General features: G+C 36.9%; 2 protein-coding genes and 1 pseudogene across 2 annotated transcripts; 2 read left to right on the forward strand and 1 right to left on the reverse strand.

Annotated features, from left to right (window-relative positions):
* Positions 1 to 21,472: 21,472 nt before the first annotated feature.
* Positions 21,473 to 21,907, reverse strand: LOC129905050 (uncharacterized). The gene has a single exon (XM_055980436.1). The coding sequence runs from the start codon at positions 21,905 to 21,907 to the stop codon at positions 21,473 to 21,475; it is 435 nt and encodes a 144-aa protein (XP_055836411.1).
* A 15,610-nt stretch (positions 21,908 to 37,517) lies between these two features.
* Positions 37,518 to 38,168, forward strand: LOC129905052 (agamous-like MADS-box protein AGL92). The gene has a single exon (XM_055980437.1). It carries the CDS (start codon positions 37,518 to 37,520, stop codon positions 38,166 to 38,168), a length of 651 nt encoding a protein of 216 aa, XP_055836412.1.
* A 20,538-nt stretch (positions 38,169 to 58,706) lies between these two features.
* Positions 58,707 to 59,180, forward strand: LOC129905053 (agamous-like MADS-box protein AGL92; annotated as a pseudogene).
* Positions 59,181 to 66,949: the final 7,769 nt, after the last annotated feature.

A 66,949-nucleotide genomic window follows, 5' to 3' on the forward strand; every position in this document is an offset into this window, starting at 1 on the left:
AAGGTATGGGACCTATAGAGTGGGATGATTTCAAGGGTACCTTTTTAGATTACTTCTTTCCTTTAGAGCTAAGGGAGGCAAGGATTCGAGAGTTCATCAATCTTCACCAAGGGAGCATGAGTGTGAGGGAGTACGCCCTAAAATTCACCAAATTGTCTAAGTATGTTCCTTTTATGGTTTTCGACCTTAGGGATAGAATGATCAAATTCATCTGGTGTTTCTAGTTTGGTGTCTAAGGAATGCAAAATGGATATGTTGGACAAGGAGATGGACATCTCCCGACTCATGACATATGCAGAATAAATTAAGGATGGGAAATTGAGGGTGAGGTCAAGAGGGTTCAAAAAGGCTAGAGTTGATGGTGGAGGGTTTACTCACCAAAATATCGATTATAGTAGTGGTGGAAAGGGCGAAAGTAGGAAAAGATTCATGCGGCAAGGTCCTATTAGTACTCCTCCGATATTCAACAAAGACAAAGGTGCAAATTTTATGGTTCCAAGGAAGAATATGGGTGCTCAAGCTTTCCCTACTTGCAAGAAGTTTGGGAGGACTCATAAAGGGGAATGCTTAGCCGGCTCCTATGCATGCTTCAAGTATGGTATGGGTTATCAAGCTAGAGATTGTAGGAGTGGTGGTGGTAGGCCTCAAGGACAAATGGACCATGATGGAAAAGCTTAAGGGAGTGACCAATGCACCAACCGATTTTATGCTTTGTATGGGAGACAACAAGTTGAGGAAATGCCCAATGTGCTCATCGATATGTTACAAGTCTTTGATTTTGATGTTTATGCATTATTAGATCCGGGTGCCAATTTGTCGTTTGTTACTCTATTTATTGCTAATAGGTTTGATGTATTACTTCAAATGTTATTGGAATCCTATTTGGTGTCTACCCCTGTTAGTGAGTCGGTTATTGTTAGAAAGGTCTACAAGGATTGTCCTATGTTCATCTTGCACAAATTGTTCCTTGTGATCTTATTGAGCTTGACATGGTAGATTTTGATGTTATTCTTGGTATGGATTGGTTGCATGCGTCATATGCTTCTATAGATTGTAAAATTGGTAGAGTTAACTTTCAATTCCCAAATAAGCCAATTCTCAAGTGGAAGGGTCAGATTTATCGAGTTGGGTTCTGCTTCCTTCTCTTAGTTTTTATGTCTTTTTCAGTGAGAATATTTATTGAGATGAAGTATGATATTAAGTGAAGTCAGATGTTCGAATCCCTCCTCACCCACAACCGGCCCAAAAGGGAACCATCTACTTGTTGGAAAGTTAGACATCAAGTAAGTGGTTTGATGAGGATAACTAAGTTGACAGTATTCGGTAGTTAACGGTAGGTTCATTTCTTTTCTTAAGGAGTAGAAATTGATTTCTAAAGGTTGCATTTATCATATTATGAGAGTTAGGGATGTCAACTTAATCCTTCTATTGATTCGGTCCTCATGGTTAATGAGTTTTTTGAATGGCCCTAACAAAATTAAAAAATTTAAACAAACAATTAAAGGACTTGTTGGAAAAGGGATTTATAAGGCCAAGTATTTGACCATGGGGTGCTCCCGTGTTGTTTGTGAGAAAGAAGGACGGGTCACTTCGGATGTGCATAGACTACTGTCAATTAAACAAGGTGACCGTTAAGAACAAGTATCCAATTCCTAGGATAGATGATTTATTTGACCAATTGCAAGGGGCAATTCATTTCTCAAAGTTTGATCTCTGGTCCAGCTATCATCAATTTAAAGTAAGGGAGTGTGCTATTCCCAAGAAGATATTTTGAACAAGGTATGGTCTCTTTGAGTTTTTAGTGATGTCGTTTTAATTGTCGAATACACCAATAATATTTATGGATCTTATGACTAGGGTGTTCAAACCCTACCTTTATAGGTTTGTGGTAGTTTTCATTGATGATATCTTAATTTACTCTTGGAGTGATGAAGAACATATGGGCTATTTAAGAATTGTGCTTCAAACCTCGAGGGATAGGCAATTGTTTGAGAAGTTTAGCAAGTGTGAATTTTGGTTGAAAGAGGTGGTATTCCTTGGTCAGTAGTGTCCGGCGATGGAATCAAGGTTGATCCTAAGAAGATAGAGGTGGTAAGGAATTGTCCTAGACCATTGTCTCCTTCGGATATTAGGAGATTTTTGGGTCTAGCCGGGTATTATAGAAGGTTCATTGAAGGGTTCTCTTCCATTTCATCTCCTTTGATGAAATTGACCCAAAAGAAGGCAAAGTTCCTATGACGGATGAGCGTGAGAGGAGCTTCCAAACCTTGAAAGATCAACTTAACTCTTCTCCTATTTTGACTCTACCGAAAGTGTTGGAAGGGTTTGTTGTTATTGTGATACTTCTAGGGTCAGTTTGGGTTGTGTCTTAATGCAAAATGACAAGGTTATAGCCTATGCTTCTAGGAATTTGAAGATCCACAAGCATAACTACCCTACCTATGATCTTAAGTTAGTGGCCATTGTGTTTTCCCTAAAGAATTTGGTGGAATTACCCCTACGGAGTACATATAGACATATTTACCAATCACAAAAATCTCCAATATGTGTTCACCCAAAAGGATGTCAATTTAAGGCAAAGTGGGTGGTTTGAACTCCTTAAGGATTATGACATGAGTGTGAAATATCATCCAGGCAAGGCTAATGTTGTTGACGATGCTCTTTGTACGGTATCTTTAGAGAGTGTGGTTCATGTTGATGAAGGAAATAGGGAGTTGATAAGGGATTTCATTAGTTGGATAGATTGGGGGTGAAGTTGAGTGGTTTCGATGATGGTGGCATGCTGGTGCAAAATTGGTCCAAATCATCTTTTGTGGTGGATGTTAAGTCAAAACTGGACCTTAATCCGTCATTAGTGGAGTTGAAGAAATTGGTGGAAGAGAAGAAAGTAGAAGTCTTCTCCCAAGGAGGAGATGTGGTGCTTCGTTACCAAGGCCAATTATGTGTTCATGATGTGGATGGTCTAATAAGTTTGATCTTGAAAGAGGCTTATAATTCTTCATATTCTATTCATTCCAGTTCGACCAAAATGTGTAGGGATTTGAAGGAGGTGTATTAGTAGGGTAGCATGTAAAATGACATAGCAAGGTTCATGGACGAATGCTCAAATTGTCAACAATCTAAGGCCAAACACCAAAGGTCGAATGACCTATTACAAGACATAAAAATCTCCACTTTGAAATGGGAGGATGTGAACATTCACTTTGTAGTAGGTTTACCTCGTACTCGAAAACATTATGACTTGATTTGGGTGGTTTTTGATAGGATGATGAACTTGGCTCACTTTCTACCAGTCAAGACTTCTTATAGTACCGAGGATTATGCTAAGTTATATATTCGGGAGTTGGTAAGGTTGCATGGTATGTCTTTATCAATTATTTTGGATCCTGGTACCCAATTCACTTCTCATTTTTGTAAGTCATTTATAAGAGAAGTTGGTACTAATGTAAAGTTAAGTACTGCATTCCATCCTCAAACCGATGGGCAAGCCAAGTGGAAAAATCAAACACTAGAGGACATGTTAAGGTCTTGTGTGATGGAATTCAAGGGAAGTTAGGATGATCATCTACCACTTATTGAATTCGCTTCCAAAAATAGCCATCACTCAAGTATCTATATGGCACCATTTGAGGCCTTGTATGAGATATAATGTAGGTCTCCGGTAGATTGGTTTAAAATGGGTAAGATGGCCTTGTTGGGTACCAACTTAGTACTTCATGCTTTGAGAAGGTGAGGATCATTAGAGAAAGATTGAAGATGGCTCAAAGTCGTCAAAATTCCTATTCTTATACTAGGATAAGGGATCTTAAGTTTAATGTGGATGATTGGGTATACTTGAAGGTTTCACCCATGAAAAGTGTAGTTCGTTTTAGCAAAAAGGAAAAGTTGAGCCCTAGGTATGTGGGGGCTTATAAGTTCTTAATATTGGTTGGCAAGGTTGCTTATGAGTTAGAATTCCCATTGGAAGTGGCTATAGTTCATCCGGTATTCCAGGTGTCTATGTTGAGGAAGTGTGTGGGTGATGCAAGTTCTATTGTTCCTTTAGAAGTAGTAAATGTTGAAGAAAGCTTGACCTATGAAGAGGTCCCAGTTGAAATTTTAGACCAGCAAGTCAAGAGGTTAAGGAGCAAGGAAGTTGCATCCATTAAAGTCATTTGGAGAAATCAACAAGTTGAAAGTGCTACATCAGAAGTAGAAGTGGATATGATGAAGTGACACCCTCATCTCTTTCACTCTACTCAACCTTACGGTAGTAAGTGTCTTTGCTCAATTGCTTGAAATCCTTGCATTTCAATTTTTTGTCAATACATGAATAATTACGAAATATGTTTTGAAAGATGTTTAAATTACACTATTGCGTGCATATTGGGTTGCTAGTCCTCTTTCTCTGTCCTTCCTATGCTAACTGAATCTCAGTCAAGGATGAATGTTTCTAAGAGGGAGATATTATAAGACCCCAAAAGTTGAAAAGAAGGAAAATTTAAAGAAAAATGGACTGACTTAGAGTCTACGAGTTAACCTATGAATTATAGGTATTCTACGAGTCGTAGGAGTGACTCGTAAGACTTATGCTGAGGTTGGAAATTTACGTAACTAAAGGAGTGAGTCTACGATCCAAGTTATGACTCGTAGAAGGATTGATAATTCGTAGAAGTGACTTATAGAGAAACTTTAGAGAATCAAGTTTTGTAGGTTTATAGAAGTTGCAGGATGAGTGGGGTCTACGACCCATATATTTTCAACGAGTTATAAAGTTGAGTCGTAGGTAAACTTCTGAGACTCAACTTTCAAGGATTTCTTAGATCCTGCAGAACAAGTCATTTCTTTGAGTTGTAGAAAGGTCTACGATTTGTAAGGACCCATTCTTAGGGTCTATTCATCCAATTATAAGAAAGGGTATTTTGGTCCTTCCCTTTGTTTTATTAGAGAATAGGGATGTTTTGGGACTAAACTCTAACTATTTTCTGACCCTAAATATTCCCAAACCTTTATTCTCTCATTGACTCTTTATTCTCTTATTGACTCTCAAATTCATAAAATCCTTCTCTCCCAAGGTTCCTCTCAAAGGTCTACTTCATCACCAAGCAAATTCTAGGGTTTCTTCAAGATCAAGTCTCCCTTCTTAATCTCAAGGTCAAAATTTATCAAGGTATGTGCGTCTTTATCCATGGTTTGTTCCATCTATGGAGTCTAAAATCTGTTTCAACTAAATCTCTTATTGGTCTATTTTCATGCAAAATGATTTCAAATGCATGGATTGATGGTTTGCAAGTATTTTCTTTGTTTAGCTCCTTAAAGGTACTTGAAATTCATGATGGGTTATTTAAGCATGATTTTATATTGATGAATTTCATAGTGTGATGCATAATTTCATTATATATACATGTTGAAAGTTGAATTAAGTTGAACTCACCTAATTTTACTCTATTTTTATTAAAGCATGATTAAAAGATGATAGACTCCAATTAAAGGTTTATGAAAGCTAATGACTATGATTATGGGTGTCTATCCAATGAAAGAACGAATGTTGGTGAGAGTTTTCCTCACCAAAGTTATGGATTCTTCATGCGATAAGGACGATTCTTGCATATTTGAATCACTAAAGATTTTAAGTAGTTATTCTTATGAATGATAATTTGATGCCTCAAAATATATGTATGTTTATGTTACTATTATATATTATTCTGTGGGATTTGACTTAGTACCGAATGGGCTTGAGGTAGGGTTCAATAAGGGAATTATAGTAGCAACCTCTTGTGTCAGTAACTATATGCCACCATAGGAGCCCTTGTAAGCTGGGCTAGTAAATCCACAAATAGCCATCTAATGTTAAAGAAATAAATATTGACGAAGTTCTACCTTGGCAAGTAGATTCCCCTTCCAATGTAGGGGGCTACGTTGGATTTCATGTTATAGCTCACATGGTCTTATTGTAGGTTATAATCACTTTCCCATGTATGTATGATTTAAATACTATCTACTTGATTACTCATGCATGCACTCATTTATGTACCTTACCTTATAAATGTCCTAAATGTTTTACATTGTATTGCATGCCTACATATTTAGTACATTCAAAGTACTAATGTATACTCTTTTCCCTACATAATATTACCATGTAGGGATCAGTGCTCCTCCTCATTCCCCTCCAAATGGCTAGTTGGGATTAATTGAAGGCTACTTTTGGTGAATTCCCATATTTGGGAACAATAATCCTCCTCCTTTCTAGATTATGCTATTTTGAGACCTTTTTTTTAAGGGAACAGATCCTACACGAGGCTCCCACCTCTCGTGCACAGTCAGGGGTTGAGCAGCACCCCCAAGTCTTAACATAAATAAACAAAATAAAAATACAAGGAAGGGGATATAAACCTTACCTCTGATCCTATGTTGGTTCGTAAGTCGGCTAACCTATTAAGGTCAGCTAACTCATCCCCGATACAAAAGAGAGGCTAACTATAACTAGAAAGCAGTAAACCTATGAGAGGACTCCTCCTGGTACAAATCGACTAGGAAAGCATAAATGAGGGAGACTCTCCTCTTCCATGAGAAAAAAGAGAGTAACCTACACTATTCCTATTCAACTATGCTACGTATCAGACATAGCTAAATTGAAGAAGAAAAAAGTATATGAAACTTCTATCTCGCATGGGATGGGAAAATTCTTTTCATCTTTGCCCTTTTTAGTCTTGTCATACCAAGTAAGTCCAAGGAAATATGCAACAACATCAGTATAAGGATGAGTAGTTAAGAAGGATGAAAGGATAGGAAGTAAATAGAGCTATAGCAGCCAATAGCCTTGGGGTTGTTGTTGAGGATCATGAAAGATAGAGTAGTTGTGTAGTGCAACTTGTATGTGATGCCTCCCTGAGCCCTTGCTTGTGTGGCTGTTGTCTCCCTTTGTCTGACACTTTGTGTACCTGCACAACCAAGCAACCAAAGAGCCAAACAAGTATAGGAGGTGTGATGGCTGTTGCAAACCTACAGGCAGCTTCTTGATATAAGCAGCCAAGGAAGGTTGCTGCATTCCTGTAACCAACTCCTTATTGCCTCTCCCAACAAGCAAATCTGGAAGCTGATGTATGAAGTAGTAATGACTTGTAGTTGCTTATTGAGTGCTGCAAATTGTTGGTACAGATGTTGGATGCTGATGGCTGATGGTGCTTTGAGAACCCAAACATTCTCAACTTTTACATTATAGCTGGGGTGCACAAAAGCTGTTGTAGGTGTTGAGACTAGGAACCTTGTATTTAGTAGTGTTGCTGTGATGATGAGGTCCAAGTAAGCCAAGTAGTTGTCTCCCTTAATGTGAGGATCTATGGACTTCAGGTGTTGCAGTGAGGGAATTGGCTTGAGTGGAGAGCTTATGTGTTGGTGAAGTCCTAGCTTGTAAGGTTGCTGTCTCTATGTTGATGCCTTTTATTTGCCAAGGTGCCCCATCAGGTGTTGTACTTACACAAAAACCATCAAAGAAAAACGAACAGCCAACCAGACAGAAAAACCAGGATGGGCCTTGTGTAGCAGTCTTGGAGTTTCTATTTGATTTGGTGGTTGTATCTTTGATGTCCTCCATGTAGTTGTTGTTAATGCACGTTGATGTATCACTCCAACAACCTGCAACAATATAACAAACAAATAAAAGCAAGAAAGAACTTGCACAAGCTAGCAAAAAGGAAAGGACCTCTAAAAGTGTTTTGGAGCCTGTTTGCTTTTTCAAGGTCGCTCGCCTAAAGTCTCCAATTATCCGATTGAGATGAAACTCCTTGAGACTTGTACAAACATTCTTTTCTTTTGTCCTGCAAGATTTTGAGGCATTTTGCACAGGTTGGAACTTCCAAATAGCAAAATGCTCTCTCTTTAGGCTTAAGACAACTGACTTTTTCAAGGTCGCTCGCCTAACGTCTCCAATTATCCGTTTGAGATGAGACTTCTTGGGTCTTGCTCCTATAGTATTTGCTGCAGTCTTGCAAATTTTGGAGACCTTGGTGCAGGTCCACATGGTCCAAATCACCCTGCACATCATACCCTGCTGCATTTTTGTCATAGTCTGCTGCAGGTCCTTGGGTATCTCCATTTTACTTCCATAGTAGAGGGGGTTAATATGCTTTTTATTTCAAGCTACTCCCAAGAGGAGACCCTTCTTTATGATCAGGATTATCTCTTCAGAGTACCTTCACAAGATAGACAAACAAAAGGAGAAATCCCATTGCTGATTCCTGTGCTGCATCTCTACAACATTCTTATGTTGTTGTTGTTGCATCTCTGTAATGTAGTTGCTGCTGCTGTAGCATCTACATGTGATGTTGTTGATATGCTGGTGCAAGAACTTTAAACTCAGCTGCTGCAACTCCAACCCCAGGCTCGAAGTAGCATTAAACCTGCACAATGAGACACACAACAGAAAACAATAATAGAACCAGAGTTTCCTTTTTGATTGCTATTGAATGGAGTTCCATGTGGTGGATGTTGTGTTGCTGGTTTGTACAGTTGTTGCTGTGGATTATTGTATGCTGTTGTATTTCTAGTTGACATTTTCCATATCTGCAACTACCTGCATAAACAAAAGGATAAGAGAAGAGAAAATAGCTACTCTATCCCTTATCTCTAGTGGTATGGTAATTATTCTAGGAAAACAGTAAACTAGGGAGACTCTCCCTTTTACAATAGTCCTGGATATCATTATATATATCAGCTAGTATTAAAAAAGTGTGAATAAATATACTTGAATGGAAACTAACACTAGAGCATGATTAGTGATATCCTTCAAGGTGGTTGGTGGATCTTCTTCATTTTTATTATCCTAAAGCTAGCCATGCCAGCTTTGTCCATTTGGTAATATCCCTTGGTCTCTCTTGGAAGTTGTTGAAAACTATAGTAGTGTTGTGTATGGTCCTTCATGTGGCTTTCTTTTGAGAGTGTATCTGCAGGGAAATTAGCTTCCCTAAAGATATGTCTGCAGTGGAAGCTTTCCATCTTGCTAATCAATAATTGCAGCTCAGTGAGATAGGTATGAATATTCTATGGTGGTTTCATCTCTTGTTTGATCCCTTTGATCAGTAGCTCAGAGTTTACTTCTAGGGATACCCTACTGTGGCCATGTTGTAGACACCATTGAATACCAATAAGAGCTGCTTGTACTTCAGCTTGGTTATTAGAACCAAAACCTAGTGAAGATGTAAAGGCATATATCAGCACTCCATTATGGTCCCTAAGAATGCCCTCTGCCCCTATCTTTCCTGGATTGTTAAGGGCACTCCCATCTGTGTTGAGCTTGATCATTGTAGGTTGTGGTTTAGTCCAACATACTTTGGTTATTCTCAACTCATGTTGGCTTTTTTTAACCATGGTAACCAAATCTGCCCACTTACTTGGCAAATCAATATATGGATACACAGTAGAGATAAGCATATATAGATCTTTGGATATTGAGAATATTACTCTAGTAGCATTAGACTTCTTGCCTCTATACTTGCATGCACATCTATTCTTCCATAGATTCCAGCACACAAAAATGGGGATGGCTTGCATTACTAACTTATGAAGCTCATTGTTAGTTTTGATTAGCCACCACCTCATCAATAGGTTTTTTAGAGGAGTGTTCCTGTGTTGTAGACCCCAGTACCCTGAGAAGTGCTTCCAAATATGTTGTGCAAAGTAGCCTGAAATAAGGATATGGTCTACATCATCAAGACCTGCTCTATAGCAGCAAGAGAATGCAACAGGCTCCTATCCAAAGGCCACAATTCTGTCATTTGTGGGTAGCTTAAGTCTGAAAGCTCTCCACAAAAGAAAAGAGACCTTGAAAGGAATGCTATTGTGCTATATATTGCTGTTAGTGAGAGATCTTATCTTGTTCTTTCTTACTAACTCCCAAGCTGATGCACAAGTGAAGTTGCCATGAGAGTTAGGCTTCTAGATGACTTGATCTTGCATATTTGGAATATAGCTGATGGGAGTGCTGAGAATTTTGCACACCAGTTGAGGGGGTGCATATTTCCTTACTTCCTCTGCCTTCCATCCTCCATTCTCCATTAGATAAGAGACAGTAGTGTTATTCAATATAGGGAGACTTTCATTATGGTAAGCTAATGGACCTACCCCTAGCCAATCATCCCACCAAAAGCTGCTTGTTCCAGACTTGATTCTCCATTGTATATGAGGCTCAATATCTCTTTTATTGCTCATCATGTGCTTCCACATGAGGGACTGTCCTGTGTTCCACTTCTTTATGACTGGATGAGCCCTTTGGCAGTATTTTGCTTTAATGAATTCCCCCCATAGTGTCTTCTTTGATCTGAAAGTCCACCACTGTTTATATTGGAAAGATAAGCACACATCCTCTAATTTTTTAACACCTATACCACCCTCCTCATAAGGATAACTGAGAGTATCCCAAGAGGCCCGGTAATATTTTCTTCTTTCAGTTTCCCATCCCCAAAAGAAGTCAGCAATTAGTCTTTTGATTTGATTCATGGTGGTCTTGGTAGGACTGATAGCTGACAGCAGGTGTATAGGAATGGATTGCAGCACTGATTTCACCAAGGTGACTCTACCTCCATAGCTTAACATTTTAGTCTGCCATCCCCTGATCCTGCTTAGAACCTTAGAAACCATACTAGAGAAATATATGATCCTTTGTTTTCATATATATAGGGGATAACCTAGGTAAGTGATTGGGCCATGAGTGCAATTGTATCCTGTGATCATGCTGACCCTTTCCACCACATCAGAGGGAGTATTCAGTGGCATCATGGTTTGACTCTTATCTTTATTGATAAGTTGTCCTAAAATAGCTTCATACAGTTTAAGAGTTTTGGTAATCAATGTAAGTGAGAAGTTGCTGGTAGATGTGAAGATGATCACATCATCTACAAAGCTCAAGTGATTTACTTGAGGACCTCTTCTTTCCATCTGGAATCCTGTATATAAATAATGGTGATGAAGATTGTTGAGAAGTCTAGACAAAACTTCAGCTCCAATGATGAATAAAGTAGGGGATATGGGGTCTCCTTGCTTGAGTCCTTTTGTAGAGTGGAAGAAGCCATGCCTTGCACCATTAATGATGACTGAGTACCAATTGTTTGACATAATCCTCCAAACCATATCAATCAACACTTCTCCAAACCCCATTTTCCTCATGACCATACAAATGAATGACCAAGAGACCCTATCATAGGCCTTGGCCATATCTTGCTTTATCACCACATTATCCCCAGCCTTTGGTCTCTTAATATTGTGGATGATTTCTTGAGCTAACATTATGTTGTTAGAAATACTCCTACCTTTAACAAATCCAGATTGATTATCTGAGATTAGCTGAGGCAATATTGGAGCAATTCTGAGGCTTATCAACTTAGAAATGATCTTGTTAGTGAAGTTGCTGAGAGAAATAGGCTTGTATTCTGAGAGGATGTTAGGATGCTCATTCTTAGGAAGTAGAGCTAAGCTTGCATGAGAAATAAACTTGGGAATACCATGTCCATTGAAGAAATACTGGACTAATCTCAGTAGGTCTTCACAAATGATATCCCAGCATGAATGAAATAATTTCCCATTCATTCCATCTGGTCCAGCAGCTGATGTAGGGCTTATAGACAATACAACTTTCTTCAGCTCATCCATAGTAGGTAAGGATTGCAGACTCTCATTCTGCTCCTCTGTAACCATCTTTGGAATGCATTTAAGAACATCTTCCCTGATCAGTCTCTCTTCTCCACTGAATAATTTTTCAAAGTATGTTGTGGCTGCTCTTGCAATATTTTCTCCACCTTGAATAGTATTGCCATGTTCATCACTAATCTGATGGATGAATAACTTTCTTCTTCTTCCTCTAATAATAGCATGAAAATAGTTGGTATTGGCATCTCCATCTTTGAACCAATGAAGTTGAGTTTTCTGCTTTAAGATAGCCTTCTCCATCTTCAGATATCTGATTTACTGAACATTGATCTGATGTAGCTTGGACCTGTTCTCTTTAGTATTGTTATTGATTATTTTTTCTTCAACTTGTCTCACCTGCTCTTCATATTCTTTTACTGAAGCAAAGATGTCCCCAAACTCATTTCTTGACCACCTACTAAGAGTATTAGAAACTCTTTTCAGCTTTTGTTGGAAGGTTCTCATTGGATTTCCTTCCACAGGATTGTCCCAACATGCTTTTACAGTTCTAAGGAAATTAACATTGTCTGTCCAGCAGTTTAGAAATTTGAAATACTTTATAACATTACCTTGTTTTGCCATGCTTTCAAGTAGTAGAGGACAGTGGTCAGATCCTGTGGAGGCCAAGTGATTGACAGTTGTTACAGGCATGACTTCTAACCAAGATTCATTAACCATGGCCCTATTAAGTCGTTTCCAAATCCTAGCATCTTTGTCTCTATTGTTGCACCAGGTGAACTTCTGCCCACAGAACCCCAGATCAGTGAGTCCACAAGCTTCTATCACACTAATAAACTCAAAGCTCTATTATGGTACTTCATTTCTATTTTATTTGAGGGTGAGCTAGGGACAAGTCTTAGCCCCCATCAAGTCTAAGATCTAGAGGTATTGTTAGACATATGTATGGTGAATCTTGGTTATTATTGCCCTTGTTTATGATGTTTTCCAATAGACCCTCTTTTCCCTTGTTTCTGCTTTTTATTGATTGTCATTACTTATGAAAGGCTAAATTAATACTAAAAGGCTTGTTTGAGGTATCGTTGGGTCCCTTATTCATCGTGTCACATCTAGGACCTAGGCTTGGGTCATAAAAGGAAGTCACCCCTCCAACCCAGATCTTAGCCTTAATCACCACAGGCCATCATGGGGTTAACGGTCTATGGTAGCTCCTCCATCCAGGGGTCGGTTCAATTATTTACTTAGGGATATTTTGGTCTTTACTCACTCTTTCATATTAATAGTTGGACGTTTTTAGGCCCTTTCCCCAAAACCTATAAATACCCAAAACCCTCTTTAACTTTTCATTCTCTTTCAAACACCTAGCACAAAAATTATCTATCTAAGAATTTCTCTCCAAAGATCTTTCTTTTTCCTCAAGTCAAGGTAGAGTTCCAAGGTCAAGATCAAGTCTCTATTATTAGAAGCTTACAATTAGATCTTTAAATTACCAAGGTATGTGGGAATTCATTCATGGTACTTTTTACCCATGGTTCTTAGATGAATTTCAATAATCCACGCTCTATGCTAGTTTCAAGTATGTTTTCAATGAATTATTATCATGGATTTCAAGTGATTTCATTGAAAGCTTTACAAAATATTTCAAGGCTTATGAATGACTCATGCAAGGTTTTGAATGATGTTCTATAATATTTCTAGATAGCTAATGATAGGGTAACTTGAGACCCTAATGATACTCTTTATGAAAAAGGATTCGTAATGATGGATGTCTTACACCAACATTATAGGAATCACATGACAATGAGCTATTCCTATGAATAAGTTTTATGAACTATGATTTATGACAAATTTACAATTACGATGATTATTTTATGATATAGATTGGTATTGATTATTTCCTTTCCTAATATATTTCATGAGCTATTCCTATGATATATTTGTATTATAAATCACATTCTGTTGGGAGTTGTACTTAGCACCGAATGTAGTAGTGGAGATTACCCATGTCCCATAACTATTTGCCACCATAGGATTAAAGGAGATTCGAGGCGAGTACCAAATCTCAAGGAGATTAGAGGCGAGTACCCAATCTCAAAGACTAGAGGCGAGTACCCAGTCTAAGAACTAGAGGCGAGTACCTGGTTCTCATGCAGATAATACCTTTATACCTTCGCAAGATATATTATGCCCTCTTTAATGGGGAAATACCTTGGACCTTATGTTATATCTCACATATTTATATGTCGATTGATGGTTTCTCCCATAAAATCCCATGATATGACTACCTCACATCCTTAGTTATGGTTTACTTATGAGTTATGCATTGACCATGTCTTATGTCTTATGATGTTTTTAAAAGGATTCTTACTATGTTTTAAGCTTAGTCAGTGTACTATCATATTTTATGCAATGCATTACTTCTCACATACTTAGTGCATTCCATGTACTAACATATACTTTTGCCTATATTGTATCATAATGTAGTGTTGAACGATCACGCACATTCCACTTGTGGGTAGAGATTTAGTTCTGCTTCTAGTGTTGGTGAGTCCTCATGATCCGAGGTCAAGACACTTATATTTTCATTATTCCTTATGATTATTTTCATATTTTGGGTAAGCTAGGAGCATGTCTTATTCCCCTATATAGACTAGTAGAGGCATGTTGGATGTTTAGAGTCTATGTTGTATTCCATTCTGTATTTTGAGACTTATGCTCTATTTTGAGACTATGCTTGCGTGTCTATGCTTTAGCATATTTTGCTTATTTACCTTTTGTATGATCTTGAATGATATGTTAAGAGGCTTGGTTGGGGTCCTGCGAGATTACGATCCTTGTGTCGCACTTAGGGTCTTACTTGGGTCATGACAAATGGACCCCTCTATATTTATGGTGTATGCACAACAATTGGAGGAGGACAAAAAGAAAGATAGGGTGGAGCACCAGAACAAGAAAGAAAGGTCTAAAGGAAATGAGTCTAAGGAAAAAATAAGTGGTAATGGAAACCATTAATTCTTTCAGAGGAAGTCTTCTGGCTATGCACCATCATCAACAGGTGCATCGGCATTGAGCAACATAAATGATAAGAGGTCACAGAGTAACCAGAACTTCAGAGCTTGAGGTTCTCAATCTCAAGGAAATGTGAGCCACGATACTTTGCAGAATTATCCTTGTGGTAAGTGTGGTAGACTCCATTTGGGAGAGTTTCCTGATGGAACTAGTGTGTAATTACCCAAAAATTGGAAAGTGAGAAATAAAGGTTGAAAAGAAGTTTCTCTGAAAAATCTAAACTTTTGTCACCATGTGGGCTTTACAGATCCCTTTATGGGCTATGAAGAGGTCCATGGGCCAGGTAGATATCATGTTGGCCATCCCTAGTAGTTTTCACTTATGGGTGGAAGAAAATGAGAGGGTTCACAGACTGTGGGAGGCACCACAAACTATGGTGGTGTCCCACAGTTCGACCCCCTCAAGAGTCCTGAGAAGTACCTACCTAGTGTGATGACCATGATCTGTAGTGGCCTCCACAAACTGTGGAGGCCTTTGTGTAAGAGCCTATACCAAACCCAATTTCCCCAGAGCTCAATTCAAGCACCATGACAACCACTATGGGTTGGGGTGAGCTTCACGAGCCATGATGGGTCCTCCATCTAGGTGTAATCTCAGTTATAGTTTGGGGCTAGTTTGGTCTTTCCATATATTTTTATTAATGAATGTGGATGTTTTGGGGGGTTTATACTAAGCCTTCCTAATCCTCTCATTATAACCCAAACACTCAAATTAAAATCCTCTCTCTAAAAGTGTTCTCTGGAGAGACATCTTCTTTCTCAAGCAACCCAAAGGATTTCTTCAAGGTCAATGCTAGAATTCTCTGTAATTTAGGGCTTCGAAGATCAAAGGTATACGGGAATTTATTCATGGGCCCTTTCACTCATGGAATCCCAAGTTCTCTATCAACATCTCTTATGAATTCTTCTTCTAAAAGCCCTAGTTTCATGATTTTGCATTGAGTCTTTTTAATCATGATATATCTTATAATTATTGATTAAATTATGCATAATTTACATCATGTTTCATGATTTCAAGTTGAGATTTATTGAGCTATGTTATATACTAGTTTTAAGTATCTTTTTAATAAACTATGATCAAGAATTCCAAGATATTTCAATGAAAGCTTTATTAAGGATTATCAAGGTTTAATGAATGAGTCATGAAGGATTATGAATGATGTTTCAATGCTGATTTAAGCAAAAAGTTATGGTATGATATGGTAGTTTTCACACAACCATATTAAAGAGGTGGTAAGGAAAATTCTCACCAACTCATGGATTCTATGAATCAATCATGTTAATGAGCTATTCCTATGATTTTCTTATGATGAGGATTGATATCTATTATTGTATTTCCTATATGATGTTAATGAATATGTTTTCATGAGGTTTTATTGGGGTAATGACTAAGCACAGAGAGGACTTAAGATGGGGTTCATTCAAGTAGCCATTGTAGCTATCGAAGGAAATCCTAGTAAAAACCTGTAGTCCCTAAATTGCGTTGCCAACGTAGGTTTATGATGCCAATATGGTGAAGTTAGTGGATCTACATATAGCACAGAGTTAGAGAAAGTACCATCATGAAGTCTACCTTGGCAAGGTAGCCTTCTCCTTCTTGAAGTAAGGATTATTGGATTTCATATTATAACTCACATGGTCTTATATGTCGATTAAAGATCATATCCCACATCAAGATAAAGAAAAGGTATAAAGTTCTCATCATAATGTTTTAATGCATTGACCAATGATTATGATGTTTTAAGGTTTTCATGGTTTTACTTATGTTTTAAGATATTGGTCTTGCACTTCATGATTCTTATTGATTATGTCTTATGTTTATTGTTCGTGCATATTTATCACATACTTAGTGCATTCTATGTACTAACACAGATTTTTACCTACATTGTATCATAATGTAGGGTCTGACGATTATGCTTGGTGATCTAGGAGCTTTTCCTTAGCCCTAGTCTAGTTAGAGGAGGCATGTTGGATGTTATGGAGTCTATGTTGTCATTTATTTCAAGTTTGAGGCTTATTTCGTTTCATGTTGAGACTTTATTTCTGCATCTTTGTCCAATTTTATTGCTTTACTTACCTTATGTATGTTCATGAATAATATGCAAAGAGGCTTGGTTGGGGTCTCTCAGGATTGTAATCACTGTGTCGCACCTAAGGTCTAACTTGGATCATGACAAATTAGGTATCAGAGCATAAGGTTTAAAGTGTCCTAGGGAGTCTAACATGCCACATCAAATAGAGTATTTATTGATCGATGTGAAGTACGCCACGTCTATAAATAAGAGGCTATGAGGCATCTTAGGAAGAACATCACTTCTTTCATGATCTCATCATGCTATAGAGTTGAACTCTAAGGTTTTCTCCTCTAATACTTTATTTTTGCAATTACGGAATCATGCCTCTATGAATATACCCCGTTTGAAGGACTATTGAAGAGGACAAACAAAAAGAATTTCATAGTTCTCAACTTCCCAAGATCAATAATAGGGTGAATGAGGATAAATGCATCACAACACATATGGCATGGAGGCAATATTCAACTCAACATGTAAAACAAAGATCAAAGTTCTCAAAACTCAAACTAAACATGAGATTCACCCTCAATAGATAGTAATGGAAAGAAAAATACATGAAATAAGTGTTCACCCTTTTTGAAATGTTTCAGTACTCAAGTATGCTCAAAACCCCTAAATTAGCCCCTCAAGTCAAATTGTCTCCTCACTTCTCTCTCACAGGAAAATCATGAATCAAATGCTCTCAAAGTAAATAAGATAATAAATATGGCCCCAACATGGGCTACACTGCACAAATAAGTTGCCACACGGGCATAATAATATAAATAAGCTTCCACATGGGGGTCCCAATGAAATTAATAGTTCCAAATCATGCTACATTCTCATCCCAAAGTTTACAACATATGAATGACTAATTACCCAATCCAGTCTCAAAAAAAGATAGCCAAACTTACCTCAAATGCTAAAATTTTGTACGAACACTCTATATGGAGCTTATCTCACAAATACCGACTATAAAATGATTACCCACTATCAAGAATGATAAGAGTTCATCAAAATAAGTCTAATGATACCCATATTGCTATGTTTTAGAACCATAGTCAAAAAATTTCGAAAATCTCTTCAAAATCGAAAAGGGCAAATCTAGAATATTGTTTTAATATCACTTTCTACACATCAATGGGAGTTTGTGGTTGAAAAACACATAAAAATTGGTCAAGAAATGAGTTAGAAATCAATAAAATCTGAATTTACAATTTAGGAGTAAAACCTCTAAAATCTCATTTGAAACCTTGATTTTAAAAAGATTTTAGAAGATAAAATTGATAGAAAACAAATTAGGAATGATAGAAAAGCTTACCCAATTAAGATTTTCCAAAAAGTCACTTCGAAATTGCCCCCCCTGGAGCTAAGAACGAGTATCAACTGTGGAAAATGGAAAATGGGACTAATTCCCGACTTAGGTAAGCCCGATTTGTGCATCGTGATCGCAAACCACTAACTCTCGTGATCTCAAAGCATGGGAGACTATCTCTATCACGCCCCAGGAGGATACCCTAGATGTAACCAGCACCCGAAGGCCATTTCTGACCTCCGAGCGAACCACCTGGTCCAGTCACACATTCATTCAATCACATTCTCTTAGCGGAAACTCAATTAATGAAATGCTATTCATAATATGGAGGCCGAAGGCCAAACATTTATCAACCCAACAAATAAATATAATAAGGCTCCTCAAAATAACCTTTCAACCTCCCCACACTTTAGTCTATGAAGCCTCTATCAAAGTCTAAAAGGTGCCAATGACAATTCCATGGCTACCAACAATCAAAATAAAGGAAATGACAACAAAATTGTATAAGAAGGCTCAACATTCTCCAGGAACTAGGAGGACTCACCAACTAGCTGGAGGTGTGTGCGGATCTTCAATGGAGCGCTAGTTGATGACCTCTAGTACCTGTCTCTGCATCATGAAACGATGTAGGCCAAATGGCGTCAATACATGGAATGTACGAGTATGTAAAATGGCCGAATACAACGAACATCAGGGAAGAATCAAATCAATTCAAAATCTCAACTCATGTTTAATAACAACTCAATCAGGTGTCCTAAGTCTAAATAAGAATATGATTTAGACGAGACCAATCACATACAATTCAACTCAATCCGACTCAGAGTACTATCAAGACCTATTTGGGAGTTTCTCTTATCCGACAACCATCACTTATGAGACAGTGATAGTACAACAAGCCGACGTTGTTACCGCGTCCGTTCATGCTTTGCCAGGGCATGAACGAATCAACCAATCATGGATCCAATCCAACTAGGTCCTATAATGTCAAGACAAACATTTTTGGGGAAACATCCGACTTTAACGGTTCAATCCCTTCTACGTTTGGCGACATATTTATTGGGTTCGAGTATGGACTTTACTCTTACCCAATTCGGTGCTCGATACTCCTCCCAAGACTCAATGCTCATAAAACTCCATCCAATCGACTCAATCAAATCATATCGACAAGTCTCATTTAAACCTTGTCAACTCATTCACTCTAGCTCAATCAATCATCTCTAAATCACATCTTTTAAGAGAAATTTAAAGGCACATTTATAGCAACATATAGACATAACCAATCATTTCCTCCATCCATTTGAGAAATCTTGAGACTCATCACAACTTCAAGACTTTAAATAGACACTTTATAATAGGCAACATTTTTAAGAAAATAACATCTTTTATCATAATCTTCGTAATTAAGATGATCAATAAATCATATTTAACAACTCATTTTTATCAACTCATACTCACATAAAGGCTCATTTTAGGAACTTCTTGTCTCAACAACATCAACACATATAGAGTCAAATAAATAGGGGACAAAGTTCATACAAACATAAACCATACCAAGAAACTCTATTTTCATGAACATCTAACCTCAAAGCAAGGGTAGGGCATATGGGTGGACTCAACCCATATTTTAGATAGCCTTACATACCTTAGAATAGATACTTGAAGAAACCTCGTTGTTGGGCCCTTCAATGGAAGCTTGGAGTCTTGAAGCTCTTAGAATAATGTTTTTGTTAGAAATGGAGAAGAAGAAGAAGAGAGAGAGAGGGGAACTCCTAGGGATTTTCTAAAGAGAGTGGGGGATGAAAATATGATCTCAAAATAGTCTAGGGTGATACATATATAATTTGGGTAAGTTCCCAATATGCCCCTTCTTAAAAGTTCTGAAAAATAGGCAAAAATACACCTAGCGCGATAGTGGCGCGTCGCGCCATTGCAGCGCCAGGCCGATTACGCCTAAAACCTGCACATCTCATAGTGGTGCGCCGCACCAGAGACTAAACTACTGAGGCATGTTTCTGGCGCGATAGTGGCGCATCGCGCCCTTACAGCGCCAAGGCCATTGTTCCTGGGTTTTGGAAATTTGGTTTGAAAAACCTTGAACAACTTTTAGTGGCGTGTCGCGCCAAGGATCAAACTACTAAGGCATATTTATGGCGCGATAGTGGCGCATCGCGCCCTTACAGCGCCAAGGCCATTTCCCTAGAAGTTGCAACCGAGGCCCAAAAATGAGATTCTTGCCGTGCTAATTCATCTTAGGATCGTCATATCTTTCGACTTTGAACTCCAAAATTCACGTTCTTGGTGGCGTTGGAAAGAAGAATCAATGACCCTTAATTTGATAGGTCGTGGGCCACCCAGATTGTCGTCTTTCAAAAGATAGGGACGTTAGAAGTTGACCCCTTTAACGAACTCCTCCCAAAACTTAGCCACGACGAACCCTTTTGGGACTTAGCTTGGTCTTAGGGGTCCTTTGTGACCCCACATCACCTCCAACACTCTTCAGTCACTCGGGACTCATCTTAAATCATGCATACGCTTCTCAATACTCGAGTTCAACCCTACCTGTATATAAGACGGGTCCGAATCTTAGGAATTTTTTTTGAGGGGTGTTACAGCCTCATCGCGATCGGGGACCCTAGTTACAATCAGGAATACACCCACAGAAGGATCCCATCATGATCATGTGACCCTCTATTCACAATCGTGAAGCACTAAGGCATAACAAATCGCGATCATGTTACCTACTATTGCGATCGGGATGAACAAAAATAGTAGCATCAGAAACTAGAACTAGAGAATTTCCAACACCTAAATATGCCTCCGATTGGACCCTTGAAAATCATTTGGGATTTGATAAAAATAAATCAGATATGCTACTATACTGAATTCGATATTCCCGACTTAATAGAATCGTCAAATTTCTGAAAAAAGTTGTTATGAAGAAATTACTTTCCTGGACCGCTTTTTGGCCTAAAATGCAATTTGTAGCCTATTTTCTTAAAATAGAAACTCAGGTCCCGAGGCTCTAAGTAAATATTCAACTAGACAAAGCTCAACATTTTGTTTGCAATAGAACTGATGGAATTCCCATCCGATGTTCGGATCTTAATATATTGACTAAAGTCAACTCTATCAATGAAACTTCTCACTCAAGGTCTGAAATCACCAAAATCATACTCGATCACATCTGGACTGTGCCAACCATCCTCATATCACATAAAAGTATGAAAATGCTATGGGGAAAGGCAAATCATAAAAGTAATTTCTCAAAAATTGAGACATTGCATCATCAACCACTAAAACACATGTTCATCCTCGAATGAAAAGTAAAGTAAAGAACCTGTAGGGGTGAAAATCTGAGGATCTCTACAATGCATGTCGGACTCCACCCTCTAGGTAGCCTCCTCAATAGGCCGGTTCCTCTAATGCACTTTCACTAAATCAATATGCTTTGATCTCAATCTAGTCTGTCTATCCAAGATAGCAACAAGCTCCTCCTCAAATGACAAGTTCTGATCCAAAGCAATCAAGTTCAACTGAATAACATGAAAGTCATCGTGCCAATACCGCTTAAGCCTCGATACTTGAAACACAGGATGGACAACTGAAAGTCTTGGGGAAAAGTCCAATTTATAAGCCACCTCCCCATATTTCTCTAAAACCTCAAAAAGGCCAATAAACCTCAGACTGAGCTTCCTTTTCCTCCTAAATCCCATCACACCCTTAGTGGGCGACACCTTGAGTAACAGTCGCTCACCAATAGATAATGACACATCATGAACACACCTATCCATATAACTCTTTTGCCTACTCTGAGCAGTTAGAAGGCGCTGTTGAATCAATTTCACCCTATCCATGGCATCTCTCAATAAATCGGTATCCCAAAGGAATCAAACTATCCCACGGGAGATCTACACCTTCTCCCAAATAAGGCCTCAAATGGCCCTATCTGGATTCTAGAGTGGTAAGTGTTGCTACATGTAAAGTCCATAATAGGAAGAGATTGATCCCAATAACCATAAAAGTCCATGACACAAGCTCGGAGCATGTCCTCAAGCACCTGAATAGTCTACTCTTACTGACCATCAGAATAAGGATGAAAAGTTGTGCTCAACTCAAGCTTGGTACCCATCTTCTCCTGCATAAAACTCTAAAAGTGAGAGGTAAACTGCATACCTCTATTCACATAATAGAAATGGGCACTTCATGCAACCACACTATCTCAAGGATGTAGATCATAGCCAACTGCTCTGCATTGAACCTAGTATTCACCAGAATGAAATTAGCTGATTCATACAACTGATCCACAATCACATAAATTGAATCATGCTTACTCAAAGTCAAGGGTAACCCCATCATGAGGTCCATGGTGTGCTCCCACTTATACTCGAGAATAGGCATCCTTTGCATAGGACCACTCGATTTCTAATGCTCATACTTCACTTATTGGAAGTTTAAACACTTAGCCACAAAATCAATAATGTCTCTCTTTATGCCACACCACCAATAGTGTTGTTTCAAATCATGAAACATCTTTGATGCTCCCAGGTGAATATAACACTAGGAACAATGACCCTCCTCTAATATCATATGTACCCAATCACCAACAGAAAGCTAAACTATCTATACTAGGTGCTTTCCAACACAAGGAATCTGCTACCACATTAGCCTTGCCCAAATGATAAAGAATGGTGATACCATAGTATTTCAATATCTCCAACAATCTACACTACCTCATGTTCAGATTTAGGTTAGAAAAGATATACTTATAGCTATGGTGATAGATAAATACCTGACAATGCACAATATGGAGATAGTACCTATACAATTTCAAAAAAACACCACCGCTGCTAACTCCAAGTCGTGAGTAGGGTGGTTCTTCTCATGCACCTTTAGCTATCGAGAAGCATAGGCTATAACGCTCACCTTTTGCATCAACATACCACCCAAATTGACTCCTAAAGCATCACAAAATAGAATAAATGACATAACCTCCTCGAGTAATGCTAGAATAGGGCTGAAGTTAATAAATCCTTGAGCTTTTGAAAGCTCAACTCACACTCATCAGTCCATTGAAATGCCACAGTGTTTTGAGTTAACGTAGTCAAAAGGACTGCAATAAAAGAGAAACTTTGAACTAACCTCCGATAATATCCTTCTAACCCAATAAAGCTCTGGATCTCGATAATCAAAGTATGCCTAGCCTAATCACGAACCACTACAACCTTGGATAGATCGACCATAATACCATCCTTGGTCACCACATGACCCAAGAATGCCACAAACTCGAGTCAAAACTCATATTTGGAGAATTTTGCATATAACTTCTCCTCTCTCAATCTCTAAAGTATGGACCTCAAGTGATTGACATGGTCTGCCTCATTCTTGGAATAAACCAAGATATCATTAATAAACACAATAACAAAAGAGTCTAAATAAGGCTGAAATACCGGTTCATCAAATCTATAAAAGCAGTTGGGGCATTAGTCAACCCAAAGAATATAACTACACACTCATAATGACCATAACGAATCTTTAAGGTGGTCTTTAGGATATCTAATTCCCATACATTCTTAACTGATAGTAACCTGACCTCAAGTCGATTATACAAAACACCGATACACTATGAAGTTGACCAAATAAATCATCAATTCAAATAACAAGATATGTTTCTTGATGATAACTTTGTTTAACTCTCGATAGTCAATACACATCCTTATAGTACCATCCTTCTTCTTCACAAATACGATCGGTGCACCCCACAATGATATACTAGGTCGAATAAACCCCTTTTTCAATAGATCTTCTAATTGTTCTTTTAACTCCATCAATTTTCCTAAAGCCATCCGCTAAGGAAAAATAGAGATGGCTTGGTGTCCGGCTCCAAATCAATCACAAAATCGATATCACGGTCAGGAGGAACACCCAACAAGTTTGTAGGAAATATATCAATAAACTCTCTTACCACCTGTGTGGTTTAAAAAGGAGGTTACTCCCTATTAAAATCATGTACATGAGCCAAATAAGACAATCAACCTTTATCCAGCATACAATGAGCACGAATATAAGATATCACCCCCTTAGGATACCTCGGATTACCCTTCCACACTAAGCAAGGAAAACCAAGATAGGCTAAGGTCATGATCTTGGCATAACAATCTAAAATAACTTGATAGGGAGATAACCAGTCCATAACCAATATCACATTAAAGTCAAGCATATCTAATTAAACAAAGTCTTCTTGGTTCTTTCTACACGAATATATCACCATACAGCCCCAGTATACCCAATCAACCAATAAAGACTCACCGATTGGGGTAAAAATAATAATAGGCATAAAAATGGTAGATCGACACATAAGAGTAGGTAGACCCTAGATTAAATAATACTGAAGCAGAATGATGGCAAATCAGAAAAACACCTATAATAACGACATCAGAGGCCTCTTCCTCAAATCTACTAGGTATAGTATAGTATAATCGATGGTCACTACCAGCTTGTGAAACACCATGAGTACCATCTCAATCTCCACCCTTGGCACCCCAAGTGCCACCTTTTGTACTTTGTGAAGCACCTCGAATAGCTGGGGTAAGTGTAGAATGAAAAACCGATGTCCTAGGCCAAATAGTAGAAGGAACATGTCTGGGAAATCCTTTTCCTTATGCCCAAACTCATCACACACATAGAAGCCTTGAGGACCTGAACCTCATGTAGAATAACCAAAAGTGTCAATGCGTCCTCTGAAGATTGAAGAAACACCATAACTTGCCTGACCCGATCTTCATCCACCTATACTATCTATGCCCTAAATTTCTACCTAAAATTGGCCTACCCTGGTAATCCTAGGTGCCTAGACTTGAATACTCCCTACATTTGAAGTAATGACTATTGAACTTACCCTGCCGATGGAACCTCTTGTCCCCTCCCTTTCTAGAATACTGGATACTCTTTATCATCCCAGCATGATCAATAGTGCTCTTAAATGTGCCACCCGACAAGAAAAAAATGTTATAGCCTCCTGAAGATAACCAGTGAACCCCTTGAACAACTTACGAATCAGCTCAAATTCAGTGAGAATACTCGATATAGCATAATAAGACAATTCATGAAAATGAGTCTCGTACCCAGATATTGATAGTGAACCCTACTCCAACTTGTTGAACTCATCCCTGTGTTGATCATAGAGGCTATAAGGCATAAATCTCTCAAGCAACACCTTAGTAAATTGCTCCCAACTTATCATATGATAACTAATAGGTCTACGAGAAACAACCGACCTCCACCACTCCTTGGCCACTCTTGAAAACTGATATAAGGTGTAAGCTACTCCATGTGCCTCTAGAATACCCAAGTTGAACAACTTATCCTAACACTTAGTTAAAATTTTATAGGCTTTTTCTCCGATTGTACCATCAAATCTTGGAGGTGCCAATCACACAAACTTCTTAAAACTCTTCTGCTTAAACACTAATATGGTAGTACGATCAAAAATTGGTGGAGCTAGAAATATCAAAGGTGCAATATAAGGCAATGAAAAGGAACCAGAAGTCTTAAATCCCACACTAGACCCCTTGAACTGGCGGTGTTGCACAAACTATAATCAGAGAGCCTGAAGTACCTAGAAGAACACTAAGAGTAGGAGCACCATTCAATCTAGCCAATAATCAAACCATTAGATGTTGAAGCATCGAAGCACTATCAAGAACCGCAAGATGCTGGGCTAGTCTCTCTTTTTAATCTGCTTCTCAAAGTCATCCTCATACTCATACATGGGCTCAGGTGGTATCCTTCTAGCTCATCCACGAACAGATGTTGCTCCTCTCGCTCGTCCTCGAACCCTAACTCCACCATGTCCTCTACCTCACTCGTAAACTCGGGCTCGGGCAGCAAGTGTTGCCTTACCCTTGATGATTCTGGCTCTAGTCCTCACCAACTGCGTAAAAGGAATTGATTAGAGATATCCAACACTTAATATGAATAAATTATATGAAAGGAATAAAAAAAAAAGAGTTTCTCCTATTAATTAACTAGCAGCCTCTCGAAGATAAGTACGGACGTCTACTAATCCATAAGACTCTACTAGATACTATGCTCTTTAACTTATGAGATCAGTAACCTAGCACTTTGATACCAATTTGTCACAATCCAAAGAAAAGTGTAGCCATAAAATAAAAGAAAAGAAAGACAACAAAGAAGATATCCCAAAATCTGGTGTCATAAGTGCAAAGAGAATCTAATACAAAGTTTGAAAATACATCAAAAGTCTCATAATAATACTAAACAATGAAAAAAAATAGAACTAGTGGCGATCTGGATCCCCAGATCTCAACACTAAGTTGAATATGCAAAATTTGCTTCAAAGATCAGTTGCCACATGGAGTACCCTGACTTAGAACTGCATCAAAAAGGAACAGAGAAGTAGGGGTTAGTATACTTCATATGTACTCAGTAGGTTTGACCGAATGAGTATAATGAATTAATAAAGCCTACCAAATAAACTAAGGAACACCTTCCTCTACATATAGAAAAGTCTCATACTGGCATCGGTGCTGCCAATTTTTATAGAATGACATAATTAAAGTTAACAAATAAGGGTAGTTCATTATCATAGTTAATCAAATAAGTCAAGTAGTACAAATAGCAATGTCATACAATGTAATAAGATGATGTGGTGGTATGGTGGAATCAAGGCTATCGTATAACTTATCGTATAGAATTATCGAGCTAAGGCTTTCAGACAAGGACCATGGGGGACTCACATTCCATATACCAAATCACAATCTCAACAGCATATCAACTTGCCACCTAGATCATGGTCAATGATATAAAAGGAGCCATATTTTCTTTGTCAAAAAGAGTTTCACAGTTCTCAACTTCAGAAGATTAATGATATGATGAATGCATCACAACACATATAGCATGGAGGTATCATTCAACTAAACATGTAATACATGGTTCAAAGTTCTCAAAACACAACCTAAATATTATATTGACCCTCAATAGATAGTAATAGAAAGGAAAATACATCAAATAAGTGTTCACTCTTTTCGAAATGTTTCAGTAATCAAGTATGCTCAAAATCCTCCAACTCAACTCCTTAGGTGGGCATTATAAGTCAAATAGTCTCCTCACGCCTCTCTTATAGGAAAATCATGAATCACATGCTCTCAAAGCAAATAAGAGAGAAAATACGGCCGCTACATAGGCTACACATCATAAATAAGCGCCCCCCCCCCCCACGAGAATTACAATGTAAATAAGCCCCTACACGGGTGTCACAATTAAATTAATAGTCCCAAATCATGTTAAAACTCCATTCCAAAGTCTATAACATACAAATGACTAATTACCCAATCCCAGTCTCAAAGATTTCTAGCCAAACCTACCTCGAATGCCGAAACATCGCATGAATGCTTTAATTAGAGCTGATCTCACAAATACCGACTCCAAAATGATTACCACTATAAAGAATTACAAGAGTTTGTCAAAAGAAATCTAATGCTACCCATATTTCTAGGTTTTAGAATCAGGGTCAGAATCATCGAAAAACCTCTTTGAAATTGAAAAGGGAAATCTTTAATATTATTTAAAATTACATTCTACTCATCACGGAATGTTTGTGGTTGAAAAACTCATAAAATTGGCTAAGAAACAATTTAGATGTCAATGAAATCCGAATTTACAGTTTAAAAGAAAACCCCCCCAATAATCCCATATGAAACCTTGATTTTTAAATGATTTTAGAAGATAAAATTGATAGAAAACAAATTAAGAATGATAGGAGAGATTACCCAAGCAAGATTTTCCAAAAAAGTCACTCCGAAATTGCTTCCCCTAGAGCTCAAAACAAGTATTAATTGGGAAAATAGAAAATGGAAAATGGGACTGATTCCCAAACTAGACACTATTCAAGCCTGATTTGTGCATCCCAATTATGAACTACTAATTCTCATTGTAAAGCACGAGAGACTGTCTCATTACAATCGCGGACCCCCTAATCAAGTTCATGATGTACAGCAACAGAAAGATCATATCGCGATCGCATGACCCCCCCCCCCTCCTTTGCGATCATGAAGCACTAAGGCATAAAATATTGGGGTCGTGTGACCTACTATTGTAATTATGCAGAAAAAATGGATGCATCAGAAGCTAGAACAATAGAACTTCCAACTCCCAAAAATGCCTATGATTGGATCCTTGAACATCATTCAGAGTCTGATATAGATAAACCAGATATGCTACTAAACTGACTTTGACATTTCAGACTCAATAGAAATATATGATTTCCAAAAAAAAGTCGTTATGATGAAATTACCCTCCTGAACCCTCATTTGGTCTAAAACTCATCTTTTAGCCTATTTTCTCCAAATGAAAACTAAGGTCCCAATGCTCTAGTTAATACTCAATTAGACTAAATTCGATGTTATGGACGCAATGGAACTAACAAAATTCCCATCCAATGCTCGGATCGCAATATGTTGACCAAATTCAACTCTATTAATGAAACTTCCCTCTCAAGGCCTCAAATTGCAAAAATCACACCCGAATGCATTGGGAACCATGGCAACAATCCCCACATCATAGAAAAAGTATGAAAATGCAGCAGGGAAAGGAAAAATGGTCATTTTCACAGAAAAAGCTATTTCTCAAAAATTGGGATATTTCACCTAGCGAGTCGTGATGAAACCTACTATAACCCACCAGTAGGTAAACTAATTTGTACCTCGGATCTATAAGTAATGGGATTAAGGTACAGTAATAACAAATACTAAAGAAATAACAAAAATAACAACGAATAACTATAAATAATAAAATATAATATCCCTCCCAGAACCTGGAAGTCATAAGTACAAAGCTACTACAAAATACTAATACAAGTCCCAATAAGGTCCCACAGAAATAAATATTGTCTCGAAAAGCAAAAGATAATCAAATACATACAAGTAGAGATAGGAAGATCCTGAGAGGCCAAGTGCTCACCGTCATCTTCTATGAAGACTGCAGCTGGCCTGAATCAATACCGATAACTGGTTCTTCGACCTGCTTTACGAAAATAGATACAGGGTGTAGTATGAGTACTAAAACAATAGGTACCCAGTAGGTATCTTAGACCAACTAAGCTTGAAAAGTTAAGGCAATATGAAAAGAAGGAAGAGAACAGAACAAATGTCAAGAGAGGAAATCTAAGTAAAGAAATTCACATAAGTGTAAAAGGACTAACTAAGAAAATCTACAAGCTAACTACACCTAACTGGGCTCCCATAAACCCGGAAGGTATGCTCGTGCGCAAGTTAAATTAAAACCCTAGTTGACCCTCATAAGTCCTAAGTGTACCTAGAATATCTAAACTACTTAGGACTGAACCAATGATTGAGAACTGAACCCACAAATCCATGGATGGACAATGTAGCACCAGAACCTTAACCCGAACCAATAGAATTTGGAAGTACAGAGGCAAACTTTAAGTTGGATGCTCTTCAAGAGTATTGGTACAATCAAGGACTAAACTTTAATCGAGATGCTCGGTTAAGATATTGACATAATCGAGGCCAAACCTTGAATATGGATGCCCGCAGAAAGTATCAACGTGTTTGAGTCCAAACCTTGAATCTAGATACCCGCAAAAGTATCAATGTAGTTGCTAAGGGTGTCGACATCAAGCTATGATCACGAGTCACCGTTGAATGTCGTCCATCCATAGTTAATTTGTTCAACACTTCAAGCTTGACCCAATCTAACCCCGAATTGCAAAAAGAATCCCAGAGCTCAAATCATCCACAAACAAACCAAAGGAAGAGAGGGAAGAGTAAAAGGTCATCAAGCTGAGTCAACACCTAATCTAAGGGTCAAACTACCATATCTAAGTTTTCTTTTCTACTCTTCAAGGAGCTAAGTAATCCGAGTCGACCTCGAAGTGAAAGCAAGGCCTAATGGCTCCAACTAATGCAAGTATATAGAAATACTAGTCTAAGCATACACAAAGGTCCTAAATATTTCTCCGAATATGTGATCCTAAATGTATATAATTTGGGGCTCGGAACAGTCCAAACACGAACATGCAATAACAATCTAATTTTTAGTGTAATCATGAACAATAAAAATAGCTAATACTGGAAATTTACGTCCAACAACGCTTCCCCAACACTTTCCAAAAGCTTCTCATATGTTCTCCTAACAATTTCCCACAATCCAATATTTGAATAACTCCAAAAAGGTTAAAATTCAGATAGATATGAACTCTTGAACTTTTGGAAATGATCTGAAATTCGTCCTTAGTCTCCACTAAAAGAGCAGGGATGTCACAACGACCCGTAGAGAACTTCAGAGACTCATTATTTCTCAGAGTTTTGAAAACCTATAGGCCTAGGCGTGTCTATGACTTGTCGAGTGGCTTATGACTCATTGAACTGAGTTGTAGACCCTTTCTTTTTCCATCCCTGTCCTATGATTGAATCTTAGGATTCATCAAAGTTCTTACGAGTCATAATGATAACTCCTAGATGACCAATTTAAGTCTTTAATGAAGTGTAGATTGGTCTTTTTCCACCCTTTCCAAAATAAAACTTCAAAGTTTTGGGACTATTTTGCGTCCCCTATCAGTACCCTGAATGCGTAATACTCTTATTAAACACGTTGTTTATTGGAGAACAAGGATTGGAGAAGAGAAAGAGGTTAGAGTTCAAGCGTACACTTTCACCCTTTCAAGTTCTATTATTATACATATTCTAGGTATGTAAGGCTGAACAAAAATATGGACATTGTTCCTCCATGTGTCCATTATTGTGATAGGTTGATTGTAATTGGATTGAGTCCCCACTAATGTGCTTCTTGAGAATTTCTTTTCTAAAAATTAACTCGTTTTACTAATTATAGATAAATTCATGCTTTTCTATGAATGATTTCCTTGAACGAATGAATTGAACTACTTGTTTTCATAAACCCTAATAGCATATTGCATGATATTTCATGTATATGCTTCAGGTTGAGTCTAGAGACTTAAAATTATGAATGCATAAATTGTGATTGAGATGTGAGCATGATGGTAGTGTTGATGAACTTGATAGTCCTTTATATTTTCATGATTAAACCCAAGTGAATGGTCCCAACTGAATTTTATCATAAATAATTATCCAAAATTCTCTTAAATAAATTATTTTGAACGATAGGGAAATTGATTGGTTGAAAGGATTGATTGATTGAACTGATGAACTGGTAAGACTCCAATTGAAACTTATTGATTTGGTTTGATTGGATTGATTGTATTATGAGCTTTGAGTCTTGGGAGGAGTATCGAGCACCGAATTGGATAAGAGTAAATAATTTCTCCAACCTAGGAACTACCTCGCCAAACATAGGAGAGGATTGAATCGCCAAGTCAGATATTTTTTATTTTATTGTCCTGACATGATAAGACTTGATTGGTTTTTGGATCTATGATTAGTTGATTTGTTCTTAACCTGGCAAGGTATTGAGCGGACTTGGCAACAACGTCGGCTTGTTGTAATATCACCGGCTCATAAGTGATAGTTTTTCGATAAGAGAAATTCTCATATAGGTATTGATAGTATTTTGATTGGAATGGATTGGATTGGATTGTATATGATTGGTCTCTGTATAAATCCTACTCTTGTTTAGACTTATGACATCTTGGTTGATTTCTTTTCTCCTAATTTAGTTACTTGAGTTGATATTATTCTACCTTATGCATATTTCATTATACTATATTACATACTCATATATTTCATGTACTGATGTTCATTTGGGCCTACATCATTTTATAATGCATAGAGAGGTGCTAGAGATCATTAAAAGGCTCATCATTGAGGATCTATTCGTATTGAGCTGGTTGTTGAGTCCTCCTTGCTTTCAGCGGATGCCACATTTATCTTTCTAGATTTTGAGTTTAGTTGTATTCATTTGATTTGAGGTAGCCATGAACCTGTTATTGGCACCACTTAGATAGTTGATAGAGACTTCATACACTAGATTGTTAATGTTGTCGATTGGTTGGTCTTTTTGGCTAGTTTCATTCATATTAGTTTTGTCGATTTGATTATTTTAGAAGGATTTTTTGTCTTTGGCATAATCTCATGAGTAGTTTTCTTGACGAGTTTAGTGTTCCTCTAATAGAGTGTTGATGAATGAATGTGTGAATTGTCCAAGAGGTTCGCAAGTACCGGCCATGCCTATGGTACCCTCCCAAGTTCTGACACTAGGTCTACGGGGAACACATATGCAAACTCTAGCACATTGGAGATTGAATTAACGGCAGAGCCCTCCCTACTAACATCCTATACATAAGCAAGTAAGCTAATCAACCATTAGTAACAGATCTTTGTGTCCGATTATAAGAAATAACCCTAGTCATTATGCGACTAACAAATCCCTTCCGTACAACCAGAGGGATACCAAGCATGGCTAAAGTAACCAGTCTTAGCTTAGCGATCTAAGACTGCACAATGAGGGGATAACCAGACCATGCCCAAAATAATGTCAAAATCTAATATATCCAACTCAATAAGGTCAGCCCAACTCAATAAAACCAAATCAATAAGTTTACCACAATCATATAAAACCTGAGAAGAATGACCCACATAATAACAACCTCTATAACCTACAGAACTTGAATGTAAATCTCTCAAACCCTAGCCCATGCTAGGACCACCCTGCATGTGTTAATCACCCTCTAAAGCATGAAGTGCCACCTGAAAAGGCCGGCTGGAATGCCTCTGTTGAAACTATTGACGAGGCCTATCATAAGAATTTGTACCCTTAGACTGGGATCCAGTATAGCTTCCATGATGTCGAGCCCTCTTATCATTTCCTTATGGGTTTTGCAATGGAGATGCTCCATAGTATGAACATGGTCAAAAATATCAAAAAAAAAGTGGATCGGTGAAGCCAAAGACTCGGTCTCAATCCGTAACTAACACCTTAACCCACGAACAAAATATCAAATCCTCCCCTTCTCGATAGGCAATAGCATCATAGCATGGCAGATAGATCGTGAGACCTCACCTTATACTCAGAAATATTCATGAAACTGTGCTCCAACCTCAATAATTGATCAAGGAGTCTATCTATGACACTCTGCATAATGAACCTGGCTAAGAAGGCCTCTAAAGACTCTGCCCAAGATACTTAAAGAGATAAAGCTTGTCTAGTCATTAAGTACGAGCACCACCACTGCCTTGTGGGCCCATAAAGCTAATATGTGGTAATGTCATCTCCTCTCAACTTTTCTAGACCTAAATTATAAACAAGTGAGCAACTTCTCCAATCGCCCTAGAAAACCTCGATGGAGATAGTCTCAAGAATTCTTTGAACATCTTCTGCTCCTCCAATGACATAGCCTCAACCGCTAGAACTAGTTGGGAGACAACATGTGCTAGTGGGCTTAACCTAAGGAGTTGCTGCTATAGGATGACTCTCTGGTGCTGGTGCAAATGGAGTTGGGGCATGTTGCATACCTCTAATATTGTTAATAACTGGATGATAGCCGCCTCAAGGTCTGGAGCAATAGATGGTGTAGGTGGCAGCAAGGTTGGTCTTAGTCCCACTCGTTGTGGAGGAACATAAGCTGCCTGAGGCTCCACCACTGGCTATGGAGTCCTCCTATAATGCCCAGTATTGCAGTATCGCACGACCTCGAGGTCATCCTCTACCTCTAACTAGTGCCCTATTTATGGGCCCGGGTGCATCGTCCCAGGTTGTTGCATCGTGCATGCGAGCCATCCCACGAAAGAATGAAATAAGTGAGATTCCATGAAACCTTAAAGACACTCGCTACAAAAAGAAATACAAATGAGAGGATCTTCCTAATGATGCCTCGTAGCCTCCTGAAGATAGAACATGAACGTCTCTGCATTGATCCACGGGACTCTACTAGGAATTAGCTCTATACAAGTGAGACCGATGAACATGGGGCGCTGATACCAACTTGTCACGATTCGAAAATTTGGGTCATGATGAAATCTACTATAACTAACCGTACGCAAGCCAACCTGTAACTTGGAACGATGAGTAATGAGTTTAAGGGAGAAACTATACAAGAATAACCAAATTACAAAATTAATAGGAGAATCAAGGTGGGATAAGAAAACATCATCATCAATTGGTCAATTTAGCCTTAGATGGTTACTTCAAATGCCTAAATAAGAAAATTTATCGAGGATAATAACACTTCCCTCTTAATTTATTATTAAATATTAATCTTTTTTTATAATATGAAAGTCATAAATATATAATTATGAATGGTAAAATATTAAAAGCATAGCCAGTTTGAATGATTTAACAGGTAAAAGTACTAAACATTATCCTATTGGACTAGACATTGATTAGGAATCTAAAATGGCAATGTCATTACCAATTGGTCATTTTAGTCTTAGATGATTACTTCAAATGCCTAATAAATAAAATTATTGGGATAATAACACTTTGCTCTCTCAATTATAAGTAGTTTCTGTTTGTTCTTTTTCTTGTAATATGGAAAAGTCATAATTATATGATTATGAATGATAAAATATTAAAATTATATCATGTTTGTGTGATTAAAATAGGTAAAATTATTAAAATATATCTAATTTGACTAGCTACTATTTAGGAGTCTAAAATGGTAATGTCATTACCAATTGATCATTTTAGTCTTAGATGATTACTAAAATGCCTAAAAAAGAAAATTACTAGGGATAATAACACTTTGTTCTCTCAATTATAAATATTTTTTGGTTTCTTGCTGTAATATAGAAAAGTCATAATTATATGATTATGAATGGTAAAATATTAAAATTATATCATGTTTGTATGATTAAAATAGGTAAAAATATTAACACAATACCTAATTTTACTAGATACTATTTAGGATTTTAAAATGGTAATGTCATTATTAATTGGTCAAATGATTACTTAAAATACCTAAATACAAAATTATAAGGAGAAAGTGCACTCTGATCTGTCAAGTATTAATATATTTTAATTTCAGTCCAGTTATTGTATGAATAAGCATATTTAACCTTTAATTAATTCAAATTTTTCTTTAATCCTCTTATGTAGAAATTGTGTAAACTTTGGCTCTTCTTAAACAAAAATTACCCTGAAATATTAGTGTCATTACATGCTTAACATCAGACATGGAAAATTAAATGATGGAACAATTAATAATTAATGAGTAAAAAATACACATTTGAAATAATTGAAGGTGTAATGTGTTTACTCAAATAGTACAAGAACTAAAATAAAGTTGATCGATAATTAAGAGATCTGAAGTACTCTTGACTTTAGACTACCATAAAATTTGAGATATTTGATGACAATACCGAAAACTTTAGTGCATAGCTATATGTAAGTTATAATATACTAGAGGTGCATATATTTGGCAAAATGGACAAAAAAATTCCCAACTTTTTTTTTTGGTATTCGATTAACATAGTTTTGAAAATTATTTTTTTTCCAAAATATAATAAAACAATTACAATGACATCTCTTATTTATGAAAAATAAATTTTGTTTTTCCTAAATTCTCGACTCATATTTCATGACTTAATTTAACAAGTACAATATTGTTAACCTTTAATCTAAAAAGTTATCATCAATCTCTAATTTTCATACTTTTTCCTATGGATTGCACAACTAAAACACACTAAAAAATTCAATTCAAATATTGAAACATGATTCAAAAATATTTTCTAAGAATAAGCTAACATATTTTTCATGGAAAAACTTTTCTACCAAATGTTATCGTGCCACAAGTTAATTATTTGCACTTTCTAACTCCAAAATAATCATGGAATAAGAAGTTTAACAATATTCAATTTTTGAAGAAAAAGTATAATAATTTTCTTGGAATCAGATTATGCAAATATGTTAATTTAATATTTTAACAAAAATATCTCAATAAAGTTAAAATTTCTTGATGGCCAGCAGTACCAATTCATGTTAGACATCTATAAAAGGCACATACCATTCATTATATGATTATGAATGGTAAATTATTAAAATTATATCATGTTTGTGTGATTAAAATAGGTAAAACTATTAAAATATATCTAATTTGACTAGATACTATTTAGGAGTCTAAAATGGTAATGTCATTACCAATTGATCATTTTAGTCTTAAATGATTACTAAAATGCCTAAAAAACAAAACTACTAGGGATAATAACACTTTGTTCTCTCAATTATAAATATTTTTTGGTTTCTTGCTGTAATATAGAAAAGTCATAATTATATGATTATGAATGGTAAAATATTAAAATTATATCATGTTTGTATCATTAAAATAGGTAAAAATATTAACACAATACCTAATTTGACTAGATACTATTTAGGAGTCTAAAATGGCAATGTCATTATTAATTGGTCAAATAATTACTTAAACTAACTAAATACAAAATTATAAGGAGAAATTGCACTCTGATCTGTCAAGTATTAATATATTTTAATTTCAGTCCTATTATTGTATGAATAAGCATATTTAACCTTTAATTAATTCAAATTTGTCTTTAATCCTCTTATGTAGAAATTGTGTAAACTTTGGCTCTTCTTAAACAAAAATTACCCTGAAATATTAGTGTCATTACATGCTTAACATCAGACATGGAAAATTAAATGATGGAATAATTAATAATTAATGAGTAAAAAATACACATTTGAAATAATTGAAGGTGCAATGTGTTTAGTTAAATAGTACAAAAACTAAAATAAAGTTGATCGATAATTAAGAGACCTAAATTACTCTTGACTTCAGACTATCATAAAATTTGAGATATCCGATGACAATATCGAAAACTTTAGTGCATAACTATAGGTAAGTTATAATATACTAGAGGTGCATATATTTGGCAAAATGGACAAAAAATTTCCCAACATTTTTTTTTGGTATTCGATTAACATAGTTTTGAAAATTATTATTTTTCCAAAAAATAATAAAACAATTACAATGACATCTCTTATTTATGAAAAATAAATTATTTTTCTTTTCTTAATTCTCGACTCATATTTCATGACTTAATTTAATAAGTACAATATTGTTAACCTTTAATCTAAAAAGTTATCATCAATCTCTAATTTTCATACTTTTTCCTATGGATTGCACAACTAAAACACATAAAAAATTCAATTCAAATATTGAAACATGATTCAAAAATATTTTCTAAGAATAAGCTAACATATTTTTCATGGAAAAACTTTTCTACCAAATGTTATCGTGCCACAAGTTAATTATTTGCACTTTCTAACTCCAAAATAATCATGGAATAAGAAGTTTAACAATTTTCAATTTTTGAAGAAAAAGTATAATAATTTTCTTAGAATCAGATTATGCAAATCTGTTAATTTAATATTTTAACAAAAATGTCTCAATAAAGTTAAAATTTCTTGATGGCCAGCAGTACCAACTCATGTTAGACATCTATAAAAGGCACATACCTTCTCACTATTTATGTATTCTACTCCTTAAAAGTATCAAATATGGATAGAAAAAGGCTTAGGCATACTAGAAACTGTAGTAAAAATGTAAGAAAATCTCTTCTTGACAAAAGAGTAACAAGTTTATTCAAGAAAGCAGAAGAGTTTTCTATTTTATGTGGTATCGATGTTGCGATTATTATTTTTAGCCCAGGAGAAATCCAACCCATTGTTTGGAAATCTACAAATCAGGCTAAGGAGATATTAATGAGATATTCAAATTTTCCTGTGTACGATAGGCTTAAAAAGTTAATGACACATGAAGCTTATCTTTCAACAAAAGTGGATGAGAAAGAAGAAAATATTAAGAAAATAGAAAAAATGAATGAGGAGAAGGAAATGGAAATCCTCTTCAATCAACTTGTGGAGGGAAAGAGTATCGCTGAACTTTCGACTAGGGAAATTCAAGGTTTATTAAAGTTTTCTTCTAATCTGATAGCGAAACTTCATGAGAGAAAGGAAAAGGTCAATCAACAAGGTCAGCCTTCTCAGCCTCAAATTTGTCCCTCAAACTTCAAGATCACAAACCAAAATCAGTTACCAAATGAGATGGAAGATTTGATCAATGACATGTGGTTTGTTGAGACTATGGCTGCTAAACACAATTATATTTGTCCAGGGGATGAAAATAATAGTGGATATGCACCAACATAAGGCGCTAGAATCTGTGCTGGAGATAATAGACATTACAAGAACCTCGATTGATAGTGTAATTCTTATGTTTTTCTATCGTTATTTTTCATGTTGTTTTTTTATAGTTTTATGTTAATTTGTTTCATTTTTCAATCCATTTGTGCTTTTGTACTTTTATTTCAGTTATTTATAAAGGTTGTTTTATTTTTGTTGGAATATTTAACTTATTCATTTAGTAATCTGTTTATATTTGACTCATCTCATGATCACACCAATTATAAGCCATAGTAAGCAAGTCAAGTAGTAACCCAGAACAACAACAATTACAAAGTCACAAGGCATGGGTGATCACAATAAGATAAGGAACATGCTCACAAGTACCTGATATTACCCAAAAATAGTCTGAAACTCGATTTCGACACTATTAGGCATGATCAAGCACCTAACCCAACAAAATTATAACTAATCTTCATACTTTCACATAATCAAGCTCAATCTAAGGAGAGGGCAGTCGTAGACTACATGTAAATCGATAATGCATGCTCCAAAGTCAAGATTCCAGACCTTTCCCCTTCTGAACGGCCTCCCAACGATGCCACACTATTAAAAAAAAACTTACAACGTTAATACAATCATATAGATACTCAAATTACTAAAACCAGAGAAAGACTAATTTAGGAGTCTAAAATTGGAATGTGGAACCCATGCCAAAACTTCCAGAATTGACTCCGTGAAACGTCCTAAGTAGCCAAGGAACAACCCAAAATCGAGCCATACATAAGGATCACCATTTAAGATAAGGAAGAGGTTTATTGCAAAGATTCTCCAACACTTTCCAATTACTCCACCGGCCGCTAAAGCAGCACCCGCCTAGCTAGCTTGCATCAGTTTTGCGATGCCCTAGCCGCTTAAGCGAGGGTTGCTAAAGTGGAGCCAGGGTCTCTTTAGAGAAGGCATCAGACATAGTTGCACCTATTGAATTTTAGCAATGTAAAACTCTCTAACGGGATGCTCGGGATTCGTTCGGAATCCCTTGCATGAAAACAAACTATGCTACCCCATCAAATTAGATGTTTCGAACACAATGGCATGGTCAAAATTTCCATTCAAGGTTATATCAAAAAAAGTGGGTCCCACACCTAAGTATCATTCTTAGCTAATTCCATAGTGAGCATTGATATTACATTGGAAGCCTCTAGAAGCACATGAAAGGCCATCTTAGACAAAAATTGATATTCTAGGATTGATTTTGACCAAGGTCAAACTTAGGCCGAATAAAAAAGGGAAAATGCCTAAGGTCCAAACTCGCACCAAAAGCCTCGAGACTCATGCCGATCATAGGAATAGTTAGTATCATCAAGTCATAAATGACTTGGGGTCACTATAGGAATGTTCTAAACAAGAAAAAGAGGAAACTGACTCAAAATTGACCTCGAGGGTGACTACAATATCTACTACTAAAATAACTTTTGTCCATGAAAGTAAGAGTCAAAAGGTACTTGAACTCTCAAATAAGATAGGGAATTTCTCTTGCATCTCCTGCTCGATGTCCTAGATAGACTCCTCGATTAGATGATGCCTCCAAAAGACCCTAACCACAGGAATGACTCTGGTTCACAGCCGCCTCACATCTCTAGCTAGAATGGCTGTTACACCCCGTACTTTTGTACCTTGGAACGCGTTCTTAAGCTTTTTAAGCTTCTCAAGTTCTTAAGCTTCTTAGAAGTCACCATGTGAGCCAGATAATCTATGACATTATCAAATAACTCTAAGGTAGGGAGAATGAGATAGCCTATAATAGAGAAGATTGGAAATAGGGTCTTAAGAATCCAAATAATGAGTCATACGACTCGACTACTTACTTAAGCTACCAACTTGGAAATCTTACGTACTTAAACTACTTGAGTACATACCAAGCTTACGTAGCAAGGACTACATAGGTTCGTAAAGCAAGACGAGATTACGAACCCACGAGGAGAAGAAGAGAGTGATACTTGGCAGTATGGGAGAGTGGCATGTGGCAGCAACTAGAGGTGCCACATGGCAGAAGATGCATCAAGGGGGTGGGTCCCACCTTCCATGTGGCATCCCCTAAGTGGAGAAGGTGGTGTGTTGGCCCTATGAGGGCTTGACATATGTCACCACTTGGGGCTTGACACGTGTCACCTCCTAAAGTGGCCTATATATATATAATGTATGACTTTAAGTTCATAATTATCCAATAAGTCTTATCTTCATCCAAGAATAGTCTAGAAAAACAAAAAGAAGAGAAGAGGATCTTAAGCTAGAGAGAAGAAAGAGCTAAGGTTTTGGGAGGAGAAAAAGGTAAGTTCTCCAATTACGTTCTGTGAATTAATTATATGGGGTATAACCTAAAGGTATGAAGGCGTTATTAATGTAAATTTATGGTTTGGATCAGTCTCAAATGGACAACAAACAGCCACGACATTTCAGTCGCGCTAAAAGAGCTTTCGAGGCAAGTTTTGGCGAGTTTCGGACAAGGTAAAGCTTTCCCTTTCAAATTTAAGTTTATAATATTTTTATGGGGTATATTACATGTCTTAAATGAGTCTGGAAATGGAAAAAGTGTATAAGGATGCTTGACGTTAGAAACAAACTAAATTGAAGTTGTAGTAGGTAAATCGAAGTCGAGTAGTGTGTTGTTGTTGTGGTGCTGCAGGTTGGGGGTGGTTTAATTGTGCGTTGAAGGGATTTAAAGTAATAAAAAAGGGGTGTGGGTGATGATGGTATCAGCCACACGACCCTCCATTGCGTATGATAAAAGATTTTACGAAATAAAGGCTAAGAACTTTATTTTGGTATTGTAGTTTTGAGCTAGTTGTTTGGAATTTGTATTGAGTAATGTTGAGGTGATTTGATTGTATACATAGCTGTTGTTTGTTGTTGGTAATATGGCTGCTAAGATTAACAGTTGGATAGGACAAGTTATAGGGGAGATGCTGCCCAATGTTTGACAACTTCAGAACTAGTAATAAGCTAGTCGAGGGAAATGGATAAGGAAATGGTTCCTATGACTACTTGGGTGTAGAGTTGGAAATTAGAAAATGAAAGGTCATTAACCTTAGTATTAATTTTATGTTAAATATGTTCAAGAGGCGACGAGGTGAACGTGTTAAGAATAATCCATAAGAGGTATGAGAAGCTACCTTCTTTCTTTTGGCATGTTTTTGGCATAAATAGGTAAAGCTATCTTTCTTTCTCTTGGCATGTTGTTGGCATAAGTATGTGAAGATACCTCATTTCTTTTGGCATGTTTTTGGCATAAGTAGGTAAAGTTATCTTTCTTTCTCTTGGCATGTCGTTGGCATAAGTATGTGAAGCTACCTCCTTTCTTTTAGCATGTTTTTGGCATAAGTAGGTAAAGCTATCTTTCTTTCTCTTGGCATGTCGTTGGCATAAGTATGTGAAGCCTATCCTTTCTATTCTCTTGGCATGTCATTGGCATAAGTATGTAAAGCTTATCCTTTCTCTTCTTTTGGCATGTCTACCACATGATGCGAGCTTTGGAGAGTATCCCATCCATAAAGCTCCGAGCAAGATTTATGAGCCTTACCAACTTCTTAATGTTAGAACTTCCATAAAAATGGAGCTACGGCTCTCAAGACTTCTATATGATGGAGGGTAGTAAGTATGTGAAGCTAACTTCTTTTTCTTGGTATGTCTTAGCATAAGTATGAGATGTGTATGAAATTTGGGAGTAATTCTATTCTTAAAATTCCAAGTATGGTCCATAAGTCTCATTCACTTCTCGATGGTAGAACTCCTATACTAGTTGAGTTATTGTCTCTCAAGGCTTCTATGTGATGGAAAGTAGTAAGTACGTAAACTATCCTCTCTTCTCGTTTTGCATATCCTAAAAGTAAGTGATATGTATACAAGCTGGGGTAATCATTCTTAAGTTCTGAATAGGATTCTTGTCTGTTACTCATTTTCTGATGTTAATGATCTTATGGTAGTTTAGCTACTACCCTCGAGCCTTCTGTATGTAAAATAAGAATTGGCGTGTAGAAGTCCATATGCTCATAGACGCTATAGTGACTCATGTCCTTACTTTGATAAGATCCTATTCCTAAGGACTTTATGACGACCAATGCCTCTGATTTCATAAGCCATTTGGCATTACTTGATAAATGCCTATGATTCCTGAGACTCTTGTTGATACGACCCCTAATGACACTTAGAGGGCACTTGGTACAAGTACCATTCTGAACCTCAAAGGATAGTCCAGTATGATTGTTTTATTGAGTCTTAGATGATAATAGGATGATTATGACACCGAGTCCCATAAAAGGTCAGGTAAGGTATATGATGATTATGACACCGAGTCCCATAAAGGTCTGGGTACGGTATATGATGATTATGACACCGAGTCCCATAAAGGGCCGGGTACGATATATGATAATATAATGACACCGAGTCCCATAAAGGGTCGTGTATGGTATATGTAGGCAATGATATAATATGATGATGTGGTGTTGAGGTATATATACGATTATGGCCTCGAGCCCCATAATGGGATGAGTGCGATATATGATAATGATGTGCACGATTTGTCTCGTAGGATACAAGTACAGTGCCTTATTGAGTATCATATTTATTTCCTGGATCCCTACTTCAGATGTGACTTCGTTTATGAAATGTTATGCTTTTTATACTCAATACATATATCGTACTAACCCCCCTTTCCTCGGGGGGAGGGGGGGAAGAGAGGGCTGCATTTCATGCTCGCAGGTTCAGGTACTTATTTCGAAGATCTGCTGGCTTAGGCTTTCCGCTCAGCTGTTTTGGAAGTGCTCCATTGTCTCGGAGCCTAGCCTTTTGGGGAAAGATCTAGTGATATATGTATTTATCCAAGGGTACGACGGGGCCCTATCCCGTCATACATTACTATTGATATTCTTAGAGGTATGTAGACATGTGTGTGGGTGTGTGTAAATATGATCCAGCCATATGTGGTTCAGCTGTACTAGTGCGACTTATGTTTCAGAACGTCCCCTTCCCAATGGTAGCCTTGTCGGCTTGCATGCCCTTGCATGACATGATGCAAATGAAAGAGACTATATGTAGATGAATTTGCTATCACCCTCTTGATTCTTGTGTATAGTTCTTATAGTTGATAATTTTGTATACGGGAGTCCAGGTCGGACCCCAGTCACGGCCTATGGAGTTGGGTCCTGACAATGACATCTGGATCCTCCAAAAAGGTTAGACGATCATCTAACTCAACTGAACCACACTGGAGCATATGTGAATCATCTGGAATATACCGATGATACATCCAAACATGGAAATTTGGATGGATAGTTGTCATGACCCGACCTAGTGTCATGACCCAAATACCAAGGTAATGATAGAACACATCCAAATACCTAACCTGATGTGTGAGCCTAAAAGTAAAACCCATACGAGACTACCAAAAAGAAAATCAGACCACAAAATAAAAGAAAAGAAAGAAAATAATGAATATATCCCAAAACCTGGTGTCATAAGTGCAAAGAGCATCTAATACAAAGTTCGAATATGAAAATATATATCGTCTCTAAATAATACTAAAGATTGAAAAAACTAAAGAATAGAATTAGTGAAAATTTGGATCCCAAGATCTCACCACTAATCTAAATATGTGAAATCTACTCGAAAGATCAGTTACCACACAAGGTACCCTGACTAGGATCTGCATTAAAAAAGAACACAAAAGTAGGAATGAGTACAATCCATATGTACTTAGTAGGTTTGACAGACTAAGTATAAGAAATTAATCAAGCCTGTGAAATAAATGAAAGAATGCTTCCACTTGTATACAGAAAAGTCCCATTTCGATATCGGTGCCTCCAATTAATATAGAATGGCACGATTAAAGTAAATACATAAGTGTAGTTCGTTATCACAGTTAATCAGATAAGTCAAGTTGTACAAATAATAATGCAATGCAATTTAATATGATAAAGAAATGATGTGGTGGTACGGTGGAATTAAGGTTGTCGCACAACCTGTCATGTACACCTGTCAAGCTAAGGCCTATAGACAAGGAGCCATGGGGGACTAGCAATGCATATACCAAATCACAATCTCAATTTCTCATCAACTTGCCAGCTATCTCATTTCAAGGATATAAAAAGGTGCCACATTTTCTTTCTCAAAAAGAATTTTATAGTTCTCAACTTCCCAAGATCAATAATATAATGGATGAGGATGAGTACATCACAATACATATGGAATAGAGGCAATATTCAACTCAACATGTAATACAAGGCTCAAAGTTCTTAAAACTCAAACTAAACATGATATTCACCCTCAATAGATAGTAATTGGAAGGAAAATATATGTAATAAGTGTTCACCCTTTTTGAAACGTTTCAGTACTCAAGAATGATTTAAAACCCCAACTCCACCCCTCAGGCGGGCATTACAAGTCAAATAGTCTCTTCACACCTCTCTCACAGGAAATAATTAATCATATGCTCTCAAAGCAAATATGATAGCAAAAAAGTCCCCTACATGAGCTACACTACACAAATAATCTACCACGCGGGCATCACAATATAAATAAGCCCCCACACTAGCGTCACAATGAAATTAATAGGACTAAATCATGCTAAAACCCCATTCCATCTACAATATATGAATGACTAATTACCCAATCCAGTCTCAAAGATGGATAGCCAAACCTACCTTGAATGCCGAAACATCGCATGAATTCTCTAATCGGAGCTCGTCTCAAGAATACCAACTCCGAAATGATTACCCACTATCAAGAATGACAATAGTTCATCAAAAGAAGTTGAATGATACCCATATTTCTAGGTTTTATAATAGAAGTCAAAATTATCCAAAAATCGCTTCGAAATTGAATAAGGCAAATCTAGAATATTATTTTTAAATCCCTTTCAACTCATCAAGGGGAGTTAACGGTTGAAAACTCCATAAAAATTGGTCAAGAAATGTGTTAGAAATCAATGAAATCGAAATTTAAAGTTTAGGATTAAAACAACCAAAATACCATTTGAAACCTTGATTTTAAATGATTTTAGAAGATAAAATTGATAGAAAATGAATTAGGAATGATAGGAGAGCTTATCAAAGCAAGATTGTCCAAAACGTCACTTCAAAATCACCTCCCCTACAGCTCAAAATGAGTATCAATAGTGGAAAATGGAAAATGGGACTGATTCCTGAATTAGGAATTGTTCAAGCCTGATTTGTGCATTGGGATCATGAGACACTAATACTTGCGATTGCGAAGTATGAGAGACTGCCTCATCGCAATCGAGGACCCTCCTCAGTCATGATCCCAAAGTACACCCACATAAGGATCCCATAGTGATCGTGTGACCCCATTCACGATCGTAAAATAGTAAGGCATTATAAATCATGATCGCTTGACCTACTATCACAATCCCGATGAACAAAAATAGTTGCACCAAAAATAAGAACTGCAGAATTTCTAACTCCCAAAACTGCATTGGCTTGGACCCTTGGAAATTATTCAGAGTCCGATAAAAATAAACCAGATATACTACTATACTAAATTTGATATTTTGGACTCAATCAGATTTTCAAAAAAAGTTGTTATGAAAAAATTACCCTCTCGGACCCCTTTTTGGCCTAAAACTCAACTTTTAGCCTAATATTTTAAAACAGAAACTAAGGTCCCGGGGCTCTAAGTCAATACTCAATTAGACCAAATTTGAGGTTTCAAATGCAATTAAACTGAAGGAATTTTCATTTGATGCTCGGATCTTAATATGTTGACTATTGTCAACCCTATCGATGAAACTTCTGACTCAAGACTTCAAATTGTCAAACTCACACCCAATCGCATTGGAAACCTTGTCAACCATCCTTCTATCACAAAAAAGTATGAAAACGCTCCAGGCAAGGGCAAAGTGGTTATTTTTTACATAAAAGAAATTTTTCAAGAATTGGGACATTACATCATCCACCAATAAAATAAATGTTCATGCTCGAATAAAATGTAAAGTAGTTGTAGGGAAGAAAAGCTGAGGATATCTACGGTGCATGTCTGACTCCACCTCCTACGTAGCCTTCTCAACAGGCCGGTGCCTCCACTGCACTTTTACTAAATCAATATGGTTTGATCTCAACTGTCTAGTTTGTCTATCCAACATAGCAACAGCCCCCTCCTCAAATGACAAGTCCTGATCCAAAGCGACCGAGTCCCACTGAATCACATGAGAGTCATTGTGTCGGTACCGCTTAAGCATCGAAGCTCAAAACACCAGATGAATAGCTGAAAGTCTTTAGGTCTAGGCTAATTTATTGGCCATCTCCCCATAGTTCTGTAATACCTCAAAAGGGCCAATAAACCTCAAGCTGAGCTTATTTTTCCTTCCAAATCTCATCACACCCTTAGTGGGTGACCTATTGAGCAACAGTCGCTCACCAATAGCAAATGATATATCACAAACACTCCTATCCACATAACCCTTCTACCTACTTAGATCAGACATAAGGCGCGCTGAATAAACTTTACCCAATTTATGGAATCTCTTAAAAAATCGATAACCCAAGGTCGTAACCCAAAGGAATCAAACCATCACACGGGAGATCTAGACCTCGTCCCATATAAGGCCTCAAATGGGTGCATCTGGATACTGGAGTGGTCATTGTTGTTATAAGATAACTCCATAAGATGAAGAGATTGATCTGATTGACCACTCCATAAGAGGAAGAGATTGATCCGATTAACCACCAAAGTTCATGACATAAGCTTATAGTCCTCAAGCACCTAGATAGACCGCTCTGATTGACCATTGGTTTGAGGATGAAAGGTTGTGTTCAACTCAAGTTTGGTACCCACTACTCGTACATAGAACTCTAGAAGTGAGAGGTAAACTGCATACCTCTATTAGACACAATAGAAATGGGCACTCCATGCAACCATACTATCTCATGGATGTAGATCCTAGCTAATTTCTCTACATTTTAGCTAGTCTTCATCGAAATGACATGATCTATTTTGGTCAACCAATCCACGATCACCCAAATTGAATCATGCTTACTCAAAGTCAAGGGTAACTCCATCACGAAGTCCATGGTAATGCTCTTCAACTTCCACTCTAGAATGGGCATCCTTTCAATAGGACCACCCAGTTTCTGAAGCTCATACTTCACCTATTCGCAATTTAAACACGTAGCCAAAAAATCAACAATGTCTCTCTTCATGCCACACCACCAATAATGTTGTTGCAAGTCATGAAACATCTTACCGCTCTTATATGAATAGAATACTTGGAACAATGAGCCTCCTCTAATATCTTACATACCCAATCAACAACCTTGGGCACACAAATACGACTACTAACCCTTAAAACTCCCTCAAAATTAAGAGAGGTTGATATAGCTTCACCTCTCAATACTTTGTCTCGGATAGTCTTCAACTGGTTATGATCAAACTGATGTGTACGAATCTAATCCATCAAAGTAGACCAAGCCTCTACAAAGGTAGAAATTTTATGAGGTGTAGAAATATCCAGTCAGATAAACTATCTAGGCAAGGACTGCGCCTCCAAAGACAAAGGCGCCTCATCTGCCTTAAGAAAGGCTAAACTACCCATACTAGGTGCTTTCTGACTCAAGGAATCCACTACCACATTAGCCTTGCCTGGATGATAAAGAATGGTGATGTCATATTTTCAATAGCTCCAACCACCTCTCTACCTCATATTCAGATTTGGCTGAGAAAAGATATACTTAACGCTACGGTGACAGGTAAATACCACACAAGGAATGCCATAGAGATAGTTCCTACACAATTTCAAAAATAAACACCACCGTCGCTAACTCCAAGTCATGAGTAGGGTAGTTCTTCTCATCCACCTTTAGTTGTTGAAAAGCATAGGCTATAACACTCACCTTCTACATCAATACACCACCCAAACTAACTCCCGAAGCATCACAAAACACAATGAATGCCACAACCTCCTCGGGTAATTATAGAATAGGTGTTGAAGTCAATAACTCATTGAGCTTTTGAAAGCTTGCCTCACTCTTATCGGTCCATTGAAATGAAACAATCTTTTAAGTTAGCCTAGTCAAAGGGGATTTAATAGAAGAGAAACTCTGAATGAACTATCGATAATATCCTACTAACCCAATAAAGCTACGAATCTCGGTAACAAAAGTAGGTCTAGCCCAATCACGAACTGATGCAACCTTGGTTGGGTTGACTATAACACCATTCTTAGTCAGCATATAACCCAAGAATGCCATGCACTCAAGCCAAAACTCATATGTGGAGAATTTTTCATACAACTCCTCTCTCAATATCTGAAGTACGACCCTCAAGTGACTGACATAGTCTATCTCATTCTTAGAATAAAAAAGATATCATTGATAAAACAAATCACAAATGAGTCCAAATAAGGTCAAAATACCCAGTTCATTAACTCCATAAAAGTAGTTGGGGCATTACTCAACTCAATAACATAACCACAAACTCATAATGACCATAACAAATGCTGAAAGCAGTCTATGGGATATCAGATTCCCACACTCTCAACTGATGGTAACCCGACCTCAAGTCAATCTTAGATAACACTGATACACTATGAAGTTGATCAAATACAGCATCAATGTAAGGAAAAAAAATACTTTTTCTTACTGTTGACTTTGTTCAACTATTGATAGTAAATACACAACCTCGTAGTACCATCCTTCTTCTTCACAAATACGACTGGTGCACCCAACAATGATACACTAGTCGAATAAACCGCTTCTTCAACAAATCTTTCAGCTATTCTTTTAATTCTTTTAATTCTGTCGGAGCCATCCGATAAGGAGAAATAGAGATAGTCTTGGTGCCCAAATCTAAATCAATCACAAAATCGATATCCTAGTCAGAAGGACCACCCGACAAGTTTGTAGGAAATACATCAATAAATTCTCTCACCACCCGCGTGGTCTCTAAAGGAGATGACTCCCTAGTAAGATCACGTACATGGGCCAAATAAGACAAGCAACCTTTATCCAACTGACGAAGAGCACGAATATAAGATATCACCCTATTTGGATACGAATTTGGATTACCCTTCACACCAAGCAAGGCAAATCAAGATAGGCTAAGGTCACTGTCTTGGCATAACAATCTAAAATATCATGATAGGGAGATAACAAGTCCATACCCAATATAACATCAAAGTCAAGTATACTTGATAAAATCATGTCTTCTCGGTTCTCTCTACCCAAAAACATCACCATGCACCCTCAGTATACCCAATCCACCGCTAAAGACTCTCTTATCATGGTAGAAACAGTAATAGTACAACAAGGGGCTTACACACAACATCATCACCCATGTAAAAATAGATCAATACATAAGAGTAGGTAGACCCTTGATCAAATAATACTAAAGAAAAATGAAGGAAAATCAGAAAAATACATGTAATAACTGAATCAAAGGCCTCTGCATTAGATCTACCCAGTATAGCATAGCATAATCAATAGTCACCACTAGCCTATGAACCACTAAGAGTACCATATCGAGCTCTACCCTTATCACCCTAGATACTACCTCTAGCACTCTATGAGGCACCTCAAATAGCTAGAGTGGTAGTAGATCGAATAACTAGTGTCTTGAGCTAAATAGTATAAGGAACACGTCAGGGGTAATCCTTTGGCTTATGCCCATACTCACCACACACATAGTAGCCTCGAGGACCCAAACCCCGTGAAGGATAACTAGAAGTGTCAATACTTCCTTCGGAGCCTAAAGAACCACCACGACTAGCCTGACCAGATTTGGATCTACCTATACTATTTATACCCTAAATAGCTGCCTGAACTGGCCTACCCTGGTAACTCTGAGTGGCTGGACCCAAATACTACCTACCTTTGGAGAATTGACCACTAAACTGACCTTGCCAACAAAACCTCTTGGCCTCGCCTTGTATAGCATGTCAGATACACTCTATCTTCCTTGCATGATCAATAATACTTTGAAATGTGCCACCCGACAACACAAGAGAGATTGTAGCTTCCTGAAGATAACCAGCGATTCTATTAAACAACTTACAGATCCGCTCAAACTCTATGAGAATACTCAACATAGCATAAAGAGACAACCCATAAAAATGAGCCCCATACCTAGATACTAATAGAAAGCCCTACTCTAACCTATCGATCTCTTCCCTATACTGATCACGGAGGCTATAAGGCACAAATCTCTCAAGGAACACCTTAGTAAACTTCTCCCAACTCATCATATGAGAACCAATAGGTCTACGAGAAAGAACTGACTTCCACCACTCCTTTGCCACTCCGACAAGCTAATATGAGGTTTCAAATACTCCATGCACCTCTAGAATACCTAGGTTGAACAACCTGTCCTAGCACTTTGTCAAAAAGTCATAGGCCTTCTCTCTAGTCGTACCATCAAATCTAGGAGATGCCAAATTCATAAACCACTAAAAACTCTTCTACTAAGATACTGACATGGCAGCACTAGTAGAAACTGCCAGAGCTACAAATCTCGGAGGTGCAATAGAATGCACTGAAGAGGAACCAGGAGTCTAAAATCCCACACTAGACCCTTGAACTAGCAGTGTAGCACCAATTATAATCAGAGATCCTGAAGTACCTAGAAGAAAACCAAGAGTAGAAGCACCATTCAATCTGGCCAATAATCGAACCAGTAGCTGCAGAAGCATTAGAGTACTATCGAGAATTGTAGGTGCCTGGCTTGGCCTCTGCTCCTCAAACTTATGTGCATGCTCATACATGGGCTCAAGTGATTGATCGCTAGCTTATCCACAAGAATGTGCTTCTCCTCCCTCTTGGCCTTGACTACTAACTCCACCAAGCTCTCTGCCTCACCCACAAACTGGGGCTCAGGCAGTAAATGCAGCCTCACCCTCGGTGACTCTAGCTCTAGTCCTCACAATCTATGCAAAAGGTATCAATTAGAGGTATCCAACACTTGATATGATTAAATCACATAAAGGAAATCAAAAGAAGGAATATCTCTTATTCAGAAACCTGTAGCCTCTCAAATATAAGTACATACATCTATGTACCGATCCTCAAGACTCTACTAGATGCTCTACTCTTTAATTTTTGAGATTGATAAACTAGCGCTCTTATACCAATTTATCACTATTCAAAAATCAAAGTCATGAAAGCACACATCCTAATACCCAACCTGATGTGTAAGCCTAAAGTAAAACTCATATGAGACTCTCAAAAAGAAAGTTAGACCACAAAATAAAAGAAAAGAAGGACAACGAAGATATCCCAAAATTTAGTGTCATAAGTGCAAAGAGCATCTAATACAAAGTTCGAATTTGAAAATACATCAAAAGTCTCTAAATAATACTAAAAACTAAAAAATAAAGAAAAGAACTAGTGGCAATCCGGATCCCCAGATCTCACCACTAAGATGAATATGCAAAACCCGCTTGAAAGATCAGCTTTCACATGGGGTACCCTGACATGGATATGCATCAAAAAGGGACAAAGAAGTAGGGGTGAGTACAATCCACATGTGCTCAGTAGGTTTTACCAACCGAGTATAAATAATTAATCAAGCCTATGAAATAAACTAATGAACGCTTCCACCTGCAAATAGAAAAGTCCTATTCTGGCATCATTGCCGCCAATTTATGTAGAACAACATGATTAAAGTTAACAAATAAAAGTAGTTTATTATCACAGTTAATCATATAAATCAATTCATACAAATAGAAATGCAATGAAATGTAATATGATGATGCAATGATGTGGTGATACGGTGGAATCAAGGAGGTCACACAACCTGTTGCATACACTTGTCGAGCTAAGGCTTCTAGAAAAGAACCCATGGGCGACTTGCAATCCATATACCAAATCACAATCTCAATATCTCAATAACTTGCCACCTAGCTCATGGTCAGGGATATAAAAAGGTCCCATATTTTCTTTCTGAAAAAGAGTTTTATAGTTCACAACGTCCAAAAGTTCAATGAATTGATGAATGATGATGAATGCATTAGAATACATATGGCATGGAGTCAGTATTCAACTCAACATGTAATACAATGCTTAAAGTTCTCAAAACTCAACCTAAATATTATATTCATCCTAAATAGATAGTAATGGGAAGGAAAATACATGAGATAAATGTTCACCCTTTTTCAAATGTTTTAGAACTCAAGTATACTCTAAAGCCCCAACTCAACCAATCAAGCGGAAATTAGAAGTCAAATAGTCTGCTCACAACTCTCTGAAAGGAAAATCATCAATCACGTGCTCTCAAAGAAAATAAGATAGCATATAAATCCACCACACGGGCTACACAACACAAATAAGCCCTCATACGGGCATCATAATATAAACAAGTCCCCACGCAGGCGTCATAATAAAATTAACATTCCTAAATCATGCTATAACCCCATCCCAAAGTCTATAACATATGAATGACTAATTACTCAATCCCAATCTCAAAGAAGGATAACTAATCCTACATCTAAACTTTTCACAAATGCTCTAACTGGAGCTCATTTCACGAGTACCGACTCCAAAATGATTTCCCACTATCAATAATGACAAGAGTTCATCAAAAGAAGTCAATGATACCCATATTTGTAGGTTTTACAATTCAGGTCAAAATCATCCAAGAACGCCTTTGAAATTAAGAAGGGCAATCTGGAATATTATCTAAAATCACATTCTACTCATCAAGGGAAGTTTGTGGTTGAAAACCACATAAAAATGCCAGGAAATGATTTAGAAATTAATGAAATCTGAATTATAGCTTAAGAGTAAAACCCCAAAAATCCCATACGAATTCTTGATTTTTAAATAATTTTAGAAGATAAAATTAATAGAAAACAAATTAGGAATGATACAAAAGCTTACCCAAGCAAGATTTTTCAAAAAAGTTACTTCGAAATCGCCTCCCACGGAGCTCAAAATGAGTATCAATGGTGGAAGATGAAAAATGGGAAAAAATCCTGAATTAGACACTATTTAGGCCCGATTTGTGTATCGCAATTGTGAGACACTAACTCTTATGATTGCGAAGCATGAGAGACTGACTCATCGTGATCGCGGACTCCCCAATCGCGATCGTGAAGTACATCCATAGAAGGATCACATCGCGATTTCATAACCTTTTATCGTAATTGTGATGAACAAAAAATGTTGCACCAAACACAAGAACTGCAGAATTTACAATTCCTAAAAATACTTTCGATTAGATCTTCGAAAATCATTGGGGTCTGATAAAAATAAATCAGATATGCTACTACACTGAATTAGACATCTAGACTCAATGGAATAGTCCAATTTCTGGAAAAAAATTGTTATGAAAAAATTACCCTCTCGGACCCTTTTTGGTCTAAAACTCAACTTTTAGCCTATTTTTATCAAAATGGAAACTAAGTTTCCGTAGCTCTAAGTCAGTACTCACCTAGACCAAGCTCGACTTTTCAGATGCAACAGAATTAATAGAATTCCCATTTGATGCTATGATCTCAATATATTGACCAAAGTCAATCCTATCAATGAAACACTCAAAGACTCAAATCACCAAAATCACACCCGATCACTTCAGGACCGTTCCAACCATCCCCATACCACAAATAAAGTATGAAAATGTTGTGGAAAGGGCAAAGTGGTCACTTTATAGAGAAAAACAATTTTTCAAGAATTGGGACATTACACCTAGCGAGCCATGATGACACCTACTATAACCTACCTATAGATAATCCAACCCATATTACGGAACTACGAGTAATGATAATGAGGGTAGAAACTAAACAGTAATACCAAATACTAAAGCAATAACATGAACAACAAGAATATGCGAAAGCACAACGAATAACTATATAAAATAAAATATAAGATCTCTCCCAAAACCTGAAGTAACAAGTATAGAGCTACTATAAAATACTGATACAAGTCCCAAAATTCGCCCACAAAAATAAACATTATCATGAAAAGCAAAAGATAAGTCAAATATGTACATATGGAGACAAGATGATCCTAAAATGGCAAGTGCTCATCCTCGTCTCCGGTGCAGACTACAACTAACTCGAATTAATGCTAGTAATTGGTACTCAGACCTGCTTCACAAAAATAGATGCAGGGTGTATTATGAGTACCAAAACAACAGGTACCCAGTAGGCATCATAGGACAACTGAGGTTAAAAAGTAAAGGTAATACGAAAAGAAGGAATAAAATTGAACAGAGGTATAGAGTGGAAATCAAAGTAAAGAAATACACATAAATGTAAAAGGAATAACTAAGGTAATCTACAAGATAACTACACCTAATTGGGCTCTCATAAACCCAAGTATTATGCCCATGCACAAGTTAAATAAAAACCCGAGTAGACCCTTATAAGTCCGATGGGTACACAGAATAGCAAAACTACTTAGGACCAAACCAACTACCTAGAACTGAACCTGCAAACCCATGGTTAGAGAATGTAGTTCCAAATCTTTAACCCAAACCAATAGAATTTGAAAGTACAGACACTAGACTTTAATCGGATGCTCTTAAAGAGTATCGATACAATCAAGGGCGAAACTTCAATCTAGATGCTCATTAGAGATATTGACATGATTTGGGCCAAACCTTGAATGTGGATGCCCGCCGAAAGTATCAATGTGGTTGAGGCCATACCTTGAATCTGGATTCCCACCAAAAGTATCAATGTAGTTGCTGAGGGTTTCGACATCAAGTTATGATCATGCATCACCGTGTAATGCCAACCATCCATATTTAATTTGTTCAGCACTCTAAGATTGACCCAACCTCACCGTGAATTGCCAATAGAGGCCCAAGAGCTCAAATCATCCACAAACGAACCAAAGGAAAAGGAGGAAGAGTAGAAGGTCGTTAAGCCAAGGAAACACCTAATCTAACGCTTAAACTACCAGACCCAAGACTACTTTTCTAGTCTACAAGGATCTAAGCCATCCAAGTCGATGTCAGAGTGAAAGCAAGGCCGAACGACTCCAACTAACGCGAGTATATGGAAACACTAGTCTACGCCTAAAAAAGGCCAACATTCTTATAATCAATAGAAATCGCTAACTATCACGGACACAAGGTATAGATGATCGCATTAAAACAACATCATGCTCACAAGTTACCAAATTTCCCAAAATAAACCTAAGGTATGATTTCTAAACACCCAAACATAGTTCAATAGATAACCACCCTGAATTCCAACTATTCCACAAGCATTCACATAATCAAGCTCAATTTAAGGAACGGGAAGTCATAGCCTACATGTAGGCCGATCACGCATGCTTTAAAGTCAAAGAGCTGGAGCTTTCCCTTTCGAATGACCTTCAAATGTTTCCACGCTATAAAAAAATAGGTACACAATGTCAATACAATCATTTTGACACTAAATATACTAAAATTAAAGACGGACCTATTTTGGAGTAAGAAAAATGGGAATGTAGTACCCACTCTAGAATTTCAAGATTTGACTCCATGAAAAGTTAGTAAATACCTCTCCGAACTTGTGTTCTAAAATGGAACACAATTTAGGGCTCGGAATACCCAAACATGAACATGCAATAAAAACTCAACTTTTAACTTAATCATGAACAATGGAAGCAGCTAATACTGGAAATGTAAATCCAACAATGCTTCCCCAACACTTTCCGAAGCTTACCACATCTTCTCCTAACAATTCCCCACAAATTCAAGATTTGAATCACCCCAATTGAACTAAAGTTGAGGGAGTTATAAACTTTTTAACTTTGGGAAATGATCTGAAATTCGTCCTTGGTCTCCATTAAAAGACCAAAAATTTACCCTCTGCAAACGCGACTATAGTAGCTCGTGAATGGGGAGGAGAAGAGCTCAAGCCTTCGTGAACGCATAGGAACCTCAACAAGAGCAGAAGGTAAGGCCACAGACCTAACCGAATGTGAAGGACTTTCCAGAAACAGAGAGACCAAATGGGCAACCCAGCGTGAACGAGGCCCTGGCTCTGCAAATGCAAAAAGTCTGGTCACTCACTTCTGCAAATGCAAAAAGTCTGGTCACTGACTTTCACAAATGCAATCTGAGGCTTACGAATGCGAAGGCCGAATGGGCCATGCACCAGCCCTACTGTAACATGGGATTTTTGGCATTGTCTAAGTCTCCAACGGGGTGCTATTCATTTGAAACCCCATGCATGCAAATGGGATATGCTACCCAGCTTAATTCGATGTTTTGAAATCAATTGCATACTTGAAATTCCCATACAAGGCCATTTTGACAAAAAGTAGGTCCCACACCCATAGGCCAATTTTTGCCAAATTTCACAACAGACCTCGAGATTAGACTGAAAACCCCGAGAAGCGCATAAAGTGTCATTCTAGACAAAACTCGAGATTCCAAAACTAGCCGCGCGGATGGAATGTTCATCCTAGCACATTTTCAAAGAATGTTGACCAAAGTCAAATTTAGCCCAAATTTCAAAGGCTAAAATGCTCTAATACCAACTTGTCACGATTCAAAAACTCGAGTCATGATGACACCTACTATAACCAGCAATACGCAAGCCAACCCGTAACTCAGAAAGATAAGTAATGGGTTTAAGATAGAAACTATACAAGAATAACCAAATTACAGAATTCACACGAGAATCAAGGCGGAATAAGAAAACGTCATCATCAATTGATCAGTTTTGCCTTAGATGGTTACTTCAAATGCCTAAATAAGAAAATTTATCGAGGATAATAACACTTCCCTCTCTAATTTATTAATAAATATTAATTTTATTTTTATAATATGAAAGTCATAATTATATAAGTATGAATGGTAAAATATTAAAAGCGTATCCAGTTTGAATTATTTAAAAGTTAAAAGTATTAAATATTATCCTATTGGACTAGATATTGATTAGGAGTCTAAAATGGCAATGTCATTACCAATTGATCATTTTAGTCTTAGATGATTACTTCAAATGCCTAATAAAGAAAATTATTGGGGAAAATAACACGTTGCTCTCTCAATTATAAATAGTTTCTTTTTGTTTTTTTCTTGTAATATAGAAAAGTCATAATTATATGATTACGAATGGTAAAATATTAAAATTATATCATGTTTGTGTGATTACAATAGGTAAAAATATTAAAATATATCTAATTTGACTAGATACTATTTAGGAGTCTAAAATGGTAATGTCATTACCAATTGATCATTTTAGTCTTAAATGATTACTAAAATGCCTAAAAAACAAAACTACTAGGGATAATAACACCTTGTTCTCTCAATTATAAATATTTTTTGGTTTCTTGCTGTAATATAGAAAAGTCATAATTATATGATTATGAATGGTAAATATTAAAATTATATCATGTTTGTATGAGTAAAATATGTAAAACAAATATTAAAATAATATCTAATTTGACTTGATACTATTTAGGAGTCTAAAATGGTAATGTCATTACTAATTGGTCAAATGATTACTTAAAATACCTAAATAGAAAATTATAAGGAGAACTTGCATTCTGATCTTTTTAAGTATTAATATATTTTAATTTTAGTCCTTTATTGTTTGAATAAGCATATTTAACCTTTAATTAATTTAAAATTATCTTTAATCCTCTTATGTAGAAATTGTGTTAAATTTGGCTCTTCTAAAACAAAAATTACCGTGAAATATGTACTGTCATTACAAGCTTAACATCACACACGGAAAATTAAATGATGGAAAAATTAATAATTCATGAATAAAAAAATGCACATTTAAAATAATTGAAGGTGTAATGTGTTTGGTAAAATAGTATAAGAACTAAAATAAGCTTGATCGATAATTAAGAGACCTGAAGTACTCTTGACTTCAAACTACCATAAAGTTTGAGATATCCGATGACAATACCGAAAAGTTTAGTGCATAGCTATATGTAAGTTATAATATACTAGAGGTGCATATATTTGGCAAAATGGGCAATATTTTTCCCAACATACATATTTTTTTTTGTATTCGATTAACATAGTTTTGGAAAAAAAAAATTCCAAAAAGAAATAAAACAATTACAATGACATCTCTTATATATGAAAAATGAATTATTTTTCTTTTCTAAATTCTCGACTCATATTTCAAGATTTACTTTAATAAGTGCAATACTGTCAACCTTTAATATAAAAATATCATCAATCTATAATTTTCATACTTTTTCTTATGGATTGCATGACCTAAACATACTAAAAAATTCATTTCAAATACTGAAATATGATTTAAAAATATTTTCTAAGAATAAACTAACATATTTTTTGTAGAAAAACTTTTCTACCAAAAGTTATCGTGCCACAAGTGAATTATTTGCATTTCTAACTCCAAAATAATCATGGAATAAGAAGTTTAATAATTTTCAACTTTTTAAGAAAAAGTATAATAATATTTTTGGAATAAGATTATGATAATCTGTTAATTTAATATTTTAACAAAAATGTCTTAATAAAGTTAAAATTTCTTGATGGACTATGGTAATAATTCATGTTAGACATCTATAAAAGGCACACACCATTTTACGATTTATGTATTCTACTCCTTAAGAGAGTGATTTTTATATTTGAATATCAAATATGGATAGAAAAAGGCTTAGGCATACTAAAAACAATAGTGAAAATGTAAGAAAATCTCTTCTTGACAAAAGAGTAACAAGTTTATTCAAGAAAGAGGAAGAGTTTTCTATTTTATGTGATGTCGATGTTGTGATTATTATTTTTAGCCCAGGCGAAATCCTACCCATTGTTTGGATATCTACAAATTAGGCTAAGGAGGTATTAATGAGGTATTCAAACTTTCTTGTGTACGATAGGATTAAAAAGTCAATGACACATGAATATTATCTTTCAACAAAAGTGGATGAGAAAGAAGAAAATATTAGGAAAATAGAAAAAATGAATGAGGAGAAGAAAATGGAAATCCTCTTCAATCAACTTGTGGAGGGAAAAAGTATCGCTGAACTTTCGACAAGGGAAATTCAAGGTTTATTAAAGTTTTCTTCTAATCAAATAGTGAAGCTTCATGAGAGAAAGGGAAAAGTCAATAAATAAGGTCAGCCTTCTCAGCCTCAAATTTGTCCCTCAAACTTCAAGATCACAAACGAAAGTGTTACCCAATTACCAAATGGAATGGGAGATTTGATCAATGACACGTGGTTTTTTGAGACTATGGCTACTAAACACAATTATGTTGGTCAAGGGAATGGAAATAATAGTTAGTCTGCACCAACTGAAGGCGATGGCATCTGTACTAGAGATAACAGACATTCCAAGAACCTCGATTGATAGTGTAATTCTTATGTTGTTCTATCTTTATTTTTTATGTTGGCTTTTTTATAGTTTTTATGTTAATTTGCTTCATCTTTCTATCCATTTTTGCTTTTGTACTTTTATTTCAGTTATTTATAACGATTGTTTTATTTTTGTTGGAATATTTAACTTATTCATTTAGCAATATGTTTATATTTGACTCATCTCATGATGAAACCTACAATAAGCTACACTAAGCAAGCCAATCATTAACCCGGAACAACAACAATTACAAAATCACAAGGCATGGATAATCACAATAAGATAAGCAACATGCTCACAAGTACCTGCTATTACCCGAAAATAGCCTAAAACAGGATTTCTACACTATTAGGCATGATCAAGCACCTAACCCAACCAAATTTCAACTAATCTTCATACTTTCACATAATCAAGCTCAATCTAAGGAGAGGGAAGTCGTAGCCTTCATGTAAACCGATCACGGGTGCTCTAAAATTAAGATTCCAGACCTTTCCCCTCCCGAACGGCCTCCGAACGCTGCCACACTATCAAAAATATACTTAAAATGTTAATACATTCATATAGACACTTACATTACTAAAACCAGAGAAAGTCTAATTTTGGAGTCTAAAATGGAAATGTGGGACCCGCACCTGAATTTCTAGAATTGACTCCGTGAAATGTCCTACGTAGTTCCCCAAACTTGTGTCTCTAAATAAAACAAAATTTGGCCCTCGGAACAACCCAAAATCGAGTCATGCATAAGGATCACCATTTGAGCTAAGGAAAAGGTTTATTGCAAAGACTCTCCAGCACTCCACTGGCCGCTAAAGCAACACCCGTCTAGCTAGTCTGCCTTGCTTTAGCAAAGCCCGGGTTACTTAAGCGAGGGTTGCTAAAGCGGTGCCAGGGTTGCTTTAGAGAAGGCACCAGACATAGTTGCACCAGTTGAATTTTGGCAATGCAAAACTCTCTAATGGGGTGCTCGGGATTCGTTCGGAACCTCATCCCACGAATATCGACTCCGAAATGATTTTCCACTATCAAGAATGACAAGAGTTCGTCAAAAGAAGTCTAATGATACTCATAGTGCTAGATTTTAGAATCGAGATCAAAATCATCCAAAAACCGCTTTTAATATTGAGAAGGGAAAATTTGGAATATTATCTAAAATCACGTTCTCCTCATCAAGGGAGATTTGTGGTTGAAAATCCCATAAAAATTTGCCAAGAAATGATTTAGAAATTAATGACATTTGAATTTATAGTTTAGGAGTAAAACCCCAAAAATCTCATGCGGATCCTTGATTTTTAAATGATTTTAGAAGATAAAATTGATAGAAAATGAATTAGGAATGATAGGAGATCTTACCCAAGAAAGTTTTGCCAAAAACGTTACTTCGAAATTGCCTCCCCTAGAGCTCAAAATGAGTATCAATGGTGGAAAATGGAAAATGGGACTAATTCTCGAATTAGACACTGTTCAGACTTGGTTTGTTCATCGCAATTGTGAGCCACTAACTCTCGCGATCGCGAAGCAAGAGAGACTGCCCCCTCGCGATCGCGGACTCCCCAATTGCAATCATTAAGTACATCCATTGAAGGATCACATTACGATTGCGTGACCCCCTATTCATGATCGCGAAGCACTAATGCGTAAAAAATTACGATCGCGTAATCTACTGTCATGATCATAATGAACAAAAATAGTTGCACCAGAAACCAGAACTGCAGAATTTACAATTCCTAAAAATACTTTCAATTGGATCCTCGGATATCATTAGAGGTCTGATATAAGTAAATCGGATATGCTACTACATTGAATTTGGCATTCTGGACTCAATGGAATCGTCAAATTTCTGAAAAAAGTTATTATGACAAAATTACCCTCCCAAACCCTTTTTCACCTAAAACTCAATTTTTAGCCTATTTTCTCAAAATGGAAACTAAGGTCCCGGAGCTCTAAGTCAGTACTCAACTAGAACAAACTTGATGTTCTGGAAACAACAGAATTAACAAAATTTCCATCTGATGCTCTTATCTCAATATATTGATCAAAGTTAACCCTATCAATGAAGCCTTCCACTCAAGGACTCAAATTGCCAAAATCACACCTGATCACTTCGGGAACCGTGCCAACTATCCCTATATCAAAACCAAAGTATGAAATTGTCATTTTTCACAGAAAATCATTTTGTCAAGAATTGGGACAATACACCTAGCGAGTCGTGGTTGCACCTACTATAACCTACGGTAGATAAGCCAATACGTATCCCAGCACTGCGAGTAATGAGATTGAGGGTAGAAACTAAACAATAATAACAAATACAAAAGCAATAATAGGAACAACAGGGATAAGAGAAAGCACAACGAATAACTATATGCAATAAAATATAAGATTTCTCCTAGAACCTAGAAGTCACAAGTATAGAGCTACTATAAAATACTGATACAAGTCCAAAAGTAGCCCACAAAAATAAAGATTGTCCTGAAAACTCAAAAATAAGTCAAATAGAGACATGATGATCCTAAAAAGACAAATGCTCACCCTCTTCTCTGGTGCAGACTACAACTGACCCGAATTAATGCTGGTAATTGGTGCTCAGACATGCTTCACAAAATTAGATGTAGGGTATAGTATGAGTACCAAAACAACAAGTACCCAGTAGGCATCATAGGCTGACTAAGCTTAAAAAATAAAGGAAATATGAAAAGAAGGAATAAAATAGAACAGAGGTCAAGAGTGAAAATCTAAGTAAAGAAATGCACATAAGTGTAAAAGGACTAACTAAGGTAATCTACAAGCTAACTACACCTAACCGGACTCCCATAAACCCAGCAAGTACACCCATACCAAGTTAAATAAAAACCCGAGTGGACCCCTATAATCCATACGGGTTCAAAAAATAGCTAAACTACTTAGGACCGAACCAACTACCAAGAACTAAACTCGCAAACCCAATGCTAGAGAATGTAGTACCAAAACCTTAACCCAAACAAATAGAATTCAAAAGTATAGAGGCTAGACATTAAACTGAATGCAACACCAAATCATCCACAAATGAACCAAAGGAATATGGGGAAGAGTAGAAGGTCATCAAGCAGAGGCAACACCTAATCTAAGGCTCAAACTACTAGACCCAAGTCTGCTTTTCTAGTCTACAAGAAGCTAAGCCATCCAAGTCGATGTCAGAGAGAAAGCGAGGTCTAACAGCTTTAACTAACGCAAGTCTATGGCCACACTAGTCTAAGCCTAGAATAAGGCCAACATGATTATAATCAATAGAAAATACTAACTATCATGGCCACAAGGTATGGATGATCGCATTTAAACAACATCATGCTTATAAGTTACCAAAATTTCTTGAAATAAACCTAAGGCATAATTTCTAAACACCCAAACATGGTTCAATTGCTAACCACCCCAAATTCCAAATATTCAACAAGCATTCACATAATCAAGCTCAATCTAAGGAATAGGAAGTCGTAGCCTATATGTAGGTCGATTACGCATTCTCTAAAGTCAAAGAACTGAGCTTTCCCTTTCGAACTTCCTTCGAATGTTTTCACGCTATAAAAATAGGTACACAATGTTAATACAGTCATTTTGACACTCAATATACTAAAATCAAAGAAAGACCTATTTCGGAGTAACAAAAATGGGAATGTAGGATCCGCTCTAGAATTTCAAGAATTGACTCCGTGAAAAGCTCCAAAATACCTCCCCGAACTTGTGTTCCAAAATGGAACATAATTCAAGGCACGGAATATCCCAAACATGAACATGCAATAAAAACCCAACTTTTAACTTAATCATGAACAGTGGAGGTAGCTAATACTAGAAATTTACATCCAAAGACGCTTCCCCAACACTTTTCGAAGCTTCTCACATGTTTTCCTAACAATTCCCCATAATTTAGGATTTGAATCACCCCAATTGAACTAAATTTGAGGGAGTTATGAACTTTTGAACTTTGGGAAATGATCTGAAATTCATACTTGGTCTCCATTAAAAGACCAAAATTTACCCTCTGTGAACACGACAATAGTAGCCCGTTAATGGGGAAGCGAAGTGCTCAAGCATTCGTGAACGCAGAGAATCCTCCATGAGCGCGAAAGGCAAAGGCAAAGACCTCTCTAAACACGAAGGACTTTCCGTAAACAGTGAGACCAAACAGGCACCCACCCGTGAACGAGGCCTAGGCTCTGCAAATGTGAAAAGTTTGGTCACTGGATTCCATAAATGCAGCCTGAGGATATCAAATGTGAAGGGAAAATGTGCCCTGCACCAGCACTATTGCAACATGGGATTTTTGTCTTTGTCCAAGTCTCTAACGGGGTACTCGGGATTCATTCAGAACCCCGTGCATGCAAACGGGATATGCTACCCAACTTAATTCGATGTTCTGAAATCAATTGCATAAATAAAATTCCCATACAAGGTCATTTTAACAAAAAGTGGGTCTCACACCCACAGGCATATTATAGCCAAATTTCACAATGGACTTTGGGATTAGACTGAAAGTCCTAGGAAGCGCAAAAAGTGCCATTCTAGATAAAACTCAAGATTCCAAACCTAACTGCACGGACAAAATTTTCATCTAAGCGCATTTTCAAAGAATGTTGACCAAAGCCAAATGATCCTAAACTCGCACATAATGCCTTGACACTCATGTCGAGCATGCTACTAGTCTAATTTGCCCATTTCAAAATTGATAGATCTGTCAAAAATCCGTTCTGAGGTTTTTTACCTGATGTTATGACTGAAATCAAATGTTTAAGTTTTGAAAGATCCACACATGGAAACAGTCCTTAAACATAAATGAATGACCAAGCAACCGTATAATCAGTGCCATAAAGTTATAAATTACATAAGGTCACTATAGGAACACTCTACACGACAAAGCAAATGCATTAACTCAAAAATAACCTAAGGGTCATTGCAACGTCTACTACTAAAAAAGCTTTCATCCATAAAAGTAAAAGTCAAGAGGTATCTGAAGGCTCAAATAAGCTGGGGGAACTATTCCCACATCTCTTGCTTAACTCCCAGGTAGCCATATGGATTAGAAGATTTCTCCAATGGACCTTAACCATAGGAATGGCTCTGGATCAGAATTGCCTCATATCTCTAGGTAAAATGTCTGACAGTCACCTAAATCAACTGAATCATATTGAACCATACGTAACTTATCTAGAACATATTAACACTGCATCAAAAAATGGAAGACTAGATAAATAGGTGAGAATGTTGGAGGCAAAGCTAACTTATAGGCCACATCACCAATAGTCCTCATAATCTAAAAAGGATCAATATACCTAGGGCTAAGCTTTCCCCACCTCCTAAATATCATCACGCCCTTCTTGGGCGATACTCGAAGGAACACTCTTTCACTAATGACAAATCTCAATGGTCCAAGCCTATGATTCGAATAACTCTAGTATCTTCTCTAAGCTATCTTAAGCCTATCCTGAAGCACCCTCATATGAATAAGGTTTTCTATATCAAATCTGTAACATGCAGCCTTGGCTCTATACACTCAAACCAAGTAATCAGAAAGCAACAACGCCTATGATATAAGGCCTCAAACAGTCCATCTAAATACTAGAGTAGTAGTTATTGTTATACTTAAACTCCGCCAATAGCAAGAACTGGTCCCACGGACACCAAAATCCAAGACAAAAGCTCAGAACATATCCTCAAGAACCTGAATAGTGTGCTCCGACTGACCATCATCCTGTGAGTGAAAATGGTGCTAAGATCAACAAGGGTACCCAATGCCTCTTGAAAATTCCTCTAAAAGCAAGAGGTAAAGTATGAGCAGGCTATGAAATAATAGAAACATGCATACCCTGAAGATGAACTGCCTCACAAATGTAGATACGGGCCAACCTCTTAACACTAAAGGAAGTATGAACTGGAAGAAAGTGTTCTAACTTGGTCAATCGATCAATAATGACCCAAAATCTATCAATACCTCTGCAAGTGCGAGGCAACCCCATAATGAAGTCCATGGTGATGCACTCCCATTTTCCACTCAAGAATGGATAATCTCTAAAACTCACCACCAGTCTTTAAATGATCGGCCTTCACCTGCTGACAACTCAAGCAACACGACATATAGCCTATAATGTCTCTCTTTATACTACTACACATGTAATATTACTTGATGTCTCGATACATCTTAGCTGTGCCTGGATGAATATAGTATCTGGAGTCATGGTCCTCGCTAAGTATAAACTGAATCAAACCCCCAACTCTCGAAAAACATAAGGGGAAATCAAACCTAAAACCACATTTGAATCTAAGTCAATCTGACCGGCATCACGTCTAAAAACTCGATCTCGAAGTGCTACCGGCTTCTCATCCTTAAAGATTTGACCACAAATCTAATCTAATAGATATGAGTGAACTCCTACATAAGCTAGCACATGCCTGGTGTCTAAAATATCAAGTAAATTCATCTTGTTGTCTAAGGACGGGGATTTCCAAATCCAAAGGTCGCTCCATATAAAAAGGAAGGCTAGACTACCCATACTCACCACCGTCTGACTTAAGGTACCCACTACTACATTTGCTTTGCCTGAATGGTAGAGAATAGAGAGGTCGTAGTCCTTTAGGAGCTCAATCCAATGGTGCTGCCTCGAATTAAGATCCCGCCGACTCATAATATACTGAAGACTCCTTTGATTAGTGTAGATCTCTCAACGAACTCCATATAGGTAGTTCCTCCAAATCTTAAGTGCAAAAGAGGAAAGGAATAACAAATTATTTCTATAGAAAATCTAGTAACAAGAAGATTTAATTGAAGCAACCTTAACTTTGTTATTAATAGTAGCAGCTTGCCAAGTGGGAGAATGAGGACCCAAGTTATGAATAGGGTAGTTGTACTCATGTACCTTAAGCTGCCTCGATGCATAAGATATAACTCGGCAGAGCTGCATTCGCACACAACCCAAACCAACTATGAGTGTGTCACAATATATAGTGAAGCCCTCGCTCTTAACAAGAAGAGTCAATATGGGAGCAGTGGTTCCTTGAGCATTCAAAATCATAACTCACACTCCTCAAACCACTCAAATGGAACATCTTGATGAATCAACTGTGTCTATGGCACTGCAATGGTAGAGAAGCCCTCAACAAATCAAATATAATATCCTTATAGTACATTCATTCTTCTTCACAAATAGGACTAAGACACCCCAAGGCGAAACACTAGGTCAAATAAATGCCTTACCTAAGAGATCCTCAAGCTGAACACTAAGCTCCTTGAGCTCTCATGTATAAATGCGATCTTAAGGATGTCTGCTACCCTAATACTTAGTTAGGGGTAATTGGATCTCAAGTGTATCTTAAAAAACACTGCAGGACCTTGAAACTAATAAAAAGGGTCATCAATACGAAGCATAGGGTAATGGTTCTTTATCATGACCTTATTCAACTGCGTGTAATCAATTCATATCCTCATAGTACCTTCGTTCTTCTTCACAAATAGGATTGGGGCACCCCAAAGTGAAACACTAGGTCAAATAAGCCCCTTACCCAAGAGA

This window comes from Solanum dulcamara, chromosome 10, assembly GCF_947179165.1.
Source record: "Solanum dulcamara chromosome 10, daSolDulc1.2, whole genome shotgun sequence".
Classification (NCBI taxonomy): Eukaryota; Viridiplantae; Streptophyta; class Magnoliopsida; order Solanales; family Solanaceae; genus Solanum; species Solanum dulcamara.

Bases quoted from the DNA above. Each gene is read 5' to 3' on its own strand.
- LOC129905050 (XM_055980436.1), bottom strand. From the start codon at position 21,907: ATGGATAGGGTGAAATTGATTCAACAGCGCCTTCTAACTGCTCAGAGT.
- LOC129905052 (XM_055980437.1), top strand. From the start codon at position 37,518: ATGGATAGAAAAAGGCTTAGGCATACTAGAAACTGTAGTAAAAATGTA.